Consider the following 54,258-nt stretch of genomic DNA (forward strand, 5'->3'; position numbering starts at 1 on the left):
CCCCAGCACAGCGTGGGGGTCTCTAGGGCTGAACCCCCCTTTTCCCTGCCCCGGCCCCCTTTCCCAGCGCGTTCCCCAAATCCGCCCCGAGCGGAGCGGAGCGGAGCGGGAGCTCCCCCTCCCCCGGTGCCACATTGGCCGCGTCCCTCCCGCTCCTGCCGAGCTCCCGGCCCCGGCACAGGCGGGGATTTTTTTGGCGTGTAATTACACCCTCCCCAAATTGCACGGTAGGTTGTGGATCATTGTCCAGGAGCTTTTGCTTTTTCCAACCAACGTGGCTCCTTCAAATGTGGAAACGGCCGTGGAGCCGTGCCAGGGGGGGAGAGCGAGGGGAGCGAGCGCGGCGAGGGGAAGGAAGGGAAAAGAGGGAAAGAAAGGGCTAAAAACACAGAGGCAGTGGGTTTGGGGGAGGGGTTTGGGGGTGTCTGTGCTTTTTGGAGGGGCTTCGGGGTTGGGGTCCCTCAGGGGATGCTCTTGGGGACCGTCCAAGGGATGCTCTGGGGACTGGTGGCCTTGGCCCTGCACCGTGCTGGGGTTTGGTCCCGCTGGAGGGGGGTCCCCAATGGGAGCCCTGGGTGGGTTTAGGGGTGCCCCAGCTGCGGGGTGGCTGGCGGGGTGTCCCTGGTGGAAACCCTGGGTGTGTTTTGGGGTGTCCCAGCTCTGGGGGTGGCTGTCGGGGGGGGTGTCAGGGCCCTGGGTGTGTTTAGGGGTGCCCCAGCTGTGGGGTGGCTGTCGGGGTGTCCCTGGTGGAAACCCTGGGTGTGTTTTGGGGTGTCCCAGCTCTGGGGGTGGCTGTCGGGGGGGGTGTCAGGGCCCTGGGTGTGTTTAGGGGTGCCCCAGCTGTGGGGTGGCTGTCGGGGTGTCCCTGGTGGAAACCCTGGGTGTGTTTTGGGGTGTCCCAGCTCTGGGGGTGGCTGTCGGGGGGGGGGTGTCAGGGCCCTGGGTGTGTTTAGGGGTGCCCCAGCTGTGGGGTGGCTGTCGGGGTGTCCCTGGTGGAAACCCTGGGTGTGTTTTGGGGTGTCCCAGCTCTGGGGGTGGCAGGGCCCTGGTGGCACTCCCAGCATCGCGTGGCACCGGGGTCCCCGAAGCGCCACGTGCCACATCGCCTGTCCCCACCCCGCCAGCCCCTCAGGCACCTCTGAGCGTGCAGAACCCCCCCAAAATCACAACGCCCCGCAAAATCCCGCAGCCCAAACCCCCCCTAACCCCAACCCCGGCCCCGCCGCGCTGTGCCCGGCCGTGTTTGCGTGTGCCCGCCCGTGTTTGCGTGTGCACGGCCACACGGCCCGGGGTGGGGGGGGGGGGTCAGGGGGTGCCCCCCGACTCGCTGGGTGCCTCTGATTGGCCGAGGGGGCCGTCCAAAATCCGCTGCTCGCTCCGGGTCCCACCTCCCCGCGGCTGCACACCGTATAAAAGGGCCGGCGCAGAAGTGGGCAAAGGGCAGTAGGAACTTTCTGCTGGGGTCTGGATTTGGAGCTCCAGGGTTGCATCGGCCCCGTATGACCCCAAGCTAAGAACAAACAAGAGACCCCAAAGAGTCTACATGTCTAATATTTAGACATGTTCAGCTTTGTGGATTCTCGGTCACTGCTGTTGATAGCAGCGACTGTCCTACTCGCCCGCGGGCAAGGAGAGGAAGACAGTGAGTAGCGGGCGCTGGGTGATGCCCTCACCCCTCGGGACGCGGCTCTGGGCTGGCACCGGCTCCGGCGACGCCCGGCCCGGCTGCCCTGGGCTGGGCGAGGAGCGGCTCGGGGTGGGCGTGCGGAGCGGAGAGGGGAATTAGGGGCGAAGCAGGGAAATGAGGGGAAAATCGCGGAAAAAATGAGAGGAGAGGACTCGGGGGGGGATTTGGGGTTGGGGGAAAAGGGGTTTAGGGGGCTCTGGGGGTGAGGAGTCGGGGCGCCCTGCCAAGAGCGGGGAGGGAAGGAAGGGTGGAGAGGAGAGGAGCCGGCGGGGAAGGAGGGAGCCGGGACGAAGGGGAGGAGGAGGAGGAGGAGGAGGAGGAGGCCGGGAAGGGAAAGGAAAGGGGGGAAAGAGCGCGGGAGAGAGAAGAGGGGGGAGAAGAGGAGGGAGAGGGGGGGGCCCAGCCCCGGGATCTGCGAAAGCCATCAGGAAAGAATTAGAAAAGTCTCGGATGATTCATAAGCAAAATGTTTCGGCAGCCGGGGGAGCGGGGGCTGCCAGCGGCGCGGGCCGGGGGCACGGCCGGGGTCACCCCCCCGTGCCACGCCACGGCCCCCGTGCCCCGCTGCCACCTGCGCCACGGGGACACGGGGGGACCCCGGGCCCGGCGCCCGGCGCTTTTTGCCAGTTTTTGTCCTTTTTTGTCCTTTTTTTGGTGTTTTTCTTAAATCCATTTTTAATTATTGTTACGATGATGATTTATTATTACCATTATTATTATTATTATTATTATTATTATTATGCATTTTGCAGTCACAATGCCCATCCCGCATTTCCCCTTCTCCATTTCCCATTCCCCGTCCTGCATTTCCCATTCTGCATTTTCCCTTTCCCATTCCCATTCTTTTTATTTTTTTTTCCCCAGAAGAATTTTGCGTTTTCCATTTGCCTTTTTTTAACATACATTTTCTTTTTTTTTTCCCTTTTTTTTTCTTTGCCTTTTTTAAACATATTTAACATATTTCCCCCCCCTTTTTTTTTCTTTGCCTTTTTTAAACATATTTTCCCCTTTTTTTTTTCCTTTGCCTTTTTAAAACATATTTTCCCCTTTTTTATTCTTTGCCTTTTTTTTTTTTTTTTTAATCGGGGGGGGGGGTGTTCCATGAGTTGGCGCAGCCCCTCCCCACTCCAAGACCCTTCCCCACCGTGGGGCCACCCCCGGGCCTGGCCGCTCGCCCTTCCCCTCCCTCCCCTCCCCTCCCTCGCCCCGCAGCCCCCGCCCGCCTCCGCTCCGTGGCCTCCCGTTCCCGATCCCATCTGGCCCGATCCAGCCCCATCCCGCCTGGATCCAATTTCAGCCCAAACTCGGGGGCCCGCCCGTCCCGTCCCGTCCCGTCCCCCCCAAACCCGCGGCTGCCGGGGACCCCCCCCCCCCCTGCCTCGGGGTGTGTTTGCCTTGGCCCGGCCGGCCCGAGCAGCGAGCGGCTGCGGGGATTTTTTGTTTAAATTCCAGCCGATGTGGGAAGAGTTTATTGTGGAGCTTTTCCTGTGTCACCGCGCCGCGCTGATGAGAACCAGATGAAGGGAGAAGCGGGGAGGGGGTGAGGGGAGCCCGGGGGAGCTCCGGGCCGCCCCTCCTGACGCTGCCGCCCCGTCCCGTCCCAGTCCAAACCGGGAGCTGCATCCAGGATGGGCTCACGTACAACGACAAGGACGTGTGGAAACCAGAACCGTGCCAGATCTGCGTCTGCGACAGCGGCAACATCCTGTGCGACGAGGTGATCTGCGAGGACACCTCCGACTGCCCCAACGCCGAGATCCCCTTCGGAGAGTGCTGCCCCATCTGTCCCGACACCGACGGTATCGCGACATCTCTCCCACAGAGGGGTCACGGCCCCCCCCCCCCCCCCGCGGGTGTCTGGGTGTGGGGTGGGTGATGCTGAGCTGCTCTGAACCCCCTTTTTCCCCCCACAGCCTCCCCTGCCTACCCAGAAAGTGCTGGAGTAGAGGTAAGGGCCCCCCAAAATGCGGCCCCCCAAATTTCACCACAATCCCTACCCCCGTGTTTGGAGCCCCCCCTTTTCTAACCTGTTCTGTCTCTGCTCCACAGGGCCCTAAAGGAGACCCCGGCCCCAAAGGAGACAGGGTGGGTGTGCCCCCCCCTCGGAAACCCCTGCTCTGCAGGGACCCCAATCCTGCTGGGGGTGACCCCAATACTGCTGGGGATCAGGGATCACCCCAATCCCCCAAGGAGCTCACTCCCATCCTACAGGGCTCACCCCAATCCTGCTGGGACTCACCCCAATACTGCTGGGGGTCACCCCAATCCCTCTGGGACCCACCCCAATCCTGCTGGGCTCACCCCAATCCCATGGAGCTCACACCAATCCTGCTGGGCTCAACCCAGTCCCATGGAGCTCATCCCAATCCCACTGGGGTTCACCCCAATCCCCCACTGGGGCTCACTCCCATCCCACAGGGGCTCACCCCAATCCTGCTGGGATTCACCCCAATCCCACCAGGCTCAGCCCAATCCTGCTGGGCTCACCCCAATCACACTGGGATCACCTCAATCACACTGGGATCACCTCAATCTTTCTGGGTCTTACCCCAGTCCCCCTGGGTGTCACCCCAATCCCCCCCTCTGTCTCACCCCAATCCCCCCCTGGGTCTCACCCCAATCCCCCCCTGGGTCTCACCCCAATCCCCTCAGTCTCACCCCAATCCCCCCTGGGTCTCACCCCAATCCCCTCAGTCTCACCCCAATCCCCTCAGTCTCACCCCAATCCCCCTGGCTCTCACCCCAATCCCCCCTCGGTCTCACCCCAATCCCCTCGGTCTCACCCCAATCCCCCCCTCGGTCTCACCCCAATCCCCTCAGTCTCACCCCAATCCCCCTGGGTCTCACCCCAATCCCCCCTTGGGTCTTACCCCAATCCCCTCAGTCTCACCCCAATCCCCTCGGTCTCCCCCCAATCCCCTCGGTCTCCCCCCAGTCCCCTCAGTCTCCCCCCAATCCCCTCGGTCTCACCCCAATCCCCCTGGTCTCACCCCATTCCCCTCAGTCTCACCCCAATCCCCTCAGTCTCACCCCAATCCCCCTGGTCTCACCCCAATCCCCTGGGTCTCCCCCCAATCCCCTCGGTCTCCCCCCAATCCCCTCAGTCTCACCCCAATCCCCTTGGTCTCCCCCCAATCCCCTCGGTCTCCCCCCAATCCCCTCGGTCTCCCCCCAGTCCCCTCGGTCTCACCCCTCTCTTCTCTCGGCAGGGACTGCCCGGCCCCCCTGGCAGAGATGGAATCCCCGGCCAGCCCGGACTGCCCGGCCCCCCCGGCCCCCCCGGCCCCCCAGGCCTCGGTGGGGTGAGTGTGGGGGGGTCCCTGGTGGCGCAGCCCCCCCGGGGGTCCCTGCCCCGCTCACCCCCTGCTCTCCCTCCCCGCAGAACTTCGCTCCCCAGATGTCCTACGGCTACGACGAGAAGGCCGGAGGCATGGCCGTGCCCGGGCCCATGGTGAGCCCGGGGACACAGGGGACACAGGGGACATCAGGGGACATCAGGGGACACCAGGGGGAGCTGGGCGAGGGGACAGGACAGGAGTGGTCCCTGTGCTGGTGATGTCACTGAGCACCAGGGCATGGCAGGGATGGGGACAGGGATGGGGACAGGGATGGGGTGACATCAGGGACAGGGATGGGGTGACAGCAGAGACAGGGAATGTGTGGGGACTGGGCAGGGACACAGTCAGGGACAGGTTGGTGATGGGGACAGGGATGGGGTGGCAATGGGAACGTGGAATGGGTGCAGGTGGGAACAGAGATGGGGACACGGTGTTGGGGTGGCAGTGGGGACAGGAATAGGGACAATACAATAGGGACAGGCAATAGGGACAGTGGGGACGGGCAATAGGGACAATAAAATAGGGACAATAGAATAGGGACAATGGGGACATGGCAATAGGGACAATACAATAGGGACCACGGGGGTAGGCAATAGGGACAATAGGGACAGGCAATAGGGGCAGGGATGGGGTGGCAATGGTGACAGGCCAAGGTCGGTGTTGGGGACAAGGAGTGGAGTGGGATGGGGTGGCAATGGGGACAGGGAGGGGGTGGCTTTGGGACAGTGATGGGGAGGAGGTGAGGACAGCAGGGGGAGGGTGGTGATGGGGACAGGGCCAGGGTGACAAGGCACCCACTGCTGACACTTTCTCTTCTCCCCAGGGCCCAGCTGGTCCCCGTGGTCTCCCCGGCCCTCCCGGTGCTCCCGTGAGTGTCACCTCTTCCTGTCCATTTGGGTTTGGGGACAAACAGCCCCCAGGGCCCCTCTGGGTGGTGGGGGGACAGGTCAGAGGGTGTCACACCCTTCCTGACAGCCACAGAAGCACGTGGGGACAAAGTCCTGGTGCCACCATGCGGGGGGACACCACCACTGCCACTGGGGGATCCAGGCCCGAACTTCTCACTTTCTGACCCATTTTTTTTACCCTTTATTTTTTCTCCACAGGGTCCTCAAGGTTTCCAAGGTCCCCCTGGTGAACCTGGAGAGCCTGGTGCTTCTGTGAGTGCTGTCACCTGCCCATGTCCCCCGGGGATGGGGACACTGCCAGTCCTGGCTGTGGGGACACTGTCCCTGCTCTGGGATCCGTGGCAGTGGGGCCTGGCACTGCCTGGGGTGGGTGGCAGCGTGGCAGGGGGCAGCTGTCACCTCATGCCTGTCCTCCCTCTCTCCTAGGGTCCCATGGGCCCCCGAGGTCCCGCTGGCCCCCCTGGCAAGAATGGAGATGATGTAAGTGGCCTGTCCTTGGGGTCCCCCCCACTTTGGTGGCCCTGCCATCCCCTCCCAGGTGAGCAGGAGCTGCCTGGCTTGGGGACGTGCCACCAAGGCCGTGTCCTTGTCCTCAGGGTGAAGCTGGCAAGCCTGGCCGCCCCGGAGAGCGGGGTCCCCCCGGCCCCCAGGTGAGACACACAGGGACACCCCCAGCTGTCCCCCCCTCGGGGACAGGGCACTCTGGTGTGGGGACAGCCCCCCCAGCGCCTCCGTCACCACCTCCTGCCTCCCCCAGGGTGCTCGAGGTCTGCCCGGAACCGCCGGCCTGCCAGGCATGAAGGGACACAGAGTGAGTGTCCCCCCTCCCCGTGCTGGTGACACTCAGGGGACCAGGGACCCCTGAGCTCAGCCAGGGTCCCCTCCTGACCCCCCACCCCTTCTCTCTGCTGCCCCCCAGGGTTTCAGCGGTCTGGATGGTGCCAAGGGTGAGCCTGGACCTGCTGGCCCCAAGGTGAGGAGTGGTGGCAGTGTCACCGCTGCCCTGGCAATGTCACCCTGTCCCCTCTCCCTGCAGAGCAGGTCCCTCACCGTGTCCTTCTTCCTCCCTAGGGAGAGCCCGGCAGCCCTGGAGAGAACGGAGCTCCTGGGCAGATGGTGAGTGCTGCACCCAGGGGGTGAGGGGGGGTTCTGGGCAAGAGGGGACAAGGATGGGGGGTGACACCTGGTGAGGACCCAGCGCCCCCTCAGGGATCCCCAGGGAATGGGGAGGGAGGGGTTGAACCCCTTGGGAATGTCACCGTGGGCAGCACTGGGGGCACAGGGAGGGGAGGAGGCTCAGGAAAGGGGGGAAGCGTCCATGCAGGTGACACAAACATGTCCTGAACGTGTCCTTGTCCCCTCCCCAGGGTCCTCGTGGTCTTCCCGGCGAGAGAGGCCGTCCCGGCCCATCTGGCCCCGCTGTGAGTATTTGGGATGGGCAGGGCTGAGGCGCCTGCCCGGGCACGGGGCTCTGGAGGTCACCTGTGCCACCCGCGGCTGTCACTGACGCTGTCCCCTCTCCCGCAGGGCGCTCGTGGCAATGACGGCGCTCCCGGTGCTGCCGGTCCCCCCGTGAGTACCCCCGACCCCACGGCCCCTCCTGGGGAGGGGGATCCCACCCTGCTGCCCCCATGGGGACCCCCGGCCGGGAGCCAGGGGGGCTCTGCTGCCTGGGGATCCCCCCGGGGCCGGGGATCCCCCTCTGACCCGAGCCCTCTCTCCCGTTTAGGGTCCAACTGGTCCCGCTGGTCCCCCCGGCTTCCCCGGTGCCGTCGGTGCTAAGGTAGGGCCTGCCCGGCTCCGCGGGGCTGGGGGGCACTGGGAGGGTGGGCTGGGGGAGCGCTGGGCAGGGCAGGGGTCCCGGAGCGCCCAGGCTGGCACTGCCTGGGACAGTGGCACCCGTGGGGACATCCCCAGCGTGTCCCGGGCACCTGTCCCGGCTGTGCCACCACGAGAAGGAGCCGCGAGTGGAACCAGCCCTGCCGGGGTCAGGGCAGCCCTGGCGCTCACTGCTCTTCTTCCTCCTCCTCTTCCTCCCCAGGGTGAGACCGGTCCCCAAGGAGCTCGTGGCAGCGAAGGTCCCCAAGGTGCTCGCGGTGAGCCCGGTCCCCCCGGCCCTGCTGGCGCCGCCGGTCCTGCTGTAAGTGACGCCCGAGGGCTCCCCGTCCTTCGGCCTCGCGTCCCGCCAGCCCCGCCGTGACCCTCCTCTTCCTCCTTCTCTCCGCAGGGCAACCCCGGTGCTGATGGCCAACCCGGAGCCAAGGGCGCGACCGTGAGTGTCCCTCGCGTCCCCCCCGGGGCAGGGCAGGGCAGGAAGGGCCGTGCCGCTCCCTCACGGCCTCCTGTGCCTCTTGCAGGGCGCTCCTGGCATCGCTGGCGCTCCCGGCTTCCCCGGTGCCCGCGGTCCCTCCGGCCCCCAGGGTCCCAGCGGCGCCCCCGGCCCCAAGGGTAACACCGTGAGTATCCCCGGGCTCCTCCAGGGGCTCTCCCCTGCCCTTGGCCGGGATCCTTTCCTCGGCTGCAGCCGCACCTGGAGCTGCCTCCCGTGGTCCCTGCCAGGCCGCGGTGGCGCAGGGGGTGGCAGATGCTGCGCCCTTGTCCCTTCCGGGGGTCCCTCTGCTCCTCGATCCGCCGTTAAAGCTTTCCTTTCTTCTCTCCCCTCCAGGGTGAGCCCGGTGCTCCAGGCAACAAGGGTGACACCGGTGCCAAAGGCGAACCCGTGAGTGACCCCGCGATGTGTCCCTGGGGGCGCTGCCCCTGCTGGCCCCGGCCCCTCCCGGGGGTCCTCATCCCTCCGCGTCCTTCCCCAGGGTCCCGCTGGTGTCCAAGGTCCCCCCGGCCCCGCTGGAGAAGAAGGCAAGAGAGGAGCCCGTGGTGAGCCCGGCCCCGCTGGGCTGCCCGGCCCCGCTGGCGAACGTGTGAGTAGCGATGTCCCTGTCCCCACCCCCGCCATCTCCCTGTCCCTGTCCTCATCTCTGCCATGTCCCTGTCCCCATCCCTACCATGTCCCTGTCCCCATCCCCGCCATGTCCCTGTCCCTGTCCTCATCCCTGCCATGTCCCTGTCCTCACCCCCGCCATGTCCCTGTCCTCACCCCTGCCATGTCCCTGTCCCTGTCCCTGTTCCCATCCCCGCCATTTTCCTGTCCCCACCCCCGCCCTCGTCCCATCCCCCCATGTCCAGCGTGAACCTCGCGCGTGTTTGGGGACCCCGTGGTGACACCCCCGGCCCCTTCAGGCCGCTCCCACTGGTGGCCATGTCCCCCCTCCCCTGGCCCCCCGAGGTCCCCCCGTGTCCCCACACTGACCCTGCCGTGTCCCCCTCAGGGTGCTCCTGGCAGCCGCGGTTTCCCTGGCGGCGATGGCATCGCCGGTCCCAAGGTGGGTGTCCGCGTCCGTCTGTGGGACAAAGTGGCGTCAGCGGGGCCCTGGGGACTCTGGCCGCTGTCACCTGTGCCCGCACAGCGGCCGCGGCGGCTCCGAGCGGCTGCCACCCGCGGGGACACGGCGCTGTGCCGGTCCCCGGGTGCTGTCCCTTCCCAGGGTCACCCCTGTCCCCCCTTGCCAGGGTCCCCCCGGCGAGCGCGGCTCCCCCGGCCCCGTTGGCCCCAAAGGATCTCCTGGTGAAGCTGGACGCCCCGGGGAACCCGGACTCCCCGGTGCCAAGGTGAGGTGACACGGTGACACGGTGACACGGTGACACGGTGACACGGAGCTGCACCAGCACGGCCGCAGGGCTCTCCTGCTCTCTGTGCCGGAGGAGGAGCCGCTCTCCAGGACGCTCCCGTTCTCCGGAGCATCCCCTGGCGGTGCTGAGCTCCTGACCCCCCTCCCGCTGCCCCGCAGGGTCTGACTGGAAGCCCCGGCAGCCCCGGTCCCGACGGCAAGACCGGCCCTCCTGTAAGTTGTCCCCGCTGCTGTCCCCGCTGCTGTCCCCGCTGCTGTCCCCGCTGCTGTCCCCGCTGCTGTCCCCGCTGCTGTCCCCGCTGCTGTGCCCTCCTCCCCTGGCTCGCCGCGGGCCCGGCTAAGGCGGCGCTGGCTCCCCCCGACACAGGGTCCCGCTGGTCAAGACGGGCGGCCCGGCCCCCCCGGCCCCCCCGGAGCCCGAGGCCAGGCCGGCGTGATGGGATTCCCCGGTCCCAAAGGTGCTGCGGTGAGTGCCACCCTCCCCGAGGCCACCCTGCTCTCTGGGGACACGTCCGGGACCTGTCCCCTGTCCCTGCTGTCACCACGGGCTCATCGCGCTCTGGTTTTAGGGCGAACCTGGCAAACCCGGCGAGAGAGGAGCTCCCGGTCCCCCCGGCGCCGTGGTGAGTGTGGGGTGGGGTGCGACAGCCCGGGGGGGTGACAAGGGAGGGAGTGAGGTGACGTGAGAGGGTCACGGTGGTGTGGGGTGACAGGGAGGGTGACAGGGAGCATCACCCCATGATAGGGTGACAGGAAGGGTGACAGAGAGGGTCACGGTGGTGTGGGGTGGCAGGGAGGGTGACAGGGAGGGTGACAGGGAGCATCACTCCATGATAGGGTGGCAGGGAGGGTGACAGGGAGGGTGACAGGGAGCATCACCCCAGGGTGGGGTGACAGGGAGGGCTGGCCTGGCTCGGACCAGCGCGATGGCTGTGAATGGGGTTGTGGGCTGTGAACGGGGTTGTGGGCTATGAATGGGGTTGTGGGCTATGAATGGGGTTGTGGGGTGTGAATGGGATGGGAATGGGGTGAGAATGCAGGGTGAGGGCCCCCGGCGGCCAGGGAAGGCTCCCGGGCCGAGGCCGCAGCGGGATGAGGTGTTTGGGATCCCGTCCCGGTGGCTCCCGGCGCTGCTGGAGCGGGGACAGAGGTGACGTGGCCGCGGTGTCTCCCGGCCTTCGAAGGATCCCGCGGCCGTGTCCAGGCCCACGCCCAGCTCGGGGGCGGGCACGGCTCTCTCTGAGCACCCTCCTCTCCCTCCTCCCCAGGGCCCCGCTGGCAAAGATGGTGAAACCGGTGCCCAAGGTCCCCCCGGCCCCACCGTGAGTATCCCCCGGCCCGCGGCCACCCCCGGCCACTCCCGGCCACCGGAGCCGGGCCTCGGGAGCCACCTGCCCGCCTCCATGGCTGTCCTGTGTCCCCCAGGGTCCCGCTGGAGAAAGAGGTGAACAAGGTCCCGCTGGTGCTCCTGGCTTCCAGGTGAGGGCTGTCCCCTCCCCGGCAGGGGGACAGAGCACCCAGAGCACGGGTGACACCGCCCTTGTCCCCTCCGTGGTGGCTCACGGCTCCTCTTCTTCCTCCCCAGGGTCTGCCCGGCCCCGCTGGCCCCCCTGGCGAGGCTGGCAAGCCCGGTGAGCAGGTGAGTGTGGGCACTGGGGACCCTCCTGTCCCCTCCCCGTCGCCCCTGTCCCCGTCACACCAGGGCTGCTGCTGCTGCTGGGGTCCCCCCAGGGCACCCCCAGGTGCTCCATGGGAACAGCGGGAACCCCAGTGCTGCCCAGGGAATGAGGGACTCCTGGGGCACCCCGGGGTCCCCTCTGCCTGTCCCTGGTGCCACCTGTTCCACTCTGACTCGTCACCCTGTCCCTCCTGCTCAGGGTGTCCCCGGAGACGCTGGAGCCCCCGGTCCTGCCGGTGCCAGGGTAAGCTGAACCCCCCATCTTCCCCCAACCCTGGGCACCCCAAAATGCCCCACAGCCCCTGATGGGCCTCGCCTGTGCCACCTCCCCAGGGTGAGAGAGGATTCCCTGGAGAGCGCGGTGTCCAAGGTCCCCCCGGTCCCCAAGGCCCTCGCGGTGCTAACGGTGCTCCCGGTAACGATGGTGCTAAGGTAGGTGCCAGCTGGGCATGGGGGGCTGTGCCCGGCTCGTGGGGCACAGCTGGGGGGTGGCTGGGATGGATTTGCTGGGCCGGGGTCTCACTAATCCCACTTTGCCTCTCTGCAGGGCGATGCTGGTGCCCCCGGAGCCCCCGGGAACCAGGGCCCCCCCGGTCTGCAGGGAATGCCCGGAGAGCGCGGTGCTGCCGGCCTGCCAGGCGCCAAGGGTGACAGAGTACGTGTCCCCAAAGCCCTCGTGTCCCCAGAACCCTGCTGTCCCCCTTGCTGACCTGCTCCTCACCATCCCTGTGCCCCCTCATCTTCCCCTCGGGACTGGGTGTGCCCTGAGCCTGTGCCCTGAGCCTGTGCCACCTCCGTCCCCATTCCTTGGGGCAGGGGATGCTCTGTGCCACCTCCGTCCCCATCCCTTGGGGCAGGGGATGCTCTGTGCCACCTCCGTCCCCATTCCTTGGGGCAGGGGACGCTCTGTGCGACCTCCATCGCCATCCCTTGGGGCAGGGGACACTCTGTGCCACCTCCGTCCCCATCCCTTGGGGCAGGGGATGCTCTGTGCCACCTCCGTCCCCATTCCTTGGGGCAGGGGATGCTCTGTGCCACCTCCGTCCCCATCCCTTGGGGCAGGGGATGCTCTGTGCCACCTCCGTCCCCATTCCTTGGGGTAGGGGATGCTCTGTGCCACCTCTGTCCCCATCCCTTGGGGACAATCCCTCGCTGAGAGCCCAGCTCTTGTGAGGAGGAGGATGAGGATGGTCCCAGCCCATTCCAGGGAGGATGAAGAACTGGGGATGTCTCAGTGCAGAGAGGGGTGACTCCCCCAAGGACCTGTCCCCATAACCCCCCCTTGTGTCCCTCCCTCAGGGTGACCCCGGTCCCAAAGGTGCTGATGGCGCTCCTGGCAAGGACGGTCTCCGAGGCCTGACCGGTCCCATCGGCCCCCCCGGCCCTGCTGGTGCTCCTGGTGACAAGGTGGGGACATCCCGCAGGGACAGACGTGTCCAGGCACTCACCGCCACCTCCTCTCCACAGCCCTGATCCCTTTTCTCTGTTTTCCTGCCCTTCTCCAGGGTGAAGCCGGTCCCCCCGGCCCTGCTGGTCCCACTGGTGCCCGTGGTGCTCCCGTAAGTGTCCCCCACGCTCGGTGATGGCCCCGCCACGGGTGGCCACTCCTCGGTGGCCCTGGTGGCCCTGTCCCCTGCCCGTCTCACGCCGTTGTTCCCCCCCATCTCCTCCAGGGTGACCGCGGCGAGCCCGGCCCTCCCGGTCCTGCTGGATTTGCTGGCCCCCCCGTAAGTGTTACAGGCGGCCCCCCCTCAGCCCGGGGGTCCGCTCCTGCCCCCCAGGGTGGCTCTGAGCCCCCCGGGCTCACCCCGGCCCCGTGTCCCCCCCTCAGGGCGCTGACGGCCAGCCTGGTGCTAAAGGTGAAACTGGGGATGCTGGAGCCAAGGGTGACGCCGGTCCCCCCGGCCCTGCTGGCCCCACTGGTGCTCCTGGACCTGCTGTAAGTGCCCCCCCTCAGCCCCCCCAGTGCCCGGGCTGCAGCCCCACGGCTCAGCTCACCCCTCTCCTCCTCCTCCTCTTCCTCCCTCCCAGGGTGCTGTTGGTGCTCCCGGTCCCAAAGGTGCTCGCGGCAGCGCTGGACCCCCTGTAAGTACCGGTCTTGTGGGGAGGGGGCGCTTGGGGGAGTCTGGGAGCACCCCCGGGTGGGAACAACCCCGAGGGGCTTTAACTCTGCCTCTGCTCCCCCCACACCGTGGGGCACCCCCGGCCCTGCACCCCCAAAACCACCTGGGGATGGAGTGGGGTGGCCTCATCCCAGCAGGGGACAGAGCAGAGGGAAAAGGGGGGGGGTTTGCCTTTACACCCCCCAAATCAGCCCCCCAGGTGGGCTCTTTCCTCCTGACCACCAGGGGTCCCATGGGGTTCCCTGTGGTGACTCCCAGCCAGGGGACTCCCCTGGAGCTCCGGATCCAGCCCCACTGACTGCAGCTCTCCTCCCTTCCAGGGTGCTACTGGTTTCCCTGGTGCTGCTGGAAGAGTTGGACCCCCCGGCCCCTCTGTAAGTACCCCTGGGGGGGACATGGGGGGCTGGAGCTGGGGACAGGGGAGGTGCTGGGGACATGGACAGGAGGTGCTGGGGACACTGGAAAGGAGGCACTGGGGACATGGACAGGAGGCAATAGGGACATGGGACAGGAGGCATTGATTGGGGACACAGGACAGAGGCACTGGGGACACTGGATGGGAGGAACTGTGGACACAGGACAGGAGGCACTGGGGACATGGGACAGGAGGCACTGGGGACGCTGCACAGGAGGTGCTGGGGACACTGGACAGGAGGCACTGGGGACACAGGATGGGAGGAATTGGGGACACTGGACAGGAGGCACTGGGGACACTGCACAGGAGGCTCTGGGGACACAGGACAGGAGGCATTGGGGACACTGGACAGGAGGTGCTGGGGACACTGCACAGGAGGTGCTGGGGACACTGGACAGGAGGCTCTGGGGACACAGGACAGGAGGTGCTGGGGACACTGGACAGGAGGCACTGGGGACACTGGATGGGAGGTGCTGGGGACACTGGACAGGAGGCATTGGGGACACTGCACAGGAGGCTCTGGGGACACAGGACAGGAGGCATTGGGGACACTGGACAGGAGGCACTGGGTACACTGGACAGGAGGCACTGGGGACACTGGATGGGAGGCACTGGGGACACTGGATGGGAGGCACTGGATGGGAGGCATTGGGGACACTGGACAGGAGGCTCTGGGGACACAGGACAGGAGGTGCTGGGCACCGTCCAGGTGCTGCACGTGGCCTCCCTGTCCCACTTGGCACCGGGGCCACCCCTGGCCGCCCTTCAGCTGGCAGCGAGGGGGGGTCCCGGCCTGACGGCATCGCCTCCCGCCCGTGCAGGGTAACATCGGCCTGCCCGGCCCTCCCGGCCCCGCCGGCAAGGAAGGCGGCAAAGGACCCCGCGGTGAGACCGGCCCCGCCGGCCGCCCCGGAGAGCCGGGACCCGCCGGCCCCCCCGGCCCCCCCGGCGAGAAAGGAGCCCCCGGTGCTGACGGTCCCATCGTGAGTCACCCCCTGCCCGGACCGCTGTGCTGGTCACCGCCTCTCGCTGTCCCCTCCGTGGGGAGGTGACAGCGGGGCTGTCCCCGCTGAGGCTCCGTTTGTCCCCGCAGGGCGCTCCCGGCACGCCCGGACCCCAAGGTATCGCCGGCCAGCGCGGTGTGGTCGGTCTGCCCGGCCAGAGAGGCGAGCGAGGCTTCCCTGGGCTGCCCGGCCCCTCCGTGAGTACCGGGGGGCTCTGGGGACCCTCAGGCTCTGTCACCCCCCCGGGAGGGGCTGTGTGACAGTGTCGGACCCTCGTTCTGTCCCCCCGCAGGGTGAACCCGGCAAACAAGGCCCCTCTGGCTCCCCCGGTGAGCGCGGCCCCCCCGGCCCCATGGGCCCCCCCGGCCTGGCCGGACCCCCCGGAGAAGCCGGACGTGAGGTGAGCGCCCGTGGCCACCGTGGGGCTGGGGGCACGGCCCCTGTGCTGATGGGGGGCTCTGAGACCCCCCCTCCATCGTGAGCCCCCCACCCCTAACGAGGGTCTCTGCTCCCCGTAGGGCGCTCCCGGTGCTGAAGGTGCCCCCGGCCGTGATGGTGCTGCTGGTCCCAAGGTGAGTCGGCTCTGAGGGAGGGTGGGAGGGGTGATGGGGTTGTGCTGGCCCGCACTGACCTCTCCTCTTCCTCCTCTTCCTCTTCTTCCTCCTCCTCCTCGCAGGGTGATCGTGGTGAGACCGGCCCTGCTGGCCCCCCTGGTGCTCCCGGTGCCCCCGGTGCCCCCGGCCCCGTCGGCCCTGCTGGCAAGAACGGAGATCGCGGTGAGACCGTAAGTGATGCTCGGCCCGGAGCCCCCTCACAGCCCCCAGACAGGACCCAGCTCTGGGGCCTGGCCCCGGGCTCAGCTCCTGCTGCTGGAAGGAGCTTCCCAGGCAGGCAGAGCTGCCACCACCCTGCAAAGGGCAATCTCAGAGGTGCCACCACCCTGCAAAGGGCGATCTCAGAGGTGCCATCACCTTGCAATGGGTGATCTCAGAGGTGCCACCACCCTGCAAAGGCGATCTCAGAGGTGCCACCACCCTGCAATGGGTGATCTTAGAGGTGCCACCACCCTGCAAAGGGCAATCTCAGAGGTGCCACCATCCTGCAATGGGTGATCTTAGAGGTGCCACCACCCTGCAAAGGGTGATCTCATAGGTGCCACCGCCCCCTTGGGGGTCCCTGAGCCTCTCAGGGTGGTTCTGCCCCAAGCCGGCAGCAGGAGGTGCAGGATGCTCTAACCTGTCCCCTTCTCTCCTGTTCCAGGGTCCCCAAGGTCCCGCTGGCCCCCCTGGTCCTGCTGGTGCTCGTGGTCCTGCTGTAAGTGATGCTCTGCTCTGTCCTCCTCGGTGCCTCTGTGTGCCCACAGTGCCCAGGACCGCACTCAACTCATCTTCCTCCTCCTCCTCCTCTTCCTCCTGCAGGGTCCCCAAGGTCCCCGTGGTGACAAAGGTGAAACTGGTGAACAGGGTGACAGAGGCATGAAGGGTCACAGAGGCTTCTCCGGTCTCCAGGGCCCACCTGGTCCTCCCGTAAGTCCCGCGGGGTGACGGTGGCTCTGCCACACGTCCTGGGGGCAGCACGGGCTGCTGATGTCACCTCTGATGTCGCCTCTTCTTCCTCCTCCACTGTCACAGGGCTCTCCTGGTGAACAAGGTCCTTCTGGTGCTTCTGGTCCCGCCGGTCCCCGAGTGAGTCCCGGCATGAGCTGTGACATCCGGACACGGCTGTGGCACCGTGGGGAGGGCAGGGGGGTCCCCACGGCCAGAGGGATCCCTGCAGGGTTTGGGATCAGGGCTGGAGGCTCTGCTGGGTCCCCACGGCCAGCAGGATCCCTGCAGGGTTTGGGTCGGGGCTGGAGGCTCTGCTGGGTCCCCACGGCCAGAGGGATCCCTGCAGGGTTTGGGGTTGGAGGCTGAGGTTCTGCTGGGTCCCCATGGCCAGAGGGATCCCTGCAGGGTTTGGGGTCGGGGCTGGAGGCTCTGCTGGGTCCCCACGGCCAGAGGGATCCCTGCAGGGTTTGGGATCAGGGCTGGAGGCTCTGCTGGGTCCCCATGGCCAGAGGGATCCCTGCAGGGTTTGGGTCGGGGCTGGAGGCTCTGCTGGGTCCCCACGGCCAGAGGGATCCCTGCAGGGTTTGGGTCGGGGCTGGAGGCTCTGCTGGGTCCCCACGGCCAGAGGGATCCCTGCAGGGTTTGGGGCTGGAGGCTCTGCTGGGTCCCCACGGCCAGAGCGATCCCTGCAGGTTTTGGGGCTGGAGGCTCTGCCGGGTTGCACGGCCGCGCTCACGCTTTTCTCCCGTCCCGCAGGGTCCCCCTGGCTCCGCCGGTGCTGCTGGCAAGGACGGTCTGAACGGGCTGCCCGGCCCCATCGGTCCCCCCGGCCCCCGCGGCCGCACCGGCGACGTCGGTCCCGTCGTACGTCCCGACCCCTCCTCCGTGCTCCCGGAGCCGCCGGCCTTCAGCGCCCGCTCCCCCGTCACCATCCTCCTCCTCTCCTCCCGCAGGGTCCCCCCGGCCCCCCCGGGCCCCCCGGTCCTCCCGGCCCTCCCAGCGGCGGCTTCGACTTCAGCTTCCTGCCCCAGCCGCCCCAGGAGAAGGCGCACGACGGCGGCCGCTACTACCGGGCCGATGATGCCAACGTGATGCGCGACCGCGACCTGGAGGTGGACACCACCCTCAAGAGCCTGAGCCAGCAGATCGAGAACATCCGCAGCCCCGAGGGCACCCGCAAGAACCCCGCCCGCACCTGCCGCGACCTCAAGATGTGCCACGGCGACTGGAAGAGCGGTCGGTGTCCCCCCGGTCCCCGCCGGCCCCTCGGGGCTGTCACCCCCTCTCTGTCCCCTCTGCTGCTGCTCAGCTCTGTCCTTCTTCCACCTCCTGGTGCGTCTGCAGCACCCTTCATCTGTCCTGTCTCTCCCGTCTGCCCTCTCCTCCATCCTCCTCCTGTCCTTCTCCTGTTTCTCCCCTTCTTCTGCCTCTTTTCCCGCTCCATGCTCCGCCCCCTGCTCCCTCCTTTGCCTTCCTCACCTCCCTCCTCATCCCCCACGGCTGCTGCTCACCTTCCTCCTTCCTCCCTTCATCCTCAACATCTCCCAGTCCCTGTCCCTCACCCATCCCTCCATCCTCTGCTCCATTCTCCATCCCCTGGGGCTGTCCTTCACCCTCCTCCTTCATCCCTCCTGGCTCTTCCTCATCTGTTCTCTCCTGGATTCTCCTCACCCATTCCATCCCTCCTGGTTCTTCCTCACCTGTTCCATCCCTCCTGGTTGTTCCTCACCTATTCCATCCCCCTGGTTGTTCCTCACCCGTTCCATCCCCCTGGTTGTTCCTCACCTGTTCCATCCCCCTGGTTCTTCCTCACCTGTTCCATCCCTCTGGCTGTTCCTCACCTGTTCCTTCCCCCTGGTTCTTCCTCACCTATTCCATCCCCCTGGCTGCTCCTCAGCTCCATTCTCCAACCCCTGGAGCTGTTCCTCACCTTCATCCCTCCTGACTGTTCCTCTCTCCTGTCCCCCTGTCTGTCCCTCTGTCCCATCCCCTGTCTGTCCCTCCCCACCACCCTCCCTGCCCCTCTCCTGACCTGTCCCTGTCTCCTCAGGCGAGTACTGGATCGACCCCAACCAAGGCTGCAACCTGGACGCCATCAAGGTCTTCTGCAACATGGAGACGGGCGAGACGTGCGTGTACCCGACCCAGGCGTCCATCGCCCGCAAGAACTGGTACCTCAGCAAGAACCCCAAGGAGAAGAAACACGTCTGGTTCGGCGAGGCCATGAGCGACGGCTTCCAGGTGGGCGCGGGGGCCACAGGAGGGTGGAGGGGCCGGGGGTCCCGCAGCGGTTTGGTCGTGACCGATGTCCCCCGGTGCAGTTTGAGTACGGCGGCGAGGGCTCCGACCCGGCTGACGTGGCCATCCAGCTGACCTTCCTGCGCCTCATGGCCACCGAGGCCTCCCAGAACGTCACCTACCACTGCAAGAACAGCGTGGCCTACATGGACCAGGCCAGCGGCAACCTGAAGAAGGCCCTGCTGCTGCAGGGCGCCAACGAGATCGAGATCCGCGCCGAGGGCAACAGCCGCTTCACCTACGGCGTCACCGAGGACGGCTGCACGGTGAGTGACGGGGACAGCGGCGACACCGGGGACGCGCTGGGGACGGGGAGTGACCGTGGTGTCCCCGCAGAGTCACACGGGCGCCTGGGGCAAGACAGTCATCGAGTACAAGACGACGAAGACCTCGCGCCTGCCCATCATCGATTTGGCTCCTATGGACGTCGGCGCTCCGGACCAGGAATTCGGCATCGACATCGGCCCCGTGTGCTTCTTGTAACCCCGGACGCCCCACGCGTGACAGGAGAGAGTAATAATAATAATGATAAAAATAATAATAAAACAAACAAAACACCAAAAAAAAAAAAACCTGCCAAAAAAAAAAAAAAAAAAAAAAAAAGGAGAAAATTTCACATGGACTTTGAATTTGTGTCGGTTTCTATCCAGCGTCTCTAAAACAACTCCGGTTGCGTTGCCGTAAGAGAAAAACCTCAAAAACCCTCCCGAAAAAAAAGAAAAAAAAAAAAAAGCATTCAACCCCCCTCAAAAAATATTAAAAAAAACCAAATAAATGACTTTTTCAAACAAAATCACCAGGAAGTGGGTTCGCTTGCTTGCCCCCCCTCATTCCTCAGCCCCGGAGATGGCAAAGCTCAGATCCCCAAAGGGTCCCCGAGCCCCCCGGGACCCCCAGGCCCCCTCCCCACCAGCCCCTTCGCTTCTTGCATCTCATTAGAATTTTAATTTTTTGCTGCGAGGAAGATGTTGAACTCCTGGCTATAATTTGCTTTTTCTCCCTTGTTTTCCCTCTTTCTCTCCCCTCTCCTCCTTATTTTTTATTTGGATAATGCTGATTTTGAGTTCTCTCGATTTCCTTTTGTTCTGGTTATTTTTTATCGTGTTTTTTTTTTTTTTTTGTTTTGTTCTGTTTTGTTTTGTTTTGTTCTGTTCTGTTTTGTTCGTTGTTTGTTGTTCATTTTATTTTTATTCAGGCAGCAAAACCAATTCACTCCCAAGCCACGGAGCAGCTCCGGCCCTGCGCTGACGCCCCTGTCCGGATGGCTACCTCACCACTCTCGGGGTGTTTCATCATCTTTTTGAGTCTGAATTTTGGGGTTCTTTTTGTTTTTTAGCTTCATTTGGAGCTTTTCAGCCGTGCCGGGACTTTCCTGCCAGGTTCAGAGCAAAGGTGCTAATTTTCCCCCCATCATGTTCCCCCCCACCCTTTTTTCTCTTTGGTTGCTCTGTTGTTCTCTTATTTTGATTTTCCTTTGGAGGTTTCTTTCCCTCAGGATTTTTATCCTGGTTTTTGGGTTTGGTTTTTTTTTTTTTTTTTAATTATTATTTTAAAATATTCTCTTTAATTTTGGCCCCGGAACACCCAACCCCGGGACCGCTTGGTGCTACAACCTCCAAAGAGGTCTCAGCTTGGTCTGGCTTAATCCCCCTCTATTTTATGCTTTATTTCCCTCCTGTTTTTCGCTGCTCAGCTCCACTGGGGAATTTTCCAAAGGTGCTATTCCCCCCCTTACCCCCACCTCCAACACCCCACCAGCAAATCCCGCAAAGCGAGAGGCATCAAATTCCGAGGGGAAAAGGAATAAATCGATTTTCCAGGTCGAGCAGGTGGAACTTCAGCTCTGCTCCCATCTTCCAGCAGCTTTTTTCCATCCATTCATCCACCCTCCATCCATCCATCCACCCCTCCACTCCTCCATCCATCCATCCATCCATCCATCCATCCATCCATCCATCCATCCATCCATCCATCCCTGCATCCTCCCCGGGCACGGAGGGCCACGAACCCACTCCCTTTGCCAGGCCCAGCTCTGGCATTTCCCTGGGTTTTGTACCTACTTTGTATAATGTATTATAAGAATAATTAATTAATTAAGCAATTCATCATTTTAAAGCGGTTTGGGGGTTCTCTTCATTTTCTTTTTTTTTTTTTTTTTTTTTTTTTCGAAAATGGATATTATTTTTTTTTTTTTCTCTGACTGCTGAAATAAAGGCATGTGAAATGATCCAACCAACCTGGGGCTGCTCTCTGCTGCTGCTGCTCTTGGGGGGCTCGGGGCTGGGGGGGGGATCCTGATGGGCGATGTTGGGAATTCCTCCTCCCTGATCCCGCTCTCGTCCCGGCCGATCCCGCTCTGCTCCCGGCGAGTTCTGTGCTCCGCTCCCTGCCCGTCCTCACTCCTCCTCCTCCTCTTCCTCCTCCTCCTGTCCCAGCCCCCCCAGCCCGGGATGAGGGGGGGAGGAAGGAAGGGGAGGGGGTTGGGATGGGCTTGGGGGGGGGGCAGGGACCCCCATTGGGAGGGGTCTGGGGGGGGGGGGGGTCTGTGTCCCCAAATGAGGAGTGGGGCTGGAGCGGACTGGGGACACCGGGGACACCGAAATGGAGACCTGGGGAGGGGGCTGGGGACAAAGAGATGCCCCAAAATTGGGGCAGAGGGGTGGGGGGGCTGGCCCGGTGTGGGGGTGCCCCGCTATGAGCCCCTCACCCAGTGCCCCTCAGTGCCCGGGGGGTGCCCGTGCCCAGTCTGTGCCCCCTCCCCACGGCGGGGGCTCGCAGGGACCCCCGGGGCCCGCAGCGCCGGCCCTGTCCCGCTCCATCAATGGCTCCCCTTGTTCCGCGGGGCCCCCGCGCCTTCCTCTCCCCCACCTGGCGCCGCCCCGGCCGGGGGGGCTCTCAAAGAGCCTCTTTCTTCCGCGGGGCTGGGCCGGGGGCACCCCCGGGGGCGGGGAGGGCTCCGGCCGGCTCCGAGCGGAGCGAGCGGAGCCTTCGGGGGCTGCGGTGCGATCCGGGCGGGCACGGACACCCAGGTGAGCTGCGGGGGTTTGGGGGGGCCATGGCGGGGCTCTGGGAGGGTGTCCCCCCATTTATCCCAATCCCCGGGTCCATCCCGCTCCCCTGTCCCTCCTTTATCCCAATCCCAGCCCCATCCCCTCCCCTGTCCCCCTTTATCCCAATCCCGACCCCATCCCGCTCCCCTGTCCCCCTTTATCCCAATCCCGGCCCCAATCCCCTGTCCCCATACCTTTGTCCCAATCCCGGCCCCGTCCTGCTCCCCTGTCCCCCTTTATCCCAATCCCGGCCCCATCCCGCTCCCCTGTCCCCCTTTATCCCAATCCCCAGCCCCATCCCGCTCCCCTGTCACCCTTTATCCCAATCCCGACCCCATCCCGCTCCCCTGTCCCCCTTTATCCCTATCCCGACCCCATCCCCTCCCCTGTCCCCCTTTATCCCAATCCCGACCCCATCCCGCTCCCCTGTCCCCCCATGGGGCCGGGGGGGGTCACTCGGAGTCACCCCAGCCCTTTTGGGGAGGCTGCGAGTTTTGATGGCCGAGCACCCCCAAACCTACCCCGTCAATAAAGCAGCAAAGCCTCATTTCATCACTGAAACTCAATTTATGCACCAAAATTCACCCGAAAGCGGGGACACCCCAAATCCTCCAGGCAGAGCCCAGCCGGACCCGCAACTCCTCCTCCTCCTCCTCCTCCTCCTTACCGGGGTTTTGCCCCCTCCAAACCCCCCCGGCCACGCTGTCCCCAGCTCTGGCGCTGTCGCCCGGCTCGGGGGTCCCCTCAGGGCGGGAGCAGCGGGGCTCGGGCGCTGCCCATGGGGTCGCTGCGCTGCCCCGTGCGGATGTTGAACATGGGCAGCGTGGAGAGCGGCCGGGGCACGTCCCGGGGCACGTCCCTCCTGCCGGCCATGAGCCGCAGCTCCCGCGTGTCGCCCACGATGGAGCTGTGATGGAGCAGCTGGAGGCTGCGGGGACAGCGCGGGATGGAGCTCGGGCCGCCGGCACCCACCCCTCAGGGACCCCTTTGTGGGGTCCCCTGTCCCGTCATGGGGCCAGCACAGGCACTGTTTGGGTGTGCGCCCCAAAATTGGGATCTTCACCCCAAAAGTGAGGGTGTGCACCCCATCACTGGGGGCTGCTCCTCGTCACGGGGTCTGCTCAACCTTCATTGGGGTCTGTGTGTCATTTCTGGGGTCTGCCCCCCAAAAGCGAGGGCTGAACCCCATCATTGGGGTCTGTGTGTCATTTCTGGGGTCTGCCCCCCAAAAGCGAGGGCTGAACCCCATCATTGGGGTCTGTGTGTCATTTCTGGGGTCTGCCCCCCAAAAGCGAGGGCTGAACCCCATCATTGGGGTCTGGGTGTCATTTCTGGGGTCTGCCCCCCAAAAGCGAGGGCTGAACCCCATCATTGGGGTCTGCCCCCTCATCTTTGGGGTCTCCTCCCTGCCCGGGGTCCCTCAGAGGCTGCCACAGAAGTGAAGCAGCTCCTTGAGCCCCACCCCGTGTCTGAGAGGGGTTTTGGGGGGCCCGAGGGGTGGGGAGGGCAGGAGAGGGCTGGAAGGGTCCCCTATGGGGTGGGGGGACCTTTAGGCTCCGTGGCACCCCCAAAGAGTTGATTGTCCCCCCTCTCTGTCCCCTTTTCCTGCCCAGCTCTGTCCCCACTCTTGGCCATAACAAAACCCCCCCAAAGCAGCCCCCCAAAAGCAGCCCCCACAAAGCAGCCCCCCAAAACAGCCCCCAGCACCCCCACAGTTCAACCAGGACTCACTCAGACGTCTGCAAGTCCCGTTTTTCCCTACAAAACAGAAGAAAAAGGGAAAAACCCCAATAATTATGGCGAGAAGGGCTCTCACCACCCCCGGCTCATCCCGGGAGTCACAAGGGCCGGGGGGGGGACACCCAGGGGGGGTCCCCGTGGCCTGGCAGGGTGGGGGGACCCCCGACTCACACTCCCTCCCTGCGGCAGCACATGAGGTGGCCCAGGAGCAGGGACAGCAGCGCGGCCACCGCCAGCGGCACCAGCAGCGTCACCAGGAACGGGGACAGCAGCTCCCGGGGGGGGGCCTCGCTGGGGGGCTCAAAAGGGGCCCCCCCCTCCAGAACCCCCGGCCCCCACAGCGGCCCCGGCGGGGTGGGGCTGGGAGCCACCTGCAGCTGGGGGACAGGGGGGTGAGGAGGGGCTGGGGACATGGGGGGACATGGGGGGACATGGGGGGGCATGGGGGACATGGGGGGACACGGGGGACATGGGGGGACACGGGGGACATGGGGGGACATGGGGGAACACAGGGGGACGTGGGGGGACATGGGGGGACACAGGGGACATGGGGGGACACGGGGGGACACGGGGGGACATGAGGGGACATGGGGGACACGGAACACCAGGGGACACAGGGGACATGGAGGGACACGGGAGGACACGAAGGGACACAGGGGACACAGGGGGATGTGGGGGGACATGGGGAGATGTGGGGGGGCACGGGGGGATACGAGGGGACACGGGGGACATGGGACACCAGGGGACACAAGGGACATGGGGGGACACGGGGGGACACAGGGAACAGGGGGGATACGGGGGACATGGGGGACATGGGGGAATGAGGGGACATGGGGGGACACGGGGGACATATGGGGACATGGGGGAACATGGAGGAACACGGGGGGACACAGGGGACATGGGGGACATGGGGGGACACGGGGGACATGAGGGACATGGGAGGGATGCAGGGGACACCAGGGGACACAGGGGGATGTGGGGGGACACGGGAGGACACGGGACTCTCACCAGGGTGAGGTTGCACCAGCGGATGGAGAAGTGGGGGGCGAAGGTGTCGTAGCAGGAGGCCAGGGGACGCTGGCCACGGTGACAGCGGGCACGGCTCTGCGGGGACACGGCCGAGGCCAGGCACGGCGAGAAGGGGCTGTGGGAGCCCACCTGGACATAAACCCTGTAGGACAGGGCACCCCAAAACCCACCATGGTGAGCAGGGGCTGTGGGAGCCCACCTGGACATAAACCCTGTGGGGTAGGGCACCCCAAAACCCAGCCATGGTCAGGAGGGGCTGTGGGAGCCCACCTGGACATACACCCTGTGGGGCAGGGCACCCCAAATCCCACCATGGTGAGCAGGGGCTGTGGGAGCCCACCTGGACATACACCCTGTGGGGCAGGGCACCCCAAAACCCACCATGGTGAGAAGACCCCGCACGTTCACCTCCACCACTGGTGGCAGGTGATCCCAAAACTCACCATGGTGAGCAGGGGCTGTGGGAGCCCACCTGGATGTACACCCTGCACAACAGGGCACCCCAAAACCCGCCACAGTGAGCAGGGGCTGTGGGGACTGTGGGAGCTCACCTGGACATACACCCTGTGGGGCAGGTGACCCCAAAACCCAGCCATGGTCAGGAGGGGCTGTGGGAGCTCACCTGGACGTGCATCCTGCATGGCAGGTGACCCCAAACCCACCATGGTGAGAAGACCCCACACCACTGATGTGGTGACCCCAAAACCCCCTCAGGGGTGCTGAGGACAGCCCCATGACCCCCCCGGCCCTGCCCGTACCCCTCCTTGCGGCCCTCGATGGGCAGCGGGACGCGGCCACCACGGTCCAGGGCGGAGGTGACATTGACCACGTGCAGGTCCCCGCGCTCCCAGAGCCCGGCCGAGGCCTGCAGGAACATCTCCCGCGCCGCCTCGGGCAGCAGCTCCTCCACGTCCCTGTTCCCCACCAGGAACTCGGCCTGGAACGGCGCCTCCCCGCCTGCGGGGACGGGGACACCCGTGGGGACACCCGTGGGGACAGCCCGTGGGGTGGCACCCGTGGGGACAGCCCGCAGCCACCAGGGGGCTGTCCTGGGGGGTTTGGGGCGTTTGGGCCATACCTGGAGCGGGGGTGACAGCGATGACGAGGCGCTGGGACGCGGTGGCGAAGGTGTGGCGGTTGTAGGCCAGCACCTGAGGGGACACAGGGGACACCTGGGCTGGGCCAGCTGCGGTCCTGGCTCACCCCAAGAGCTGTGGGGCCGTACCTGGACACTGTGGGGCCGTACCTGGACACGCTGTGGGTGCCCAGCTCGTACCTGGATGCTGTGGGTACCCAGCTCAGGGGACAGAGGGGACACCTGGGGTGGCCCAGCCACGGTCCTGGTTCAGCCCAGGAGCTGTGGGGCCCTACCTGGACACTGTGGGGCCCTACCTGGACACGCTGTGTGTGCCCAGTTCATACCTGGACACTGTGGGGGCGTACCCGGATGCTGTGGGTGCCCATTTCATACCTGGACGCTGTGGGTGCCCATTTCATACCTGGACACTGTGGGTGCCCATTTCATACCTGGATGCTCTGGGTGCCCATTTCATACCTGGACGCTGTGGGTGCCCATTTCATACCTGGACACTGTGGGTGCCCATTTCATACCTGGATGCTGTGGGTGCCCGTTTCATACCTGGACGCTGTGGGTGCCCATTTCATACCTGGATGCTGTGGGTGCCCAGCTCCGGGGCTCCGGGGCAGCCGTACAGGAAGCTGGGCTGGCTGGGGCCCCGCTGGGCCAGGCGCAGCCACCGCGGCAGGTCCGGGTGTCCCCACAGGTGGGCACGGAAGGTCACCGGGGCTGTGGGGACACGGGCAGTGGGTATGGGCACTGCCAGCTGTGCCCCCCGCCCCACCCAGCTGCTCCCCACAAAGGGATCGTCCCTGGGGGTGCTGCTCCCGGTTCTGAGCTGTGACCCCAAACAGACACCCCAAGGCAGTGGGGTGGTGCTGGGGGAGCCCCAAACAGGATGGACGGACAGACAGACAGACAGACAGCCCAGCTGGGGTGATCCTGGACAGGACCATTGGCCAGTGCTGCCCCTTTTACCATCCCCAGCCTGGCCCTCACCATCATCATCCTCGCTGCCACTGAAGGCCTCCAGGAAGGGCTCCCTCTCCAGCTCGTGCACGAAGATGACTCCGGTCTCGGCGGGGACGTGGAGGTCGGGGAGGACGTGGTGGTCGGGGACAGCAGCCAGGGACACCCCCAGGGCCAGGGCTGCGGCCACACGTGGGGCTGGAGCCAAGGCTGGGACCATGGCCCCTCCCTGCCTCAGTTTCCCCAGTGCCCACAGACCCCTGGGGCTCTCAGAGGGGTGGGAACGTGTCCCCGCAGTGCCAGGTGTGCCCACAGTGCCAGGTGTCCCCAGGGCAGAGCGGGAGGATGTTTGGGGAGGGCATGGGGACAGGGACAGGATGGGGACCATGGGGACAAGGGCAGGATTGGGACAAGGGCAGGATGGGGACAAGGGCAGGATTGGGACAAGGGCAGGATGGGAACAAGGACGGGATGGGGACAAGGACAGGATGGGCCCAGCGCCTTCCCCAGCCCTGGCTGTCACACAGAGGTCCCACTCATTGTCCCCTGCCGTGTCCCACACCCCGCTGGCACCAGGACATGGTGGCTTTTTTTAGCTCTGGCACGTCCCAGCCCCGTCCCCCCCTGTCCTCCCCTTTGCACCCCCCGTGTCCCCCCCAGCTTTGGGGTTCCCCGTCCCCCCGGTCCCCCCGGCCCGGCCGTGTCCCCCGGGGGGTGACAGGGCTGTCACTCGCCTGCCAGCGCCCAGAGCCGGAGCAGCTCGGGGCCCTCCATGTTCCCGCACCGGGAGCGGGGCCAGCGCTGATTGACGGAGCCAGCGGGGCCGGGGGGGCCCTCGGGGGGGTCCCACAGGGGACACCCCTCCAGTGCCACCTCCTGTCACCGAGGCAGGCGCTCCGGGGCTGCCCGGCGGCTCCCGTGTGCCCCGGAGGGGCCCCGAGGTGTCCCCAGGGCGGGCTTGTCCCGGTGCCACCACTCGGGGGTGGCGAGGTGGCAGCGGGGGGGACACTTGGGGACACCTGGGGACAGGCGAGACCCCCCCCGGCATGGCCACCAGCGAGACGGGAACACGCGTGTGCGCTGAGTGGGGACGGTGACACGAGCGGAGGGCGCTGGGACAGCGGGGGTGGCAGTGACAGGGACCTGGGGGTGGCAGTGACAGGGACCTGGGGCGGGGGGCGATGGCAGGGGGGGAGGGGGTGGTCGTGGGGGGGGCGCTCCCCCGTGTCGCGTCACGCACAAAGGGCTGGAGGTGCCCTGGGTGACACAGGAGGGGACAGTCCCACATCTGCAGGGTCCTGCTGCCCGTGTCCCTCCCTCAGTGGGGACCAGGGGTGTCCCCTGTCCCCCCCCCCGCCCGCAGCAGGGACCCCCGCCCCAACACGGCCATGGGGGCCGGGTCTGCCCCCCTCGCCCTCAGGAACGCAATGGGAAGAGAATAAAAAAGGCAAAATGTCCCCCGGCCGTGCAGAAACGGGGGGCGGCACTGTCCCCACCACTCCGGGCCCTTGTCACAGTGTCCCCTCCTGTCGCCACTGCCAGGGGATGCGCTGCACACCCGGAGGGGTTCAGGGGGACATCGGGGTCCTGTGGGGACACCGGGGCCGGGGGGAGCTTTGGGCGTGGCGGGGGGCGGGGAGGGGGAGCAGGGGACATGTGGGGGTGACAGGGGACACAGGGACACGGGGACAGAGCTGGAGGGGACACAGGGACAGGATGGGGGACGGGGGTACAAACTGGGGGGACACGGGGATAACGGGGGGGGGGGGTGTGGGTACAAACCTGGGGGGGATATGGGGACATGGGGACAAACCCGGGGCGGTGATGTGGGGACAGGATGCGGGGACACAGGGACAGAGCCGGGGGGCGGCTCCAAATCTGGGGGGTGCAGGGACGAGACTGAGGGGACACACGGGGACAGAGCTGCGGGAGAGATGGGGACAGAACTGAGGCGGGGCGGGGGGGGGACGACGCAAGGGGACAGAGCTGGGGGAACACACGGGGACAGATCTGGGGAGGGGGACGCGGGGACAGAACCGGAGGGGAACACGCGGGGACGGAACCGGGGCGGCGGGGGGGGGGGACACGCGGGGACAGGAGCGGGTGGGGACACGCGGGGACAGAGCCGGGGGGTGGCAGCACGGCAGATCCGGCGGGGGGGGCCCCAGGCTGCACAGCGCGGTGCCGGGGGGGCCGCGCCGCAGGGAGGGGACCCCGGAGCGGGCGCGGGGAGCGGAGCGCAGCGTCCCCATGGCCGGGCTGCGGCGGCGGCGGCGGCGCTGAGGCCGAAGCGCGGCTGAGGAAGAGGAAGAGCGAGCGCTGCTCAGACCCAGAGGGCTCTGCGGGCAGCGGGGCGGGCAGAGCGCGGCGGCGGCGGCGGCGGCGGCGGCGGCTCCATCACCGGCGCGCAGAAAAGGGGAAGAGGAGGAGGAGGAGGAGCGGGGAGAAGGAAGGAAGGCAGGAAGGAAGAAGCGGCGCGGCGGAGGGGCCCGCGGGATGGCCATGGCCTGACCGGGCCGGGGCAGCGCTGCCCCCCGGCACAGCCCCCCGGCACAGCCCCCCGCCCATGGCGCGGTAGCGGGCGCGGGGCCCGGGGGCAGCGGCGGCGGTGGCGGCGAGCGATGCGGGCGCCGGGACCATGCTGAGGACCGAGGCCGGCGGGGCCGGGGGGGCCCCCTCGGCCGGGGGCGCGGCGGGGGCCGGGGGGCTGCGCAGCGCGTCCCCGCACCGGAACGCCTACGAGGCCAGCATCCAGGCCCTGGCGCCCACAAAGGAGGCCGACGGCGAGGACGGCAAGAAGAGCCGCGGGAAGAAGTATGGCTCCAACGTGCATCGGATCAAGAACATGTTCCTGCAGATGGGGACGGCGCCCGGCCCCGAGGGCGCCTGCGACCTGGCCAAGGCCAAGGAGAAGCCGGTGCGCCTGTCCCTGCCCCGCGCCGGCAGCCTGGGCGATGGTGTGGACCAGGGCAGCCTCCTCAAGCTGGGCACCAGCGTCTCGGAGCGCGTCAGCCGCTTCGACTCCAAGCCCGACAAACCCTTCTCCAAGCTGCAGGAGACCCGCAAGATCTTCGAGAGGAGCCCGCAGGAGAAGGCCACCAGCACCAAGCTGCTGCTGCGCAAGGAGCGCGCCGGCTTCCAGGACCGCAAGCTGGACGTGGTGGTGAGGTTCAACGGCAGCACCGAGTCCTTGGACAAGCTGGACGCCGACGCCGTGTCGCCCACCGTGAGCCAGCTCAGCGCCGTCTTCGAGAAGGCCGACCTGAGGAACAACCTGCACAAGGCGCAGGGCCGGGCGGCCGCGCCGCTGGGCGCCAAGGCGGTGGCCAAGAGGCCCAGGGTGTTCACGCCTGGCACGCGGGGCGATGGCACCGGCGACGGGCACACCGCCCCAGCCCGCGCCCGGCCGCCCGAGGAGGAGAAGGCAGCGGCGAAGAGCGGGCGGCCGGCGGAGAAGGAGGCGGCCGCGCCAAGGGTGCAGGAGGTGTGCAAGATCAAGCCCGTGGAGGTGGAGGAGAGCGGAGAGGGCGAGGAGGAGGAGGAGGAGGCGGTGGCGGGTGAAGCGGTGCCCGCGCCCCAGCCGGCCAAAGGGGATGAAGGCCCAGCGGCGCCCCGGGCGGACGGGGGCTCGGGGGCGGCCGCGGGCGACGAGGGCGTCAAGGGCGAGCGGGCGGAGGAGGGCGATGGCTCCGAGGAGGCCAAGAAGGAGGACTTCTCCGAGGCCGACCTGGTGGACATAAGTGCCTACAGCGGGCTCGGGGAGGACTCGGGGGGCAGCGGGCTGGAGGAGGAGGAGGAGGCCGAAGGGCTGTACGAGCCCGAGTCGGGCTGCGTGGAGATCCCGGGGCTGTCCGAGGAAGAGGAGCCCGTGCCCAACCGCAAGATCCAGTTCAGCACGGCCCCCATCCAGGTGAGCCTGGCTGGGCAGGGAGGGAGGGCAGCCAGGGTGAGGGGGGTGCCAGGGTGAGGGGTACACCAGGGTGAGGGGTACCCCAGGGTGATGGATACCCCAAGATGAGAGGTACCAGGGTGAGGGGTGCCAGGGTGATGGATACCCCAGGGTGAGGGGTACCCCAAGGTGAGGGGTACACCAAGGTGATGGGCAGCCCAGACTGGTATATGTGACCCCCACAAAATCACCCCTTTAGCAGTGATAGAAAAAGGGCTGGGGGACTGTGTCTCAATGCTCTGTGCCCCCCATGGGACAGGGCTCCCTGTCCCTGTCCCCTGTCCCTGTCCCTGTGCTGGGGGAAGCAGGGCCTGGGCCTGGTTAATTATCTGGTTAATGAAGGGCCATGCCTAGACCCCCAGGCCCAGCGTGACAGGGACAGGTGGCCCTGGCACCCAGCACAGCACCCAGTGCCACCCCCGTGTCATGCCCAGGCCGGGCCCAAACCACTCCATATTTTGGGTGGGGATGCCCGAAATGCCCCGGAGTGGGGCTGGGGCATCCCTTGGGCTCCTCCCTGCCCGGGGGTCCCTGGGGACAAGGTGGCCATGGGCGGGATGTGCCCCCCCGTGTGCCCAACCCGGTGCCCAGGACGGTTTCGGGAAGTGGAGGCAGAGGAGGAAGGGGAGGAAGGGAGGAAGGGAGGAAGGGGAAGTGCCTCGGCAGCGTGGCCGGGTGGGCGGCATCACCCCCCCCTCCCGCTCCCGACAGGGATCCTGCGGGGTTCGGGGGTCCCCAGCCGGGATGGGGAGGGGATAAAGGGGCCGTGCAGCTATTTCGGGGTGTCCCCTCCCTCCCGCCCGGATCCCCCCGGCCGCAGGAGCAGCGGGTGCTTTGTGCCGGAGCCGGGTTATTTTTAGAGCCCGGCCTATATTCTGGCTCTGAGTCAGAGCGGGTGGGTGGCCCCACCTGGGACGGGGACAGGGGACAGGGGACAGCCGCTGCCATGGCCCGGCTGGCTGGGGACAGCGGTGGCCGTGACCCGGGGCGCTGCAGCCTGAGGGTGGCCTTGGTCCCGTGGGATGTGCCAGCCCGGCCCCGGGAAGGTGCCCTGGCCGTGGATGGGGATTTTGGGATGCTCTGCTCACCCCATAGATGGGGTTTGTGGGATAGAGGAGGTTTTGGGATGCTCTACTCCCATGGATGGGGTTTTTGGGATGCTCTGCTCACCCCATGGATGGGGATTTGGGATGCTCTACTCATCCCATGGATGCAGTTTTTGGGATGCTCTGTTCAACCCCATGGATGGGGTTTTGGGATGCTCTGCTCACCCCATGGATGGGGTTTTGGGATGCTCTGCTCACCCCATGGATGAGGTTTTTGGGGTACTCTGCTCACCCCACGGATGGGGGTTTTGGGATGCTCTGCTCACCCCATGGATGCAGTTTTTGGGATGCTCTGCTCACCCCACAGATTAAGGTTTTGGGGTCCTCTGCTCACCCCACAGATTAAGGTTTTGGGGTCCTCTGCTCACCCCATGGATGGGAATTTGGGATGCTCTGCTCACCCCATGGATGGGGATTTTGGGGTGCAAAGCCTCTCAGCTGGGGGGGGGCACATGTAGGGGTGGGTGGGGTGCACACCCAGGTGTTAGAGCACCCCAAACCCCTGCCTGGGTGATGCTCAGCCCCCCAAACCCACTGGAGGGGGGGTGGGTGACATTGGGGACCCCCACCCAGCCCAGCACTGGAGGCACATTGCAGCCCCTTCCCCACATCCCAAATCCCCCAGGACCCCGGGGGATGGGGGGCACAGGATGGGGGGCACAGCAGAGGACCCCCCCCAGGGATTTCCTGTGGCCAGGGGGACATCGTTCTGTCCCCTGCCCTGCTCCTCCCTGTCACCCCTGGGTGCCACACCGTGGGTCCTCCCTGTCCGTGGGTGTCACCAGCCTTTGTCCCCTGACACTGGGCCCTGATTCCCTTTGTGGCCAGGCTTTATCCCGTGCTGTGTGATCCCTAATCCCCTCGCACCAAGGGGCTGGGGCCCCTCCAGGGACATCTGCCAGGCCTGGCCAGCCCCTCCCCACAGCCCCCAGGGAGCAGGGCATGGCTGCAGCCTGGGCACAGCAGCCTGGTGCCCATCCCAGCTCAGCCAGGGAGGCTTTGGGGTGTCCAGGCACCGTCCCCTGTCCCCGAGCCACCCTCACCCCCTTTGTCCTTCCCAGCTCCCCCTGTCACCATTTGGGGCCGGGGTTCTCCAGGGGCTCGGTTCCATCCTGGGGGGCACCTGTGGGGCGTTTCCCCCCTGGCTGAGCCCTCCCTCGTGCCCCCAGGTGTTCAGCACTTACTCCAACGAGGATTACGACCGCCGCAATGAGGACGTGGATCCCATGGCGGCCTCGGCCGAGTACGAGCTGGAGAAGAGGGTGGAGAGGCTCGACCTGTTCCCCGTGGAGCTGGAGAAAGGTGGGTGCTGCCCCCAGAGCTGTCCCCAGGGCAGCCTGGAGGTGCCAGCCCGGCAGGACACGGCTCTGTGTGCCCGCAGACTCGGAAGGGCTCGGCATCAGCATCATCGGGATGGGCGCGGGGGCCGACATGGGCCTGGAGAAGTTGGGCATCTTCGTCAAGACGGTGACAGAAGGGGGGGCAGCGCACCGGGACGGCAGGTACGGCTGGGGGCAGCGGGGCAGGGCTGCCAGGGCTGCCCTGGGGCTGGGCAGGGGCTGTGAGCCTGCCCTTGTCCCCAGGATCCAGGTGAACGACCTGATCGTGGAGGTGGACGGCACCAGCCTGGTGGGGGTCACGCAGAGCTTCGCCGCCTCCGTGCTCAGGAACACCAAGGGCCGAGTCAGGTACGAGCTGGGCCTTGTGGGGTGGGCAGCCCTGAGACCCCCCCTAGGCCCTGCTGAACCCAGGCATCCCTGCCCCACAGCCTGGCCCCACAGCCTGGCCCCACAGCCTGGCCCCATCTGCCCCCAGAGCGCCACCCTGGTGCCCCCCAAAGTGCTCCCAACTCATCCTTACCCCTTGAATGGAGACCTGCAGGGCTGTCCCCTGGCTGTGCCCCCCCTGGGTGTCCCCTGGCTGTGTCCCCCCCGGGTGTCCCCTGGCTCTGCCCCTGGCTGTGTCCCTCCCCAAGTGTCCCCTGGCTGTGCCCCCCCCGGGTGTCCCCTGGCTGTGCCTCTGGGTGTCCCCTGGCTGTGCCCCCCCGGCTGTCCCCTGGCTGTGCCCCCCCTGGATGTCCCCTGGCTGTTTCCCCCCCCAAGTGTCCCCTGGCTGTGCCCTGGGTGTCCCCTGGCTCTGCCCCCCCCGGGTGTCCCCTGGCTGTGCCCTGGGTGTCCCCTGGCTCTGCCCCCCCGGGTGTCCCCTGGCTGTGCCCCTGGCTGTGTCCCCTGGCTGTTTCCCCCCACAAGTGTCCCCTGGCTGTGCCCTGGGTGTCCCCTGGCTGTGCCCCCCCCGGGTGTCCCCTGGCTGTGCCTCTGGGTGTCCCCTGGCTGTGTCCCCCCTAGATGTCCCCTGGCTGTTTCCCCCCCCAAGTGTCCCCTGGCTGTGCCCTGGGTGTCCCCTGGCTGTGTCCCCCCCGGGTGTCCCCTGGCTGTGCCCCTGGCTGTGTCCCCTGCCTCCCCCCCTGACCCGTGGTGCCCCCCAGGTTCCTGATCGGGCGGGAGAAGCCAGGGGAGCAGAGCGAGGTGGCGCAGCTGATCCAGCAGACGCTGGAGCAGGAGCGGTGGCAGCGCGAGATGATGGAGCAGCGCTACACCCAGTACACCGAGGATGACGAGGAGGTGAGGGGACAGCGCTGCCCTGCAGGGACACGGGCTGGGGGTGGCACGGTGGGGACCCTCCAGGTGCCAACCCTGCCCCTGTGCCCCCCACAGACCGGGGAGTACGCCACGGACGAGGAGGAGGAGATGAGCCCCATGTTCCCCAGCGGGGAGATGGCCATCGAGGTGTTCGAGCTGGCCGAGAACGAGGACGCGCTGTCCCCCGTGGAGATGGACCCCGAGAAGCTGGTGCACAAGTTCAAGGAGGTGAGGAGGGGCTGGGAGAGGGCAGGGGGTGCCCGCCCAGGGGGCTGTGCCCACCCTGTGCCCACCTTGGCTCTCCCACAGCTCCAGATCAAACACGCCGTGACTGAGGCTGAGATCCAGCAGCTCAAGAGGAAGGTGAGGGGAGGTCCTGCCTGCCCAGGGGTGGGGGGGACACCCTGACAGCTGCCCTGGCACCCTGAATGTCCTTCTCCACCTGCCCTGCATGAGCCATTCCACGTCCTGCCATGTCCTGCCTGTCACCTGGCTGTGCCGTGTCCCATCCCTGGCTGTGCAACATCCTGCCTGTCACCTGGCTGTGCCATGTCATGCCACGCTGTGCCGTGTCCCATCCCCATGGCTGTGCCACGTCCCATCCCCTGGCTGTGCCACATCCTGCCTGTCACCTGGCTGTGCCATGTCCTGCCACACTGTGCCGTGTCCCATCCCCATGCTGTGCCACGTCCCATCCCCTGGCTATGCCATGTCCCACCCCATTCCCTGGCTGTGCTGTGTCCCACCCCTGGCTGTGCCATGTCCTACCCCAGCCCCTGGCTGTGCCACACCCCGTGGTGACACCGCTGTCCCCAGCTGCAGTGCCTGGAGCAGGAGAAGGCGCGCTGGAGGGCCGAGAAGGCCCAGCTGGAGCAGAGCGTGGAGGAGAACAAGGAGCGCATGGAGAAGCTGGAGGGCTACTGGATGGAGGCACAGAACCTGTGCCAGGCCGTGGACGAGCACCTCAAGGAGACCCAGGCCCAGTACCAGACCCTGGAGCGCAAGTACAGCAAGGCCAAGCGGCTCATCAAGGAGTACCAGCAGAAGTGAGGGCAGCTCCCAGTGTCCCCTCGGGAAGGGACCTGTCCCCAGGGTGTCCCACCCCTCCCAGGCACCCCTGTCCCTGGGCACAGACTGTGCCACTGGCCTGAGCCATCCCCTGGCCATGGGTCCCTCCCTGGCCGTGGGTCCATCCCTGGCCGTGGGTCCATCCTTGACTGTGGGTCCATTCCCTGGCTGTGGGTCCATCCCTGGCCGTGGGTCCATTCCCTGGCTGTGGGTCCATCCCTGGCTGTGGGTCCATCCCCTGGCTGTGGGTCCATCCCTGGCCGTGGGTCCATCCTTGACTGTGGGTCCATTCCCTGGCTGTGGGTCCATCCCTGGCTGTGGGTCCATCCCTGGCCGTGGGTCCATCCTTGACTGTGGGTCCATCCCCTGGCTGTGGGTCCATCCTTGGCTGTGGGTCCATCCTTGGCTGTGGGTCCATCCCCTGGCTGTGGGTCCATTCCCTGGCTGTGGGTCCATCCTATAGCCGTGGGTCCATCCCCTGGCTGTGGGTCCATCCTTGGCTGTGGGTCCATCCCCTGGCTGTGGGTCCATTCCCTGGCTGTGGGTCCATCCCTGGCTGTGGGTCCATCCCCTGGCTGTGGGTCCATCCCCTGGTTGTGGGTCCATCCTTGGCTGTGGGTCCATCCCCTGGCTGTGGGTCCATCCTATAGCCGTGGGTCCATCCCCTGGCTGTGGGTCCATCCCTTGGCCATGGGTCCATCCTCTGGACACCAGACCCTTCCCGGGCAGCCCCTGTCCCTGGGCACAGCCCGTCCTTTGGGCAGGGACACATCCCTGAGGTGCCAAACCCTCCCTGGGCACCCTCTGGCTCCAGGCACAGACCTTCCCTGGGCGTGGGCTCACCCCTGGGGAACCAAGTCCTTCCCCTTGACTCAGACCCATCCCTGGGGTGTCAAATCCTTCTGGACCCCCTTTGTCCATGGGCAAGGACCTTCCCCTTGGCACGGATCCATCTTGGGCAGGGCCTGGAGCACCCTGGGACAAAGGATGAGCTTTGAGCTCCCTTCTGAGCCCAACCCTTCCAGAATCCCACGATCCGTGGGGCACCAGCTCCTTCCTGAGCATCCCTGGGCATGGCCCATCCTCTGGGGGATCCCTGGGCACCCCAACCCAGCAGGGTCCTGCCCTGACACCCAAACCCCTGGGACGTGCCCTGGCTGGGGACGGGCACCCACGGCGCGGGTCCCCACAGGGAGATCGAGTTCCTGAAGAAGGAGACGGCGCAGCGGCGGGTGCTGGAGGAGTCGGAGCTGGCGCACAAGGAGGAGATGGAGAAGCTGCAGGAGAAGGTGGGCACGGGGCGCCGGGACGCGGGATGTCCCTGACCCCCTGCCTGGCCCTGCCCAGCCCCGCCGTGCCAGCGATGGATCCCGGGATCTGCTCGGGATCGGCCGCCAGATCCCACCGGGCGGCCCCGGAGCTCCGGACTGAGCCACGGATCCCACACCGGACCGTGGGGGATCTGCTCCCACCGGACCCTGCTGCTCCTGCTGCCGGATCGCCCGGGATCTGCTCGGGATCTGCCTGGGATCTGCTCCCCGAGCCTCCTCCCGGGCCTGGATCCCGCTCTGGATCGCAGCGCATCTGCCCAGCCTCCAGCTCTGGGGCCTGACGTGCCCTGAGGGGCGAGAGGGATCTCCCGGGGCAGTGGATCCCAGCTGTGCATGGGGGATCCGCAGGGTCCCGGTGACCAGAACTGAGTGAGGGGGATCCCAAAAGATCCCGGTGACCGGCACCAAGCACAGGGAATCCCAAAGGATCCCAGTGACCAGAACCAAGCACAAGAGATCCCAAAGGATCCCAGTGACCAGAACCGAGCGTGGGGGATCCCAAAGGATCCCAGTGACCAGAACCAAGCGCAGGGGATCCCAAAGGATCCCAGTGACCGGCACCAAGCACGGGGGATCCCAAAGGATCCTGGTGACCGACACCGAGCGCAGGGGATCCCAAAGGATCTTGGTGACCAGAACCGAGCGCAGGGGATCCCAAAGGATCCTGGTGAGGAGAACCAAGCCTGGAGGATCTGTGGGATCCTGGTGACTGGAACTAAGCGCAGGGGATCCCAAAGGATCTTGGTGACCAGAACCGAGCGCAGGGGATCCCAAAGGATCCCGGTGACCGGCACTGAGCCTGGAGGATCTGTGGGATCCCAGTGACCGGAACCAAGCGCAGGGGATCCCAAAGGATCCCGGTGACCGGAACCAAGCCCAGGGGATCTACGGGATCCCGGTGACTGGCGCTGAGCGCGGGGCCCGGCGCTCCCGTTGGGATCCCATGCTGGTCATGCTGGATCCCCCACGGGTCCTGCGGGGCAGAGCGGATCCCAAAGGATCCCAAAGGGTCCCGCCGGGGGGGTCACCAGGGAGGGGCCGGCCCCGCCCGGCCGGGGGGCACCAGGGCACAGCGGGGAGGTCCCCAACACCCAGCAGAGCCCCCCCCCCCCCCACTCAGCCACCTGCATCACCCCCAAAATGTCCCCTGGCATATCACAGAGACTCACCCAGCACCTGCCTGCAGCCCCCTGCCCATCCCAACCCATCCCTGTGCCCCCCATGTGTCCCACAGTCACCCCCACGTGTCCCCAGTCGCCCCAGTGTGTCCCCCAGTCACCTCTGCGTGTCCCCCAGTCACCCCAGTGTGTCCCAGTCACCCCAGTGTGTCCCTCAGTCATCCCTGTGTCCCCAGTCTGCCCCCCACGTGTCCCTCACTCCCCTCCCTGTCCCCGACTTCCCATCTCTGTGCCCCATCCCCGTGTTCCCTGTCCCCCCTGTGCCACCCCCCATGTCCTGCCCCCCTTTTCCCATCTCCCTGTCCCCATGGCTGTGTCCTCCCACCGTGTCCCCTGTCCCCATGCGTGTCCCCGTGTCCCCCCCACCCCGGTGTGTGTCCCCCCCCGGCCCCCCCCGCTGAGACCTGTCCCCTTTGCTGTTTTTCAGATCTCCGAACTGGAGGCCAAGCTGCAGACTTTGAAAAATTCCAACCCGACCTAAACCACCCTCAAAAACCGCAGCGATCTTGGGGGGGGGGCCCTCACCTCCCCCCCCACCCCGGCCCTGCCCCCTCCCCTTCCCAGCCCTTCCCCGGGGGGAGGAGGGGGGGGTGAGACCCCGCCAAGGCCTCCTGGTGCCCCCCACCCCCCTCAGGGGGCACAGACGGGGGGGGTCGGGGGGGACGCCCCGCGTTCGTGTCTGTGTCCAGTGTGAGTCTCGTGGTGACGTGATGGACCCGCGGGGGGGGGCGCGGCCCCCCCCCAGGCCTCCCCCCTCCCCTCGACGTGACCCCCCCCCCCCCGCCCCCCGGACACAGCTGGCACCACCCCAGATGTGAGCCATGCTGGGGGGGACGCTGGGAGCCCCCCCAGACCCAGCTCCTTCTCTTGGGACTCACCGGAGCACGGCCGGGGGGGGGGGGCCTTTACCCCCCCCCCCCCACGGACTCACCCCCAGCCCCACATCGAGGTGACCCCGGGACCATCGCCATTGGGGGGGGGACCCCGAATATCCCCCCCCCAACCCCCTCAGTGCCACCATCGCCGGGCAGGGGGGACCCCCGAGCCTTTGCCAAGCCCGCAGGGGATGGGGGGGGCACCAGCCCCACTGCCCCCCCCCCCCACGGGAAGGGGGCGCTGCCTGGCACCCCCCTCTGGGGACACCCCGCTGCCCCCCGACCCCGGGGCTTTCGCCTTCCCCGGGAAGGGGGGGGTCCCCTCTGGGGTGGGGGCGATGCTCCCACCCCCTCACCTGTAAATAACCCCCCCCCCCCCAAAATCACAGCATTTCTCTGGGGCTGGGACACCCCCCAACCTCCGGCCGCCCCCAGCCGGGCCGGGGGGGGGGGTCCCGCCCTTTGATTTTCATTTCTATTTTGCCCCCCGCCCCCCGCCCCCGAGTCTCCGACAGTAACTGGATGTGGGGGCAACTGGGAGCCAGAGCTGGTTATACTGGGAAGGGGAGGCGGGGGGAGCGCGCGGGGCGGGGGCGGGGCGGGGCTGGGGGGTCCGACTGGATTGGAGCCACTTTGGGGAGGGGGGAGGGGGCTATTTAAAAATTGGGGGGGGGCGGGAGGGGGCGTGTCCGGGGAGCGCGAGCCCCGGGGGGGGGGCCGGGGTTATTTAATCTCACACGTGTACCTGTGGGTGTATATACTATATATAATGTACCTATGTACCACCGCTCCCGCTCTCCGCGCCCGCCGAGACCCCCGCCCCATAAACGCGACCCCCGCCCCATAAACGCGGGCTCGGCCTCTCCCCCCGCCTCCTCCTGCCGGCGGATGGGGCGGGGGCACCGGGGAGGGTGGAGGGGATGCGGGGAATCATTTGGGGTCACGGCAAGGAGTGGGAAGGGGTTGGGGGGGCACTGGGGAGGGTGAGAAGAATTGGGGACATTGAGGGGGGACTGGGAAGGATGGGGGGAACTGGGAGTGGTTTGGGGTGGTGGGAAGAATTGGAGGGGCAGAGGGGAGTGGGCAGGGTGGGGGATACTGGGAGGACTGGGAGTGATTTGGGGTAGGGGGACAGAGGGGAATGGGCAGGGTGGGGGACACTGGAAGGGACTGGATGGCCCTAGGGGACACTGGGAAGAACTGGGGGGCACTGGGGGAGATGGGCACGGTGCGGGGGTGCACGGGGAGGATCCCCTGAGCTGGGGGACACTCGGGGACGATGGGGACCCTGCGGCGGGCGGTGGCAGCGCTGCAGCCGTGCCCGTGTCCTGCCGGTCGCTGTCCCTTCAGCACCGCCGCGCGTCCCTCCGTGCCCGGTGTCGCCGTGCCCTCGGTGCCCCCCGGCGCTGTCCGTTCAGCACCGGGCTCGTGTTCGCTGTCCCTCGGGTCCCGTCCCCCCCCCCCCCCCCCGGTGTCCGTTCAGCCCCGGGCTCGTTCCGGGCGGGGCAGACCCCGCCCCCGCCGCCCCCGCCGTTTCCGGGTTCCTGTGCCCCCCCCGCGGCCCCCGGCCCGGCGGGGCCGCTCGGCAGCGCCCTCCGCTCCCACCGGCCCCGACACCGGCCCGGCCCCGAGCCCGGCCCCGAGCCCGGCCCGGCGGGAGGCGAGCGGGGCCGAGCAGGATGCCCGAGGAGCGCGGGTGAGTGGGGAGGGGGGGATCGGGCAGGGCGTCACCCCTGGACAGCGGCCCCGGTACGGCCCCGGTACAGCCTCGGTACGGCCCCGGTACAGCCCCAGCCCCCTGTACAGCCCCAGCCCGGTACAGCCTCGGTACAGCCCCGGTACAGGCTCGGTACCGTCCCGGTAATGCCCCGGTATAACCCCAGTCCCAGTACAGCCCCGGTACGTTCCCGGTAGCTCCCCTCCCCCGGGACAGCCCCATCGCCTCAGTTCGATATTCCCGGTCCAGACTCATCCCCTCGGTTCGATATTCCCGGTCCAGACTCATTCCCGGTCCGGCATTCCCGGTCCAGCCCCACCCAGGGACACCATTCCCGGTCCAGCCCCCCCGCCGCCGGTACCGGCCCCTCCCGGGGCTCGTTCCCCCCCCCCCCCCCCCCCCCCGATGCTGCCGAGGCCCGAGGAGCCCCCGCCCCCCCCGAGGCTCCCCGAGCACCGGGGCCGGGGGGGTTTAACCCCTTCCCGGCCGCTCTGCAGCGGGGGTCCCCAGCCCCCCGTCCCACGGGAGGCACAGAGGGGCTGGTCCCTCCCCCTGATGTCCCCTCTGTTCCCAGCCCTGTCCCACCATGTCGGTCTGTCCCTCCCCCTGATGTCCCCTCTGTTCCCAGCCCTATCCCACCGTGTCGGTCTGTCCGTCCCCCGATGTCCCCTCTGTCCCCAGCCCTGTCCCACCGTGTCGGTCTGTCCCTCCCCCTGATGTCCCCTCTGTTCCCAGCCCTATCCCACCGTGTCGGTCTGTCCCTCCCCCTGATGTCCCCTCTGTCCCCAGCCCTGTCCCACCGTGTCGGTCTGTCCGTCCCCCGATGTCCCCTCTGTCCCCAGCCCTGTCCCACCGTGTCGGTCTGTCCCTCCCCCTGATGTCCCCTCTGTCCCCAGCCCTGTCCCACCGTGTCGGTCTGTCCCTCCCCCTGATGTCCCCTCTGTCCCCAGCCCTGTCCCACCGTGTCGGTCTGTCCCTCCCCCTGATGTCCCCTCTGTCCCCAGCCCTGTCCCACCGTGTCGGTCTGTCCGTCCCCCGATGTCCCCTCTGTCCCCAGCCCTGTCCCACCGTGTCGGTCTGTCCCTCCCCCTGATGTCCCCTCTGTCCCCAGCCCTGTCCCACCATGTCGGTCTCCAAGCTGCAGGACACGGACGAGGTTTTTGGTGAGTTCCTGTGGGGGGGCCTGGGGTGCAGAAACCCCCCCTTGGGGTGCAGAGCCACCCGTGGGTCCCCACCCACCCTCAGTGTCGTCCTGTGTCCAGGCTTGGGGACAATGTGTGCTTGGGGACACGGGGATGTGCGTGGGGAAGGGGACATGGGGACACACACGGGGGATGTGAGGGTGACAAGGACATGGGGACACGTCCAGAGCACACAGGAATGAGGGTCAGGGGGCACAGGGGTGTGCAGGGGGTGACAGGGACCTGGGGACAGAGCAGGGGACATGGCCCAGAGCCACCCCTCGGGTGGGGTTGGGGTGCAGGGCTCAGAGCAGGGTGGGGATATTGGGGGGAGCCTGGTGGGACTTGGGCAAAGCGTGTCCCCCCTGGGTGACGGGGACACTCTGTCCTCAGGGTCACCCACTCCTCTGTCCCCATGCTGGGCCATCTCTTTGAACACTTCTCTCTGTCCCCCTGTCCCCTGTCCTGCCCCCCCGGGGTGCCCCATCCATGTCCCCAATGCTCCCCTCTCCTTGTGCCCTCTCCTGTCTTCCTGGGACTGCCCACCTGCCCTTTGGCTCTCCTGCCCTGCCCCTGTCCCTCTGTCCCCCTCTGTCCCTCTGTCCCCTCTCCGCTGGGCTGGCCTTCCCTGTCTGTCCACCTGCCTCCAATGCTTCCCTGTCCCTTTCTCCCTGCTCATCCCTCCATCCATCCATCCATGGATCCATCCATCCATCCATCATCCATCCATCTGTCCATCATCCATCCATCCCTCCATCCATCCATCCATGGATCCATGGATCCATGGATCCATCCATCCATCCATCCATCCATCCATCCATCATCCCTCCATCCATCCATGCATCCATCCATCCATCCATCATCCATCCCTCCATCCATCCATCCATCCATCCATCCATCCATCCATCATCCATCCATCCATCATCCATCCGTCCATCCACCCATCATCCATCCATCCGTCCATCATCCATCCCTCCATCCATCCATCCATCCATCCATCCATCCATCCATCCATCCATCCATCATCCCTCCATCCATCCATGCATCCATCCATCCATCCATCATCCATCCCTCCATCCATCCATCCATCCATCCATCCATCCATCCATCCATCATCCATCCATCCATCCATCCATCCATCATCCATCCATCCATGTCCATCCCTCCGTCTGCCCCCACGTTCCCGCTCTCTCCCACCCCACGCCATCCCGCTGTCCGTGTGTCTGTCCTGTCCGTCCGTCTCTCTCTGCCCCGGTGTCTCTGTCACGGGCAGATTTTACCGCTGTGGTTCCAGAGACGCCGCGTTTGGACAGCAGCCTGCACAAGGCCCGCGCCCGGCTCCTGGCCCGCGGCCGCCGCCAGCGGCCCTCGCGCTCCCGCCTGCGCGACAGCGCCAGCTCCACCGAGGGCGACGAGGGGCCCGAGGCTGCGGTGAGACGGGACAGGGGCCTGGGGGGCACAGGGATTGGGGACACCAGGGATGGACTCAGGGGACACCAGGCCTGGAGGTCACAGAGATAAGGAACCTCAGGGACAGAGTCAGAGGACACCAGGGCTGGGGGTCACAGGGATTGGGGACCTCAGGGATGGCCCTTGGGGGATGCCAGGGCAGGGGGTGTTACAGGGACTGGGGACACCAGGGATGGACTCAGGAGATGCCGGGACTGGGGGTGTCACAGGGATTGCCTTGGGGATGGCCTTGAGGGACAGCGGGGCTGGGGGTGTCACAGGGGTAGGGGACCTCAGGGACCCCAGGGACAGGCCTGGGGGCACCATGCACACCAAGGATGGGTTGGGGGATGCCGTGTTTGGGGGCAGGGAAGGTGGCTGAGGGGGCAGCCCGAGGGGCTGCAGGGCTCTGACCCCTGCCCGTGCCCCCGCAGGGCACTGAGGGCGAGGGCAGCCCCCTGGACCCCTCACCCTTCTCCCGCACCGATGGCTTCCCCTTCGAGCCGGGGGTGGCACGGCCGGGCCTGGGGGACCCCCCGGCCCCCACACCCCCCCTCAGCCGCTACCGGCCCCTCACCAACACCCCGTCCCAGGAGGGGCTCTCAGGGCCCCCCGCGCCCCAGTCCTGCCCCAGCTCTGACAGCTCCCCTGGCTTCGCCCGCCGCCACCCCCGGCCCCGGCAGCACAGCGAAGGTGAGACCCCCCCCCCCAGACTCTGGGGAGACCTGGAGGGGACAGAGGGTGACAGCCCAGTGCCACCCCTGCAGATGACAGCCGGGACATGAGCCCCCCCTCGCCCGCCAGCCCGACCGTGGGGCTTGATAAGAAAACGAGGAGGAAATTCTTGGATTTGGGGTGAGAGCTCAGCCTGGGCAGGGGGGAGGGACGGGGAGGGACAGAAGGGACAGGGGAGGGACAGAGGGCTGGGGGAATGGAAGGGAATGGATGAAAGGATGGAGAAGGGCAATGGAAAGATGGAAAAATAGATGGAGAGATGGGGGAAGGTGGAGGGATGGATGGATGGATGGATGGATGGATGGATGGATGGATGGATGGATGGATGGATGGATGGATGGATGGACAGACAGAGGGAGTCCTGCTGCCCCAGCCTTCAGGTCACCACCCCTGTCCCCAGGGTGACCCTGCGCCGGGCGTCCTCTGGGAAGAGCCGCAAGGAGAAGAGCAGCAACCGCCTGTCCATGGGCAGCAGGTGAGGGGCTGCCCTGGGGCAGGGGGACACCTGGGGACAGCCTGGGGACAGCCTGGGGACAGCCCTGACACTGCTGTGTCCCCAGGGATGTGTCAGAGGGGCCCGGCCGCCCCTCGGGGTCCCCTTTCCTGCCCTTCTCCTGGTTCTCGGACAGCGCCCGGGGCTCGCCCGGCCCCGCGTCCCCTGCGGGCTCCCCCCGGCACGAGGGGCTCAGCCCCCCCAAATCCGCCTCACAGGTGAGCCCCGGACATGGGCACAGGCCTGGGGACCCCATGGGCTCTGGGAGAGGAGGTGACACCAGCTCTGGGGACAGGGCACAAAGCCCCATAGGGTCAGGAAACAACAGGGAGAGGACTCGAAGCTCCACAGGGTCAGGGGGGCTTTGTGGGGGTGTCAGAGCCCGGTAGGGTCAGGACAGGAATTGGGGGTGTCCAAAGCCCTTTAGGATCGGGTTGGCTTTAGGGGAATCAACGCTCTGAGGGGGCTGGCAGCCAACTGGGGGGCTGCAGAGGGTCACTGGGGGCTGTGGGGTGGCTCTGGGGGTCACTGGGGGCAGTGGGGAGGCTATGGGGGTTGCTAGGGTGGCTCTGGGTGTCACTGGGGGCTGTGGGGTGGCTGTGGGGGTCTCTGGGGTGGCTGTGGGGTGGCTCTGGGTATCACTGGGGGCTGTGGGGTGGCTGTGGGGTGGCTCTGGGTATCACTGGGGGCTGTGGGGTGGCTGTGGGGTGGCTCTGGGTATCACTGGGGGCTGTGAGCTGGCTCTGGGGGTCTCTGGGGGTCACTGGGGTGGCTCTGGGGGTCTCTGGGAGCTGTGGGGTGGCCCTGGGGGCAGTGAGGTGGCTCTGGAGGTCTCTGCGGTGGCTCTGGAGGTCGCTGTGTGTCCAGCCCTGTCCCTCCCTCTGCCCAGGACTCGGAGCTGAGCGAGGATTCGCCACCATCCAGCGCCAGCCCCCGCCTGCCCGGCGCCCCCAAGTGCTCGTACCCCTACCACACCCTGTCCCAGTCCTCGGACGAGGTGAGAGCGGCGCGGGGGGCGCGGGGCCGGGGCTGTGTCCCCCCAAACCCCGAGGTGGCCCGGGGAGCCCCGGCTGACCCCCGTGCGCAGCTGCTGGAGGAGCCGGCGGGCGCGGCCGCGGGCTGGACGTGCGGCCAGGTGGGGCAGTGGCTGCAGAGCCTGGGCCTGGAGCGCTACGTGCGGGAATTCGCCGAGCGCGGCGTGGACGGGCCCCGCCTGCTGCTCCTGGACGGCGCCAAGCTCAAGGTGCGGGGCCGGGGGGTGTGGGGGCTCCAGGGACCCCCAAAAGATGGAGGGAGAGAGGTTCTGGGTGCTCCAGGGGGGGGATTCTGTGGGGCAGGAAGGGCTGGGAGGGTTCGGGGTGCTCCAATTCCATGGGGTACGAAGGGCTGAGAGGGTTCGGGGTACCCCAATTCCATGGGGCAGGAAGGGCTGAGAGGGTTCGGGGTACCCCAATTCCATGGGGTACGAAGGGCTGAGAGGGTTCGGGGTACCCCAATTCCATGGGGCAGGAAGGGCTGGAAGGGTTTGGGATGCCCCAATTTCATAGGGTAGGAAGGGTTGGGAGGGTTCAGGGTGCTCCAGTTCCATGGGGCCGGAAGGTCTGGGATGGGTTGGGGTACCCCAATTCCCTTAGACAGGAAGGGCTGGAAGGGTTTGGGATGCCCCAATTCCATGGGGCAGGAAGGTTTGGGATGGTTCAGGGCACCCCAATTTCATAGGGTAGGAAGGGCTGTGAGGGTTCAGGGCACCCCAATTCCATGGGACAGGAAGGTCTGGGAGGGTTCGGGGTACCCAAATTCCGTGTGGCAGGAAGGGCTGAGAGGGTTCGAGGTGCCCCAGAGGGGGGATTCTGTGGGGCAGGAAGGTCTGGGAGGGTTCTGGGTACCCCAAAGTGGGGTTCCATGGGGCAGGAAGGTCTGGGATGGGTCAGGGAACCCCAAACTGGTTTTCCATGGATATCCAAACCCCATTGTCCGAGCTGGCCGCTCCATGGGCTGGGATGCCCGGGTACCCCAAGGGACGATCCCCAAGGAGGGACGGGCGGTTCTGGGGGACCCCAAGGAGCCGCTGTGCGGGGAGGGTCCCGTCCCGGGGGGTGTCCGTGCCCAGCCCGCGGTGCCGCAGGCGCTGGGCGTGGGCAGCTCCCAGGACCGCGCGGTGCTCAAGCGGCGGCTGAAGGAGCTGAGCCTGGCGGCCGAGCGGGAGCGCAAGGCCCGCGACAAGGCGGACAAGCAGCGCGACAAGCACAAGAAAAAGGACCAGGAGCAGCGGAGGAGCTGAAAACCTGGGGGGGTCCCGCACCCCATGCCCACCCACAGCCCCCCGGGACACACCCCGGGGACACGGGGCACGGCCAAGGGACAGCGGCCCGGCCCCCCCGGGCCCCTTTCCGGATGCAAAGGGCACCTGGGACACCCCCAGCCCGTCCTGCCACCCCCACCTGGCACCACTCCCAGCCCCCTCCCCACCCCGCACCCCTGGCACAGGAGGGGACGGGGCACGGCCCGACCCCCTCCTCACACACGGGCACCCCCAAATCGGGGGCAGGGAGTGAATCCCGCCCCCACTACAGCCCCAAACGCGGCCCCCCGAGGCCACCCCAGGAAATAAAAGGGTATCAAGGGCCAGTGCAAACTGGAGTGACCAGTGTCACCTGACTGGGGGGCACAGAGCAGCGCCCCAGGCCCCCTGTCCCCAAGTGCCACCCCGGGACTGAAGCCTCAGCCCCCTCCCAAGGCTGGACGGGGATAAACTGAGGCACCAGGACCCCAAACCACCACAGGGGTTCAGTCAACATCCAATTTATTGACAGTGGGGAGGGGTCTGGGGAGGAATTTGGGGAATGGGAGGGGGGGCTTGAACAGGTCACAGCAAGTGGGGGGGGTGGGGACAGCTCAGTAGTGCAATAACAGAGGGGGAGCAGGGACAGGAACGTGGGGAGGGAGGGAGGGAGGGAGGGAGGGAGGGAGGGAGGGAGGGAGGGAGGGAGGGAGGGGGGCTCAGGTCCCCCCAACCCCATCAGGGCTGTGGGTGCAGGGAAGTGCTGCTGGTCCTACTGGGACAGGACCAGTCCCTTGCTGGGATGGGGGCACCCCTGGGGCGGCTGGGAGCTTTGGGGGGGGGCAATGAGGGAACAACAGGCGCTGCTCCAACCCCCCCAGCTCCGTCCCTAAGTGCCACCAAGGCGGGGACACCAGGACACGCCCACGTCCCACACTTCCCGAGAAGAGCTCAAAGAGCCGGGATCCCAATCACCCCCGGGGGCGCTCGGGGACCCCTCGTGGGTGCGGCTGAGGGGTCCCGGTGGCCGGGGGGAGCCCGGGGGGGGCTCAGGGCACGCGGTAGGTGGAGGTGTTCTTGGGCTCGGTGCTGGGCACGCACCAGTCCCCGGCCTCCTGGCTGGCCTGGTAGTGCCGCCACGCCGACTTGTTGTACACGGGCAGCCGCTCCACCGAGTCCGTGGACAGCGCCTGGGGGGCACGGGGGGGCTCAGCGAGGGTCCCCAGCCCCTCCCCGGGGTCAATCTGGGGACAGGCACCCACCTTCAGGTAGATGACGGCGTCGGTGCCAAAGCCCTCCATGGAGAAGAGCTGCAGGTCCCCCTGGAAGTACTTGGCGTAGAGGCGGGAGATGGGCAGCCCGTAGCCAAAGCCGGCCTGGGGGGGCAGGGAATTGGGGTGGGGGGTCCCAGGGTTGGGGGAGCACCCCCAGGGCATCCCCAGGGCACGCCAGGAGTGTCCCTGGCACTGCCAGTGGGCATGGTGGCACTGTCAAAGGGGTCCAGAATGGCCACAGGGGGACCCTGCCACCCCCATGCCGCCATAAAGGGTCCCCATGCCACCCCAAAGTGTCTGCATTCCACCCCAAAGTGTCCCCATGACACTCCAAAGGATCCCACTGTCACCCCTAAGTGTCCCCATGCCACCCTAAAGGCTCCCCCTGCCACCCCCAAGGTTCCCCACATCACATCCAGGCCAACTGAAGCATCCCCACGACACTTCCAAGCCATCCACCAAATGTCCCCAAAAGGTGCCAGGCCAAGCCCAAACTCCCAGTGCCACCCCAGCCTACCCCAATCACCCCCAAAACACTCCCAGGCCACTCCAGCCCCCCTCAAACGCCCCCAACCCCCCTGAGCTGCAGCCCCCCCCTCCCCACGCAGCCCCCTGCCCCTGGGGGGGGGTCACGTACCAGGGGGGCCCCCCCAGAGCCCAGCTGGGGGGTGGGGGCTGTCGAGTACATGTAGCTGAAGAGCCGCTCGATCTTCCTCAGGGGCACCCCCATGCCCCTGTCACTCATCTGGGGACACCACAGCGGGTGACAACCCCGTCCCTGCGCCCCCTCCCCACACCCCGCAGCCCCCAGGGTGGGCTGGGGTCCCTCCCCAGGGTGGACAGGTCCCCAAACCCCTCAGGGTGGGTTGGGGTCCCTCACTCTGATGGACAAGTCCCCAAACCCTTCAGGACAGGGTTGGGGTCCCTCACCCACATGGACAGGTCCCCAAACCCCTCAGGACAGGGCTGGGGTCCCTCACTTGGATGGACAGGTCCCCAAACCCCTCAGGACAGGGCTGGGGTCCCTCACTCTGATGGACAGGTCCCCAAACCCCTCAGGACAGGGCTGGGGTCCCTCACCCGGATGGACAGGTCCCCAAACCCCTCAGGACAGGGCTGGGGTCCCTCACCCGGATGGACAGGTCCCCAAACCCCTCAGGACAGGGTTGGGGTCCCTCACTCTGATGGACAGGTCCCCAAACCCTTCAGGACAGGGCTGGGGTCCCTCACCCGGATGGACAGGTCCTCCTGGCCCAGGGCCACCATCACCCTGATGGCCGGCAGCTGGGGGCTGTTCTCGTGGCTCTCCACCGTGGCTCTCATGGCATTCTGGGGACACAGAGCCCCGGGGAGGGGTCAGGAGGTCCCCCAGAGCCCCCCCAGACCCCCCCAAAGGGCTGGGCTACCTTGAAGAGCTCGAAGAGCATGTGGTACAGGTGGGACGGGACGTAGACGATGCTCACGGGCTGCTCCGCGTTGCAGGCTGGGCAGGGGGGACACTGGGATTGGTGGGGACAATCCTGACCCCAAAGCTGCCCCAGCACTAAATGGGTCACCCAAGAACCCCCCACCACAGGGACCCCCAAACCTAGAGAAGCCAAGGATGCCCCAACCCTAAAGGAGCTGAGAACCCCCTGGAATAGGGACCCTCAACCCAGAACAAGCCACACAGAAACCCCCTGCCCCAGGGTCCCCAGCCCTAAAGGAGCCACCTGAGAACCCCCAACACCAAGGGAGCCACCTGAGAATGCCCAACCCCAAAGGAGGCACCTGAGAATGCCCAACCCCAAAGGAGGCACCTGAGAACCCCCAACCCCAAAGGAGCCACCTGAGAATTCCCAACCCCAAAGGAGGCACCTGAGAACCCCCAACCCCAAAGGAGGCACCCATGATCCCCCTGCCCAGGCCCCCATTGTCCCTTCAGCCCCTGTCACCTCACTGCCACTGTCCCCTCACCGTTGACCTCCTCGATCTCCAGCTCGGGTGAGGCCATGTAGTATTTGTCACACAGCAGCTTGGCCATGTTGTAGGCATCTGGCAAAGATGGGGACAGAGGGCTCAGCGCCCCCAGGACCAAGAGGGGCAGCCTTTGGGGTCCCCCCACCCCCAAACATTCCCCATTCCCGGGACATTCTCGGGGTGTCCTGCAGCGACTGCACAGCTCAGGGGACAGTGTGGCTGAGGTCACCCCAAACCTGTGACATGAGTGGTGCCAGGGGGGGCGTTCAAGCAGCCCCCACCCCCCAAACTGCCCCCAGATGCTGTGGGGTGGGACCCCAGACCCCCCCAGACCCCACCAACCTCTCACCACGTTGGCCACGTTGCAGTGGGGGTCGATGCTCCCGATGTGTTTGGGGTGCGCGGGGTTGGTGCTGCCATCGAAGAGCAGGGCTGGGGAGGGGACAACGAGCTGGGGTCACCCCAGGGACACCCCCAGGGCACCCCGGGGCTGTGGGGGGAAACATTTGACACCAGGGAGATGCCCAAGACAGGATCCCTGCGGTTGGTGGGGACATTTTGGGGACGCCCAGTGATGATGGGGGCTCTCAGGACAGACTCCTGGGGTTAGGAGGGGATCCTTGGGGCAGGGAGAACCTTGGGGAGAGAGACTTTGGGGAGCTCTCTGGGGCTGGGAGGACCCTCAGGACAGACCCCTGCAGATGGGGGGGACACCCAGTGATGATGGGGACCCTCAGGACAGACCCCTGGGGCTGGGAGGACCCTCAGGACAGACCCCTGGGGATGGGGGAACACTCTGGGGACACCCAGTGATGATGGGGACACTCAGAACAGACCCCTGGCGCTGGGAGGACCCTCAGGACAGACCCCTGGGGACACTCTGGGGGGTCCTGGGGACACCCCAGTTCTGGGGGCCAGCCAGGACCCCCCCCGGGGCGGGCAGGCCCCCAGCCCCTCACTGTGCTGGTTGATGAGCATGCGGATGGAGATGCGGCTCAGGTAGAAGCGGTCCAGGAAGTACTGGATGTTCTGGTTGGACACGGGGTCATCCCCGTACGTCTCCTTGTACTCGATCACCCCCTGTGCCATGGTGGGGACAACGTCGTTGTGCCGGTTCCGGATTGTCACCAGCGCGTTGGTGAACCTGGGGACGGGGACAGGGCCGGCGCTGGGGACACCCGCTCCGGGCACAGCCCCGATCCAGGCCGGGATTCCCCAAGAGCCGGGGGTGCTGGAAAACCCGGAGTGGCTCCAGTGGCACCGGAGTGGGGGCGCTTCGGGATGGCCCTGGGTGACACCAGCGCGGCTCTGGGAGGAGGTGACACCCCGGGAATGGGGACAACGACACTCCTGACTCACTGTCCCAGCGTGGCTTGGTCCTCGGGGTCCCTGTCGTGGAATTCCATGATGTCCAGCAGGCTCTGCACATACCTGGGGGGACACCCACAGCTGGCACCCCCAAACTGAGAGGACAGCCCCTGTGACACCACACAGGGCCAGGGGGCAGCACCCCTCAGCCCAGGCCCCCCACCCCAAAATCTGCTGCACCAGGGGTCACTGTCCCACCATACTGCTGGCACCTGGGGACAGCTGGGGACAGGGCCCCTTTGATGGGGTTGGGGCTGTGATGGGGGTGGCACGGCCAGACCCCCTGGCACGGCCTGACCCCTTGGCACGGCCAGATCCCGCTGGCAGCGGCCCAGGACACTGGACAAACAACGTGTCACGTGGTGGCCAAGAGAAGTGTCACACTGCTGGCACTGCCACGGGGACATGGCACTTAAAGGGACACTCAGAGCACCCAGGACAGGGACATCCTGTGGCCCCTTCAGGGAGCAGGTGACACTGGTGTCCCCCCCGCTGGCTGGGGACAGCCCGCTGGCACAGGAGTGTCCCTAAAGGACCTGCAGCCCGTGTCACCCAAGGGGTGGCACCAGCTTGGGAGTGCCCTGCCTGTCACCCCTCCCTGTGTGCCCCCCGTGCCAGCAGGGGAGGACAGCTGGTGACAGCTGTGGGACACAAGGCGAGGTGACAACAGAACTCCCTGGGCGGTGACAGGAGCCACGGTGGCAACAGGAGCTGTGCAGGGGACCCAGGAGGGTGACAATAAAGGGACTCCAGTGGCAGTGAGACCCCAGGTGAGTGGAGGGACCTGTGGCAGTGGGACCCCAGGTGAGCGGCACTGGTGGCACCCCCAGCAGCAGGTCCCAGTGCCAGCTGCCCAGGAGCAGGGCTGGCAGTGCCATCAGCCCCGTGGCACTGTCCCCGCGTTCCCAGGGGCCACACTGACCAGCTCTGCACCAGCTGCACGGAGGGCGTGCGCAGCACCCGGTCCGGGAGCAGGTTGATCTCCTTCATGATGTTGGAGAGGCGCACGGGCAGCTCCTGGCGCAGGAAGGCAAATGAGGTCTTCTCACAGGCATTGCTGGAGCCTGGGGACACACAGGGACATGGAGGGACACGGGTGAGCCCCCCAGAGCCACCCCTCTGGCAGCAGGGACAGGGGACAGCGGCAGGTCCTGCTTGGCTGGAGAAGGCGTGAGGGCTGGGGGACACCGCGGGGGACAGGGAGGGCTGAGGGGAGGACAGAGCTCAGCCCACTGGGTGGGGCACCCAGAACAGCCCAAACTGGGGCTGGGAGACCCCCGAGTGCAGCTGGGAGGGGAGAAGGAGCTGGGCCAGCAGCAGAACCCAGAGCAGGCCCAGGGGTCCCCAGCCAGGAGCTGTGCAGGGGGGGCACAGCTGACCCCAAAGGCCTGGAGGAGCAGATCCCTGGGGACAAGGGACACTGGGATGGGGCTGGGGGGACCCAGGGTGCAGCCCCCAGCCCCTGTCTGGGGAGCAGGGGACAAGAGAGGGCCAGGCTGGGTGGCAGCCATGGGGGGACATCCCCATCCCTGGGGACATTGGGGGGTCCCAGCTGCCCACCTGGGGGGGCCAGGCTGGTGCAGGGCCGGGGGTCCCTCACAGGGGGGGTGTCAGGATGTGCCCCCAGTGAGGGGGTCTGGGGGGCAGAGGGGACACCCCCAAAAGTGGCCTATGAGGAAACCACGTTCCGACCCCACTTATTCACCCGGGGGGTGCTGTTAAATCCCCTCACCCCAACAACAACGGAATCTTTGGGGGGTCAGGGTTACCCACAGACCCACTGAGGGGGCAGAGCCCCCAGATTTACGGGGTGGGGAGGGGAAAAACTCCCTGAGGAGGGGGACAGGAATTCCCGGGGGGGTGTGGGAAGGAATTCCCGGGAGGAGGGGCAGGAATTCCCAGGGGAAGGGGGGGCAGGAATTCCCAGGAAGGGGTCGGGAATTCCCGGGGGTGTGCGTGGAGCTCCCTCCCCCGAGCACCGCCCCCACACCGGGGGTCCCCGTGCCGGAGCAGGGTGGGGGTCCCGGGGCTGGGCCGTGGGGGGTTTCCTTTATTTACCGAAGTCCAGAAACTGCTTCATGGAGAGCGGCGACGGCGAGAACTTGCTGAAGTGCTCGATGTAGGTGGGGACGCCGGCCAGCGCCGCGCGCTTCCCGAGGCACCGCAGCAGCCGCATGGCCCCGCTGTCCCCTCCGTGTCCCCTCGGTGCCCCCTCAGGGTCCCCTCAGGGTCCCCTCAGCGCCCCCCGAGCCCCCGGGCCCGGCCGCGGCCCCGCCCCCGCCGCGCCGCGCGCAAACAACACACCCGCCGTCAATCAACCAACCGCAGCCAATCATCGCTCGTTATACAGCAAACCCCACCCCTCCCCGTGCCAATCCAGCTTCACTGCTGGCCACGCCCCGCTGTCAATCACCGAGAGCCACGCCTCTCGCGGAAGTTATGCTGCCCGCCCCCCTGTCAATCACCGAGAGCCACGCCCCCAGTGGAGTTAATGCTGCCCGCCCCGCTGTCAGTCGCAGCGAGCCACGCCTCTCGCGGAAGTTATGCTGCCCGCCCCCCTGTCAATCACTGAGAGCCACGCCCCCAGTGGAGTTAATGATGCCCGCTCCTCTGTCAATCACCGCGAGCCACGCCCTTCAGGGAAGTTAATGCTGCCCGCCCCACTGTCAATCACTGAAAGCCACACCCCAGTGGAGTTAATGCTGCCCGCCCCACTGTCAATCACTGAGAGCCACGCCCCGCAGTGGCGTTAATGCTGCCCGCCCCGCTGTCAATCACTGCTCGCCTCGCGGCCAATCAGCGCTCGCTCTTTCAGCCCCGCCCCTCCCGGGCTAACCCCGCCCCTCGCTGACGCACCGGCGCTAATTTGCATAACCGGGGCTCCCATCAGCCCCTCGGCGGTCCCAGACCCCATCCTGGGGTGTTTTGAGACTTTCACGAAGGTTTCGGGGGGCTCTGAGCCCACCCCAATCCCAGCATTACCCCCCCCATCACCCCCTGCGCTCCGGGTACATCATCCCCCCACCATCCTCTTTTTGCCCCAAAAGCCCCAAAATCCCAGCCCACATCTCCTTATCCCGGCATCCACGGCACGGAGGGGACACG

The 54,258-nt window shown here is 66.7% G+C and overlaps 4 protein-coding genes across 6 annotated transcripts; 2 read left to right on the forward strand and 2 right to left on the reverse strand.

Moving 5' to 3' along the window:
- Window positions 1-1,453: 1,453 nt before the first annotated feature.
- COL1A1 (collagen type I alpha 1 chain) lies at window positions 1,454-19,295 on the forward strand. The gene is made up of 51 exons (XM_036399094.2): window positions 1,454-1,642; window positions 3,292-3,486; window positions 3,601-3,635; window positions 3,737-3,772; window positions 4,897-4,989; window positions 5,070-5,138; window positions 5,849-5,893; window positions 6,132-6,185; window positions 6,360-6,413; window positions 6,530-6,583; window positions 6,691-6,744; window positions 6,853-6,906; window positions 7,005-7,049; window positions 7,301-7,354; window positions 7,461-7,505; window positions 7,663-7,716; window positions 7,975-8,073; window positions 8,161-8,205; window positions 8,291-8,389; window positions 8,599-8,652; window positions 8,744-8,851; window positions 9,260-9,313; window positions 9,501-9,599; window positions 9,779-9,832; window positions 9,987-10,085; window positions 10,189-10,242; window positions 10,888-10,941; window positions 11,045-11,098; window positions 11,205-11,258; window positions 11,497-11,541; window positions 11,631-11,729; window positions 11,845-11,952; window positions 12,597-12,704; window positions 12,803-12,856; window positions 12,971-13,024; window positions 13,129-13,236; window positions 13,329-13,382; window positions 13,741-13,794; window positions 14,657-14,818; window positions 14,929-15,036; window positions 15,132-15,239; window positions 15,358-15,411; window positions 15,516-15,623; window positions 16,100-16,153; window positions 16,258-16,365; window positions 16,471-16,524; window positions 17,143-17,250; window positions 17,340-17,622; window positions 18,437-18,627; window positions 18,708-18,950; window positions 19,021-19,295. The coding sequence occupies exons 1-51, from the start codon at window positions 1,561-1,563 to the stop codon at window positions 19,165-19,167; spliced, it is 4,362 nt and encodes a 1,453-aa protein (XP_036254987.1). The 5' UTR covers window positions 1,454-1,560; the 3' UTR covers window positions 19,168-19,295.
- Window positions 19,296-22,151: 2,856 nt separating this feature from the next.
- On the reverse strand, window positions 22,152-29,280 carry SGCA (sarcoglycan alpha). Of its 3 annotated transcripts, XM_036398631.2 has the most exons (9): window positions 27,285-29,280; window positions 26,581-26,730; window positions 26,171-26,310; window positions 25,582-25,654; window positions 25,262-25,460; window positions 24,483-24,645; window positions 23,646-23,851; window positions 23,466-23,492; window positions 22,152-22,662 (listed from the first exon to the last, which is right to left on the reverse strand). In XM_036398631.2, the coding sequence occupies exons 1-9, from the start codon at window positions 27,322-27,324 to the stop codon at window positions 22,479-22,481; spliced, it is 1,182 nt and encodes a 393-aa protein (XP_036254524.1). In that variant the 5' UTR covers window positions 27,325-29,280; the 3' UTR covers window positions 22,152-22,478. The 3 variants fall into 3 exon arrangements, with proteins under 3 accessions (XP_036254524.1, XP_036254521.1, XP_036254520.1); XM_036398628.2 differs by lacking the exon at window positions 27,285-29,280 and having other exon boundaries at window positions 23,646-23,845; window positions 26,581-27,258; XM_036398627.2 differs by lacking the exon at window positions 27,285-29,280 and having other exon boundaries at window positions 26,581-27,255.
- PPP1R9B (protein phosphatase 1 regulatory subunit 9B) lies at window positions 28,739-46,906 on the forward strand. Its single transcript, XM_036398672.2, has 21 exons — window positions 28,739-30,460; window positions 32,775-32,907; window positions 32,987-33,107; window positions 33,189-33,293; window positions 34,091-34,226; window positions 34,320-34,472; window positions 34,554-34,607; window positions 35,061-35,290; window positions 36,505-36,601; window positions 38,249-38,271; window positions 38,456-38,511; window positions 39,956-40,392; window positions 41,525-41,576; window positions 42,868-43,025; window positions 43,478-43,736; window positions 43,811-43,898; window positions 44,179-44,253; window positions 44,339-44,489; window positions 45,161-45,268; window positions 45,359-45,514; window positions 46,397-46,906. The coding sequence occupies exons 1-21, from the start codon at window positions 29,189-29,191 to the stop codon at window positions 46,550-46,552; spliced, it is 4,020 nt and encodes a 1,339-aa protein (XP_036254565.1). The 5' UTR covers window positions 28,739-29,188; the 3' UTR covers window positions 46,553-46,906.
- A 151-nt stretch (window positions 46,907-47,057) lies between these two features.
- Window positions 47,058-53,364, reverse strand: PDK2 (pyruvate dehydrogenase kinase 2). The gene is made up of 11 exons (XM_036398813.2): window positions 53,212-53,364; window positions 52,076-52,217; window positions 51,145-51,216; window positions 50,745-50,929; window positions 50,128-50,217; window positions 49,783-49,860; window positions 49,233-49,309; window positions 49,057-49,155; window positions 48,464-48,571; window positions 47,815-47,928; window positions 47,058-47,742 (listed from the first exon to the last, which is right to left on the reverse strand). Exons 1-11 carry the CDS (start codon window positions 53,327-53,329, stop codon window positions 47,602-47,604), a joined length of 1,224 nt encoding a protein of 407 aa, XP_036254706.1. The 5' UTR covers window positions 53,330-53,364; the 3' UTR covers window positions 47,058-47,601.
- Between the last annotated feature and the right edge of the window lie 894 nt (window positions 53,365-54,258).

The sequence above is a fragment of the Molothrus ater genome, chromosome 27 (assembly GCF_012460135.2).
Source record: "Molothrus ater isolate BHLD 08-10-18 breed brown headed cowbird chromosome 27, BPBGC_Mater_1.1, whole genome shotgun sequence".
NCBI lineage: Eukaryota > Metazoa > Chordata > Aves > Passeriformes > Icteridae > Molothrus > Molothrus ater.

Excerpts from the sequence above, each read along its gene's own strand:
- COL1A1 (XM_036399094.2), top strand. The coding sequence starts at position 1,561 with ATGTTCAGCTTTGTGGATTCTCGGTCACTGCTGTTGATAGCAGCGACT. Across the intron at positions 5,139-5,848 it reads TGGCCGTGCCCGGGCCCATG|GGCCCAGCTGGTCCCCGTGG; the intron begins GTGAGCCCGGGG and ends TCTTCTCCCCAG. Across the intron at positions 5,894-6,131 it reads CCGGCCCTCCCGGTGCTCCC|GGTCCTCAAGGTTTCCAAGG; the intron begins GTGAGTGTCACC and ends TTTTCTCCACAG.
- SGCA (XM_036398627.2), bottom strand. The coding sequence starts at position 26,938 with ATGGTCCCCATCCTGTCCCTGTCCCCATGCCCTCCCCAAACATCCTCC. Across the intron at positions 25,655-26,170 it reads TGGGCACCCACAGCATCCAG|GTGCTGGCCTACAACCGCCA; the intron begins GTATGAAATGGG and ends GTGTCCCCTCAG. Across the intron at positions 24,646-25,261 it reads ATCGAGGGCCGCAAGGAGGG|GGTTTATGTCCAGGTGGGCT; the intron begins GTACGGGCAGGG and ends CCTGTCCTACAG.
- PPP1R9B (XM_036398672.2), top strand. The coding sequence starts at position 29,189 with ATGCTGAGGACCGAGGCCGGCGGGGCCGGGGGGGCCCCCTCGGCCGGG. Across the intron at positions 34,227-34,319 it reads ACACCGAGGATGACGAGGAG|ACCGGGGAGTACGCCACGGA; the intron begins GTGAGGGGACAG and ends TGCCCCCCACAG. Across the intron at positions 43,026-43,477 it reads ACGAGGGGCCCGAGGCTGCG|GGCACTGAGGGCGAGGGCAG; the intron begins GTGAGACGGGAC and ends GTGCCCCCGCAG.
- PDK2 (XM_036398813.2), bottom strand. The coding sequence starts at position 53,329 with ATGCGGCTGCTGCGGTGCCTCGGGAAGCGCGCGGCGCTGGCCGGCGTC. Across the intron at positions 51,217-52,075 it reads GTGCAGCTGGTGCAGAGCTG|GTATGTGCAGAGCCTGCTGG; the intron begins GTCAGTGTGGCC and ends GTGTCCCCCCAG. Across the intron at positions 47,929-48,463 it reads GCTCTGGGGGGGCCCCCCTG|GCCGGCTTTGGCTACGGGCT; the intron begins GTACGTGACCCC and ends CTGCCCCCCCAG.